At 38.0% G+C, this 72,089-nt stretch overlaps 3 protein-coding genes across 3 annotated transcripts; 2 read left to right on the plus strand and 1 right to left on the minus strand.

The window, feature by feature from the left end:
• The first annotated feature begins 479 nt into the window (after positions 1-479).
• On the plus strand, positions 480-13,265 carry LOC306861297 (differentially expressed in FDCP 6 homolog). The gene is made up of 13 exons (XM_079403497.1): positions 480-849; positions 2,180-2,320; positions 2,667-2,849; positions 3,866-4,093; positions 4,354-4,500; positions 4,592-4,700; positions 4,784-5,001; positions 6,363-6,470; positions 9,705-9,871; positions 9,957-10,107; positions 12,008-12,091; positions 12,223-12,313; positions 12,444-13,265. The coding sequence occupies exons 1-13, from the start codon at positions 754-756 to the stop codon at positions 12,602-12,604; spliced, it is 1,884 nt and encodes a 627-aa protein (XP_079259623.1). The 5' UTR covers positions 480-753; the 3' UTR covers positions 12,605-13,265.
• A 3,277-nt stretch (positions 13,266-16,542) lies between these two features.
• On the plus strand, positions 16,543-25,531 carry atxn10 (ataxin 10). The gene is made up of 11 exons (XM_079403453.1): positions 16,543-16,704; positions 16,999-17,193; positions 18,079-18,164; positions 18,239-18,335; positions 18,480-18,644; positions 18,740-18,820; positions 19,626-19,779; positions 20,171-20,279; positions 20,777-20,955; positions 23,457-23,520; positions 24,637-25,531. Exons 1-11 carry the CDS (start codon positions 16,574-16,576, stop codon positions 24,819-24,821), a joined length of 1,446 nt encoding a protein of 481 aa, XP_079259579.1. The 5' UTR covers positions 16,543-16,573; the 3' UTR covers positions 24,822-25,531.
• Positions 25,532-28,502: 2,971 nt separating this feature from the next.
• LOC306861270 (protein Wnt-7b-like) lies at positions 28,503-36,115 on the minus strand (the record flags this gene model as incomplete). Its single annotated transcript, XM_079403454.1, has 4 exons — positions 35,824-36,115; positions 33,729-33,955; positions 31,629-31,900; positions 28,503-28,982 (listed from the first exon to the last, which is right to left on the minus strand). The coding sequence occupies exons 1-4, from the start codon at positions 35,904-35,906 to the stop codon at positions 28,503-28,505; spliced, it is 1,062 nt and encodes a 353-aa protein (XP_079259580.1). The 5' UTR covers positions 35,907-36,115.
• Between the last annotated feature and the right edge of the window lie 35,974 nt (positions 36,116-72,089).

The raw sequence follows: 72,089 nt of genomic DNA on the forward strand, positions 1-72,089 counted from the left end.
CAGTGTATTTAAGAGTCATAAACGTTTTTGCTACACACGACAACTGCAGATATCCTATTTTATCACTCTGTTTTGACTTTAATGAAGCAATAGAAAAAAATAAAATAATAGCCTAAATAATTTCATAAGTTTTAATTCCGTCATTTTACTGTGATGGCAATTCGTTCATCTCGTTTTAATAAAATGTTCCAGTTCTATCTTCCACTGAACTGTTCATTCAGGTAAAATAATTTATATTTTTTGTATCTTTATCACACAGTGTGTAGCTATTATCAATTAATAGAATCGTATTACGCTTATTGAAGTTGTAATTTCCTTGCCTTCTAAAAAAAGCCTACTTCATAAGAATTGAGAAGTTTTGTTGATTGTGGTTTAGTTTAAATGACACGTTGTCGCGTAATAACATGACGTTATTTATTCTTCCACATTACTCATGTTCTAAAACGAGGTTCACCAGCACTAACTGTCCCCTCCCAGCTGGTGCATTTTATTTGGAACTCAGGTTGTGTCTCAAAATCTAACGAACTGCCAACCTAGACAGCATTTGGGGCATCACAGACGCGTTTCTAGTTGCGATAAAGCTCTGCTTGGAACGCGTTTACGACGCGCAATATGTTGCATGCGCTAGTGTCACCTACAATGCTGCCTAAGTAGGCAGCATGCAAGGTTTTTAGGCACAGTCGGCGTCTCAGTTCCGCAATGTGAAGCGGTATCTGCCTCAGAATGTAAGCAGGATGTGTCATTACTGGCGGTATGGATCTACAAAGCGAGCTGCTGAAGTCCATCTGGTACGCGTTCACGTCTCTTGATGTAGAGCAGAGCGGAAAAGTGTCCAAGTCTCAACTGAAGGTCAGACCACCTGTGTATCTTTGACTTGACGTGTTTCAATCTGTTAAAGTGTAGTTTTCTTTAACTATACTCTACATTGGTTACTTTTGTATTTTATATGTACAGTGTAATAATGTTTTCTACATTCTTGATGGGTAAATGTGATGTTTTATTATCAAGAGATTGATACTGTTGCAAAGAAAGGAGCAAAAGTCCAAATAATCATGCTGTATCAAACGCACACACATACACACACGATTACACGAGATCAAACTGGGGACATTCCATAGATCTATATTGTTTTCATACTGAACTAGTTATAAAATTCTATAACATAACCATGACTCACACCCCAAACCCAAGAGAAATAAAATACAACATTTCTACAATTTAAATAAATAAATAAGCATTGTTTGTGCTCACTTTTGGTAGTTATGTGTCACCAAAATATGGTACACACACACACACACACACTGATGCAGTAATAAATGATCTCAAGATAGTCTTAAAGCTTATTTTTCTGCGCCATTTATTTAGTGGATATTGGGGGAATGTAAAAGCATCACTTGAAAATACATACCAAAAGACACAGTCAGCATGCGGACAGCTTTGACAGTCTTTATCATGTTTAAACATGTCCCGGGTTGGCCCTTTGCTTAAAATTTCAGCATAAACAGACATGCGTCCCGACTTGTTAGATCTTACACAAAGCATTTTTGCAATTGCTTGCAAATTTTTGTGTAAAAACTATTATTGCACATAATAAAGTCATTCTACTGATTGTATGTCATATGATATCAGCACAACGTCCGTTTTAAATGGTTTTTAAATCCTACTTTTCACAGCTGTAGACTAAATGACAGCAGGTCAGGCCTTTTCAAAGAGCTAACGTCACTTTTATCGGCCATTTTTGCTATTACTTCTACCCAGCAGGTTTTTAGATGATTTTTAGTGGATGCACTGTATAAAGTCAGTACCCTTCCAATTCACACAGATATCCTAGCATAGTAACCACAAATTAACATTGAATATGCATTATGTTCTACGAATGTTTGATCAGAAACGGTACATCTGCTGATCGTATCATTTACAAACATTTTTCCTGAAATATTTTGCTTTAAATATGTACTTATGCTGTCTTCAAAATAAATACCATTTGGTCTGATGTTTTGTTATTTAATTTTTTAAGAGTGTACATCCTTTTGGGATCACTTTAAGATAACTGGTAGCTCAGTTATAGCTAACACACTAGGCTGCTAGTGCTATCTGACCTCTTGTGTGTGGTCTTGATTATCTGTCATTGCAGCTACCAAGATATAAAACATAACAAGTATGTGTGATTCTCCACTAGGTTCTCTCACACAATCTCTATACGGCGCTGAATATTCCTCATGATCCTGTGACGTTAGAGGAGCACTTTAAGGACAATAACAATGGGCCAGTGTCCAACCAGGGCTACATGCCCTACATCAACAAATACATTCTGGCAAAGGTCTGGTAACTGTCATCATTTAATATTATATTATCTTCAAGTGCAGTTATAATTTTAAGATTTAAAGTACACTACAAGTGCACATTCAATTTCACAAGGGCTTACTCACCCTCAAGTCGTTCCAAATTCATGTAACTATCTTTCTGCCATGAAACACAAACTGAGAAAATTTGAAGAATGTTCTAGTCGCTCTTTTACAAGCAATTGAGCTTTTAAGCATCAAAAAGGATGCAAACGTTCCCTTAAAGTACAGTATATTGTTTATATCTCTGCTTTTGTTTTCCACACAAGGCCACAGACTGAAAACAGTGATGCTGTTGTGTGATAGTGTTGTGTTCATTTATAGGCCACAGAGGGGACGTTCAGTAAGGAAACCTTTGATGAACTGTGCTGGACTTTGACATCAAAGAAGAACTGTAAGCCCAGCATTCAGCAGGGCCTGTGTTCACAGAAGGACTGCTTCAAACTCTTCTGTCTGTTCAACCTGCTCTCTGAAGACCGTTACCCATTAGTCATTATTCAGCCGGAGGTGAGTGAGAGAGAGAAAGAGGGACAGATGCAGCGATAAGTCATAGTTGCATATAACCATAGCTGAAATGATACACATATAACCAGACTCTGGCTGAAATTAAAAAATGTTCATATATAAATCTCCTAAAACTATGTATATAAAGGTAAACAATATCAGACTAAAGCATTCAGAGACTGGACACCATCTAATGCTGGTTAGACTTCCACACTGTTGGTTAGAGTCCACACTAATAAGTTCAGTCTGTTCTTCATTTTGTGAACAAAACTGTTTTATGATGCTTAAGTGAGAGTTGACACTTAAAGCAAGAATGTAAATGTGATAATCTGAAAGTTGGTTATTCAGACAAAGTCGAAGTGGTCTGAAGCTACAGTATGGTGTTGCTTTTTTGTTTTAAGGAAGGAAGTGACACGAGGAATGGAACTTCATATAAATGGGGTGATTTCCTGATGATAACACTTGTCAAAAGTGCATTTTTATCAAGTAACCAAATCTAAGATGTTGTAACTTGCATTTCTTTTTTGTCATCTGTATTCTCTCATCTTTTCCTCATTTGGTTTTCTTTAACATAACAAATGAAACCACTTGAAAATAAGTTTTATGATCACTTTGTATGGGTGAATATAAATGTACAAATAAAATGTGTTTTTCCTTAAAGAAAATTGAATCTATCTCTAGTAATAAGATCAAATTGAAATACATTTCATTTTAATTAATTTTATTTTAAATTTAAATTGTATTTTATTTTACTAAAGTAACAAAATAAAATAGTTTACTAAATTAAATTGCATTTTATTCATTACGCCCACACTATATCCCTATTTTATTTTATTAGTGGGAGTAATGGTAATTTAATAATAATAATAATAGTTTTTTGTGAGATTCATCAATAAGTATAAGTAATAGACTGTAGATTTAAATATTTTACCAATGCACTTGCTCTAACAGCTCATATGTTGCAGATGCCAATGTGCCAACCCAAAGTAATGAATGCTCTTTTGCTTTTATTAATTTAGTTAGAGTACCTGCTGAAGAAAATCTCCAGTGCAATGAGCCTGGAGTGGGACGGGACGTTACTGGAGGAACTTTTGTCCCAGAATGCTGCTCTTCAGGACGGCATGTCAGTGTGGGAGTTCCTGGAGCATTTGAGTGCTGGCCAGCTTTTGCATGTTGAGAGTAAGGAGGCCTTCAGTCTCGCTGTGGACGATGTTTTCATGGAGATGTACCACAACATTATTAAGAAGGTGACTGATGCTTTGCGTGAAGCACACTAGGTTGATGCTGCATTATGTGTAAACTCATGGGAATCCTAGTAAATTAATACAAATAATCTGCAACTCAACCGACAGCACTACATATTACTTTCACTTAACATCAGCCTAATATTTGATTCTTAGCAGAATAGTCCTTCCTGCATTGTGTAACAAATGGCATGTCATTGGCTAATCATTTACAATGTTTTTTAGTCCTGTTCTATCTGTGTCCTATTTGCTTTATCCATCAGGGCTACCTGTTAAAGAAGGGGCACGTTCGCAGGAACTGGCAGGAACGCTGGTTTGTTTTGAAGCTCAGTAGTGTGACATACTATGTCAACGAGGACCTGAAGGAAAAGAAAGGAGAGATCCTGCTGGAGGAGAGCAGTGTGGTGGAGGTTGATCAGCAATAACTGTATTCCACTGCAAAATAAATACCATCAATTCATTAGGCCTCATAATATTCTCATTTCTCATCATTACACTTAGAATCTCCCCGATAAAGAAGGGCGACGCTGCCTGTTCTGTGTGAAGACTCCCGTCAGGACCTATGAGATGAGTGCCTCAAACGTGAAGCAGAGAATAGACTGGGTACAAGGTAAGGGCCACACATACTAATAACACTGCTACTTTCTTGTCAAAGTGTCCTAGGTTCTTGAATGATGATGTCTCGTTTTGTAGCCATGCAGACAGCATTGAGATTGAGGGCTGAGGGGAAGAGCTCTCTCCATCAGGGGCTGAAATTGACCAGACGCATGCAGAGAGAAACCCTTCAGAGAAGCCACAGCAACCAGAGCAGCCACAGTGAACCCATTGCAGTTGAGGCGCCACAGCACTCTGCTCCAGAGCAGCAGGGGGAGATGGAGAGCTTGGAGCGACACATCGAAAGCATCATTCAAGTAACTGATCTTACTGTATCTACAGTGTATAGTTTGCACATTTTGATCTGCCTAAATTTTCCAAAATGTGCAGTATATAATATAGCAGGGGTTTTCAACCAAGGGTCCTCAGCAAACTTCTAAGAGGGCTGAAGGTTGACTATTTAAAGCTGCAGTCCTTAACTTTTTTTTGTGTTCAAAATTTTTATAATAAGCGAGTACACCATGAATCCATTTTCCAAACCGTGTTTTTGGCTTGTCCTGAGTCACTACGGTACACCTATAATTAATATAAGTGTTTATATTGGGACTATTTAGACTGGTTCGGGTAGGTAGAGTAGCCCCGGTACCTGCTTGATTCGTCATAGACATGAACAGAGAGAATTAGCTCCGGCTACAGTGTTCTTCCGCTACACGCACACAGTTCTGTAATTTTAAATTAATGCAAGTATTTCAATTAAAACATTACATTAAAAAGTAATCAGGAAAATATCTGAAAACAAGTAGCCTTGTCAAAATTACAGCAGATTTTTCTAACCATTCTGTTTCATTAAAATGTGTTGTCACACTACATCCGTTTCTTAAAACACATTTTTTAACACATTCATGCACTTGGATTAACCTGACAAATTGACTGAAAACAGCACATTGAATAAAGCAGTTGCATGAAATTGTGATGTATTAAAGGGGATATCGGATGAAATTTTAACTTTTTTGCATTTAGGTAGGTTTCTGGAGTGTCTGCCAGCTCAGAAAAGCTGAAAAGAAAACACACAGCCAATTAGCTAAGAGCTGTCTGAGTCTGAAACTGTCATCCAGTGAGCTGTTTCAGTTTGCAGCTGGTTTCTATGTAGATAGCTAGCAATTTTAATAAGACCATCTCTGAGCCATATACGGAGATATTCATGTCTTCACGCCTCATGGAAGAGGTTGCTGTGAGCAGAGCTGTTTTTGACAGGGTAGAAAGAGTGTTGTTTTACATGACCACTGAAGAATTTTAACCAAAGTATGTTACAGACAATTAGTGAAGACCCTGAAAAATCATACCAACTTGTGGAAAATGGGCATCCGATGTCCCCTTTAATTCTGAATTTAGTGTATCATATCATAATATAGTTAATTAACCATGTAAAATAAATCTACTATATTTTATTTAAATAACTGAACAGCAGTCTCATAATAAACATGCCACATGACAATCATAAACCATGGCCATGTTACTGTTTTTATGCTTGTGGTTACGTAATGTGTTCTGTTTCACATATTATTTTTTAAAAGTAGTTGGTAGTATAGGGTATGTACTGTGCAATATTCAGTAAAAAGTTTAATTTTGCTTGTGTTAGCTTGTGTTATTTTAGCATGTATTTTTGTTTGTCCCCCAGAAACAGAGAGAGGTGGAAGAAAAGCGTAAAGAGGAAGAGAAGCAGGAGCGAGAGAAACAGCAGGCAATACAGAGAGATCTGGAGAGACAGCTTGAAGAAGCTAAAGAGGTGAGACAGAGAGAAAAGATTTTTAATTAATTTTTTTATCTTTCTGTTTCCTTAAAATGTGTTTTCACACTACACCTGCTTAAACATATTTTAACATATTTATGCACTTGCATTACTATGACAAATCCATTTACTTAAAACAGCATTTAAGTACTTTGAATAAAGCAGTTATATGACACTAGCCGAGTTTCCATTACGATTTGAATTATGATTTGAAAATATGGCATATGGAAACACGTCAATTTCACGAAAACGTCTCGGGTTACTCGCGTAACCCTTGTTCTCTGAATAGGGAACGAGACGCTGCGTAAGCTAAGACGCTTTGGGAAATGCTCCTGGGCGTGCCGATTGTCTGAAGCCCTTATAGAATCACGCCAATTCATTGGCTGATGGCGTGGATGCCGTCTTCGATGTTCTTACGTCGCCTCCTTATACTGCCGAACGCGCCAGCTGCTCCTCAGATTTCTCTGCCGAAAAGGCCCCTGTCGGCAGTGTGAGGAGCTTGGCAGCAAACGCAGCGTCTTGTTCCCTATTCAGAGAACAAGGATTACGCGAGTAACCCGAGACGTTCTCTTTCATACGTTCACTCAACGTTGCGTAAGCTAAGACGCTTTGGGAACGATATACCAAACACGCCAAGCTAAAAACGCTGCCCTATCTGGCCCGTTTACGAACCAGACAGCATACACAGCTACACAGCATGCACAGATAAAATCTGGGAACCCGGAGCCGTGTCAAGATCCAAGTTATAGAACCTGATAAAAGTGTGCGGAGAGGACCATCCTGCTGCTACACAAATATCCTCTACTGGAACCCCTCTAAAAAGAGCTTGAGAGGAAGCCACAGCGGCCAGCACCAAAACATACCAAAAACTTGGGAGATTTCCTCCAATGGAGGCCACATAGATCGTCAAAGCTCGGACAGGACAGAGCATGTGAAGCCTTTCATCCTCGTCTGAAGCAAAGGGAGGAGGATGGAAAGAGTGAAGTGTGACCACCTGAGAGCGAAACGATGCGGATAAAACCTTGGGAACATAGCCAGGCCTAGGCCGTAAGGTCACCTTGACCAGACCCGGGGCGAAGTCCATACACATCTCGCTGACAGAGAGAGCTTGCAAGTCCCCAACTCTTTTTAAAGATGTTAGCGCCAACAAAAGAGTAACCTTGAAAGTCAGAATCCGTTCTGGAGCTGACTCTAAGGGCTCAAATGGGGCTACCATTAGACCCTCAAGGACGACAGATAAGTCCCAAGAAGGAACTCCAATGGGATGTACTGGTCTCAGATGCCGGCCACCACGCATAAACGCAGAGACCATCCGATGTCTCCCCAGGGGAGCCTCATCCAGCTCTCTCCGAGCGGCGATGGCCGCAACATAAACCCTTAAGGTGGTAGCAGCTGCCCCTGCCGCAAGTTTCTCTTACAGGAACTCCAGCACTAAACCAATAGGGCAGTTAACTGGGTCCACTGCGTGGACTAAACACCAAGACACCAAGAACCTGCTGGGCGGATGTAACAGATTTGAGTGAGGAGAGTATGTTAGAGGCGGGCAGAAACGTTTGAACGGTCTGGCCCTGCCTCATGAGGTTTCTGGGAAAAACTCTCCTCAACCTGACTCGATGGAGCTGAAGCGGCAGGCCTGTCGGGCCGCTTCAGATCAATCCGCCTGCGAGGTCGCCGGTGGGGCAATAGTCGGCCGCGGGCTCCCCAGACTGTGGTTGGAGGGGGATGAGCCGGGGCGCTGCTCCTACTGGCGGTCTCTGTCCTGGGCAAGGAGCGCTCTCTAGACAAGGAAGAGGACGGGGTGTTAGAACGGTCCCTCGTCCTTCTGGGCATAAGCTGCCTGAGGGCAGCTTGACTGAGACTTGGCGGACCGAAACCTCTCCACTACAGAGCTGACTGCCTCTCCAAGCAGTGTGTTTAGTGGCTCTCAGGGCCAAGTCCGTGGCTTTACGGAGCTCTTTGACTGCCTCTGGAGTCAGGCCGCCACCCTCATCCATCTCTTTGAGGACATCCGCCTGGTAGGCTTGGAGGATGGCCATAGTGTGGAGGGCCATGCCTGCCTGACCAGCTGCAATGTAGGACTTCCCGATAAGAGCGGAAGTGGTCCTACATGGTTTGAATGGAAGTCAGCGGCTGCCGCGTTAGTAAGGCGTGAGGAGAAAGGCTGTTTCCAGGATCTGGAGATCTCGTGATGCAAATCGCTGAAAAACGGTAGCTTCCTCCGTTCAGGCCTTGAATTTGGGCCGCTAAGGAACCGCTCGTCGAGTTTAGACGACTGAGATTCGCGGGGCTCGTCGGGCCAATCAATAGAAAGCTTTTCAGTGGCACGCGAAAGCACGTCGAAGAACGAAGAAATCCCAAGAGAAAACGATCGAAATCGCACCAGAAAAATCGCAACAGAAGGGCTAATATGGCCACTTCATGAAGGCAGAGAAATCTGAGGAGCAGATGGCGCGTTCGCCAGTATAAGGAGGCGACGTAAGAACGTCGAAGACGGCATCCACGCCATCAGCCAATGAATTGGCGTGATTCTATAAGGGCTTCAGACAATCGGCACGCCCAGGGGCGTTTCCCAAAGCGTCTTAGCTTACGCAGCGTTGAGTGAATCTATGAAAGAGAACTCCTATATATCAGAAAATAAGTTTTTAAGCTTGCATGAGAAACGATTTTTTTTCCATATTTATAGGTTACCTGATGTGCATAAATGTCGCAGGATTATTTGTGCTGTGGCACGTTTCAGAAATGTCCCACAAGCGACTGTCCACGCTGCTTCACTAAAAATATATGAGTACGTCTCCTTCGATTAAAATAATGGCTAGCACGGTGGCTGCAATATACGTAAACCTACCAATATCCATCGCCATGACATCGCGTGATGAATAAATTACATTTTAGTCAACATAACATCAGTTCCTTTATTAAATATCGCAAAAGTTTTGCACAAATCTGTAATGGAAACCCGACTAAATTCATTCTGATTTCAGTATATCATACACTACCATTCAAAAGTTTGGAGTCAGTATGATTTTTTTATAGATTTTAAGTCTCTTTTGAAAGAAGTCTCTCTAGGGCTGCATTCATTTGATTAAAACTACAACAATATTGTTAAATATTATTACATTATTATTATTACTGACCCCAAACATTTGAACAATATAAATATTAGTCCATAAGACAGGATATTGTAGTGTTAGAGCATTAGAAACAATATTGATTAAGTTGCTAATTATGTAGGCCAAAGAGAAGATGACAGCTACGTTGACTGAGATGGAGAAGGAGGTACAGCAGCAGAAGAAAAGGATCCATGAATTAGAGCTCACACAAGTTAAACTGGAGGAGGTGCTCAATGCTCAGATTCACGCCCGTTTAGAAGAAGACAGAATCCGACAGGAACTGGAGACGTACAGCAAATTCCATATTATTTCATTTTATTCATACCTTTGCCAACACACAAGGACACTATTATTTATTTCACTATACTTACAGGCAACTTGCAGAGGAGCAGAAGAAACTCGCAGAGCTTCTCCTCCATCAAAGTCAGCTGGAAGCCTTTGCTGTGAGGAGTCAGGAGGACTCTTCCACCACAACACCTCCCATCAGTCAGCAAAAAGAAGAGAGCAGTCAACACAACACAGAGGTGAGAGACAAATGTGTGGAGAAATAAAGATAGTAAAAGGAGAGGATGTTTTACAGGGTTGGTTAAATACATTTTGTTTTTTTGTTGCATTTAATATTATATTAGCGAAACATAATTTACAGTATTTTTACACAATCCTTGTCATTGTATCATCATTAGTCTTGTGAAGCCTCTTCATATTGCTGTTCACTCAGCGGCTGATGCTCAGGAAATGCTCCAGCACGGCCACCGCATGTAACTTTTAACAAGATTCACTTGTTTGAAACACGCAAAATTATATTAACATTTACTATATAACCATTATTTCGCCAATAAACATCTAAATAAATACATATATCTCTATCGAAATTAATTATTTATTATCTCTGCAAGCGATCGCAGATTGCGTATAGTTCTGTGTAAAGGCATAGATAAACCGCGCTGTCAGCAGGCATTTCATAATCTAGAATGACAAAAACATTTGAATAATTCTGATGTAACATACCAGTTGAGAAATGCAATACAATACAATATTTTGTTTGTTATAGCCTATTTCAATATTCCAGATAATATTATTCAGTGAATTAACATTATCCAGTGAATTCTTCTTCACTCTTTAGCCTATTAAACAGCTTATAAACCTACTAAAACTGTAGTTTAAAATGAAGTTGATATGTTCTTTATTTTCTCCATTTGAAAACATTAGACATTATTTTGCTTATTGTTAATATCAGTGTTGCTCATGATGCTTTTTATAAATAAACTGTTTTTATTGTTGTAATATGAAGATTAAATTTAACATGAAAGACTGTTCATTTTCAACCACTTTTTGTTGTTGTTAAGATGACTGAAAGGAGGAAAAATCAAAGTGAAGTAAGGACTTACTTCACTCAGTTATTTATTTACTTTATAACAGTAATAATATCGGTTCTGCATATCGGTTATCGGGTACATAAACATGCAAATAATTGGTATCATTTATAAAAAAACAATATCGGTCGATCACTAGTCATAACTCATAAACATCCTTTATTGCTATAAAAAAAATTAGCTGCATACAAAACACATACAGAAAATATATTGTCATAGTCATGTCTATTTGCTTTCATTTTTCATGTGTAGAAAAATATTTAACTCTATTCGCTCTCACTCATAACACTCGCGCACTTATTGGACGGCCCGTGTTTTCGCTTTGCGAAACTGAAAAGATTTGTCGGACTGGAGTCTGGACGAAAAAAACATTCGCATTTTCGGTGCGCAAATGTTCGCGGTCTATGTGGAAGCATCCATAGGAAGCTGTTGTTTTATTCCAGCGTGTCATCGCGTCCCAAATTCATTTCGCTTTTTCGCGCTCAGTGTGGAAAGGCCTTTACTTTGAAATTTTTTCGAAGTTTTTGAAAGTCTTTTCCTCACCAAGACTGCATTTATATGATCAAAAATAGAGTACAGTAATATTTTTATATTTTTAATTAATATTGATTATAATACAGTACAATTCTGTTTTAATATATTTTAAAATATAGTTTATTTCTGTGATGACAAAGCTGAATTTTCAGCTGAAGTAGCAGTTCGCATCATCCGTCAGAAATCATTCTAATATTATTATAACTGTTGAAAACACTTGTGCTGCTAATATTTTTGTAGACATTTATTTTTTATTTTCTTTGCCATCACTAATGATCAATTTAATGCATCCTTGCTTTTTTCATAACACACTGCATCACATCACAACAAGTTTGAAAATGGAGAAGTGTGAATGAGATTTGGACCAAAGGTTTACTTTTGAGTGAATTATTCCTTTAAACAGTTTTGCTACTGTATCTTTAGGATTTCTTTTTTATAATTGACTGAAGTCCATGTGCCTACGTTCTAATTCCATCTTGTTTAGTAGTTCATTAACAAACACCTTTTATTGTAAAAGGAGGTACCTGTCCATGAATCGACTTCCACTGCAACACCACCCGACATCCAGCAACCAGAGGAGAGCGGTCAGCATAATACAGAGGTGAGAGACTAGAAAAGCGTGGGACTAACGAAAAAGGGCCATTTGTGCTACAGACGGTAATTGATGCCTCAAAGCATGCCCTATTACTTTAAGTGATCACCCTATGCCATATTCTATATATTTCTATACAGAGAGAATTGGTGAATCAGGTTACTACAACTCACATGCTGAAACACTGGAAAATTCAGCTTAACCGCCTCATGAAGCCTATCACACCAGGAGGTAAGATGCTATGTCAGTCACAGATTTCTTTATGATGCAAGTAGTTTTCGACTGTCATGTGAATATGGAATCTACACATTCATAAATGGCTTTTATAATCAATGTATTTTCCTTGTCTGCTCATATACAGACAAAGTTGAGCATCTGCCAGTAAAGCCCACCTGTCCCAGACAGGGCCAGGCCCTCATCAGCACAGAGTTCATTGCTAAGGTTCAAACAGGCATCAGCCCAGAAAAAGGAAATGGTTACAACCCATCATCAACACAAGAAGAGGAAGAACAGGGTTCCTAAATCTGTGTCCTAAATCTGTATATCTATATTTGATTAGATTATACTTGTTTTGTACAGCTTATTTGCTGCACGTGTTTAAGTTTGGCTGCAGGTCAAAGTCTTATTTTATTATTTATGTACATAGTAATCAGCTTTTTATTATGTAATATGCACAAAATGAATAGTAAAAGTAGATTCAGGAGGCGTTGACCTGTTTGATGGCAGTAGACAAACAGATGCTTTAACTCTTTAAATATATGGTTCTCCATTTCAAGACTTTTGTGTATACAGAAATTTGGAGTGGCAATATATTAATATTAATAATATTAATCATTAAAATTCCAGTCTTAGCATTCATTATCTGAATGTTTTCCAGCATTTACATTGCAAATGAATTAACATGATTTTTTGTTGTTGTTGTTACCTACTAATAGCAATTTCTCACCCAATAAAATATTTTAGAACATGGCATAACCAGGAAATTTGATCAAAGTCAACTTCAAAACTGAGAAATGTGATGGCATCTTACATTTTGATCATTAGTTGTTTTAACTTATTTTAATGTGTTTTGTCTTATTTCAAATAATTTTAGTTCATCTTAGAAGTTTGCTCCAGCCTCCACGTCAAGAACCCACTGCTTCAGATAATGCACTTGTTTCACAGTAAATTTGGGGTTTTTGTTACGATGTGTAATTCTTTGTTTGTTCAGTAGAGGGAGTGCTTGGTCTGGGCTGCAGTTTCACGTTAACCGAGACCAAAACCAACCGCACATGCACATATATCTACTTTTTCATCACTTTCCCGTCCCCAGCCCTATGGATCAGGAGGCAGGATCCAAAAAGTCATTCTGATAATCCAATCAACATACTTTTTTTTATTTTGCTAATCATGTTTTTATCTTGACTGACCAAGTCAAAAAAATTAGGACACCCCCATTTTGTGCTAAAAAGTGAAAGGAATCATGAAATCTATTTATAGATCCATGGAGGCCAGCAAGAAAGTACAGTTGAGTTTGTGGCTTTGAGGCTTCTGTTGAGAATGAATAATGGTTCTCTCTGTTAGTTTTGGGTGGTCATCAACAGACAGACTGTAAATGATCTTTGAAAAAAAAAAAAAAAACCTTGTGGCTGTGATTTTTCCAGATACAGATCTTTTCGCCTTTTGGTTTGGAGGGTTTCTACCTGTGGGTCTAGAGATTTGAGGTTGTGATGAGAGGAATTGTCAGGTCCAGAGATGAGGAAAGATAAAATGCGATATTTAAACCCTTGTTTCACTACTTCTGTACTAGTAAATTGTATCCGTATGCCTTTTAATAATTTAATCTAGATATTATGTGTATTTCAATATTCTAGGCTCTTGTAAGTTAACTGAAAAGTAAATAGCCTTCAGCTGCAATTTCACTGAAGTTGTTACAGAAAATTTTCCCTGTTGCTGATGTATATCAGAGTGAAATGGATTGGTTTTAACCATCAGTTGTTGATTGGATTGAGGCAGATCTAAATACAAGTCAGAGTCTGTTGTAAGAAAGGGGTGGGGTTTAAATGGAATAAGTGATTGGAGAAATCCAGCATACTTCACAGTACAGAAGTCTGTCGTTTCGCACAAAGATGCCTTATTAGTGGCTGTTTCGGCCACAGGCAAGCCATCCGCTATACTGGAATGGTCAAAGGCCGGTCTGTGAACACTCGAGAGCAAGTTGACTGTATGAATATCTACATCTGCAATAGACTTCAGCAGATGATTTTGCTAAACTAACACAATACAACAAGACGAAGACATTAGCTAACACAACATCAAAAAGTTGTGTCATATTAGGTTCACCTGTGAAATGTTATCCTACTCTTTGAGAATTTAAATCTTGGCGGTTTTTACTACCCGAGACTGCAGTGTTGTAGCATTGTGGAAAACACATTGATTTTTACCATGCGTGATGACACTTTGACTGTTCCAATATGGCGGATGCCTCTACGTGTCTGGAGCAGCCAAATGTGGCATCTACTATACATTGTATGGCTCCAGACATGTTAATGTGTCCATCACCTTGTAACTGTCAACATGTCATCACTGACAGTATTTCAGGAGTCTAAATATATATATATAAAAAGAAACAAACTCAGAAGAATAACTCACAATAAGATTAATAAAGTGCATCTAGAATATACAAAGGGTGAAATTTCATTCACAAGCATCACTCACTATACTGTACATTAAATCCCAGAAACTGGGGTGGATGTTTTCATGATTATGTTGAGACAGCAGATATTGGTGGTTATTATTTGGCAATAGGCCAAAATGTCAAAAATGCTTTTCAAAGTAAATGGATTTGTTATAAATGCTACAAGGAACTGCTGGCTGTCAGTCAAATATGTCAATCAAAAATTAGAGAAAAAAATGGTTTCAAATGAAGTTCTCTGAAGGTTTATTGTACAATTAGAAGCGGATTTCCTGTGATTATTGATGTTAAACCCAGAGCTTCAATCGTGTTAAAGTACTGGTGCCGTCATGTTGCGCCTTCCTAACGTTTAATGACACTTTATGTCCTGTTCCAGACAATAATGCCCACGATATTTTCTATCCAACACTTTCGATATTGAAACTATTGTAAAATGAGCCACCTTCTGGAGTGAAACCATAGCAGGATATATTATTAAAGTGTCTCCTGCAAGTTTGTCATTGTGAAAGCAATACTTCTCTGCACTCAGCTGCTTCCCATGAGGAAGTGTTTTATGAGAACCATATTTGAGCAACACACATCCCAACTTCTATAGTATTTCTGCAAACGTTTAGCTGCCGTGCGGAGTGATCATTGATTTAGCACATATTTATCTGCTCAAGGACACCAGATACATTTGGAGTGGTGGAGCGGAACATTTTCGGCTGGCCCTGTAAGCCATTAAGCACAGTAGATGCTTTCAGTTGGCTTCTGTCTCTCATGATCGACGACTCCGTTTTAGGGTCTGGTAGCAGTACTACCCCATTTATGTATTAGCAGCGGGTCCACCCTTAACCCGAGGATATATGTCTGATACAAAACCACCTGTAATTATATTCTTCATGCAAGACCAACTTCCTTCAGTGCATTTCCCAGGCCAGAAAAAACACAAGATGAACCGCAGAATGGAAAGCCAATGACCCAAAATACTCTGGCACTTCTGAGGATTCAAAGGGGAACTCGGGCCTTTTGTTGTTTCAGCTGGAGTACTTGTCCCCACATCTTGTTTATGAAAAAACTGGAACGATTGATGTCGAAGGCCTTTGAACGTTTGATTCAGATGAATTGGTGTCAGATGGCCTGGCTTATAATGGTCTGGATGATTTCATCCTTGAATGGGGACAGCAAGAAAGTTACATCATGTAATATAGTTTAGGCATTATCACAAACATTCGGTCTGTCCTCTCAAAAATCAGATTCAATCAATGTAACCTTCGCAGAGTGTTTCCCAGTGTCACACAAGCGATGGCATACAATCAAAACTCAAAAATAAATGGTTGTGACTTTGGATTGGTTGTATAATGCCATGGTTACTATTTGTTCTGTTCCTTAGCAGAGTGATTATAATGTATTCAATGGAGGGGGATTTTCGCCTGTTCCATTTTATAGGTCTTGACCTCCTTGACTATATGTAACAATTGAAATCTATTCAATTAATATTCAGCGAATTGTGGCAAACATTTTGTTTTATTAATAAATTGTAATTACCACGGTTATTACGTTTATATTAAGAAAATATCTCAGATTTAAGAGGGTCACAAAATTAATAAGCTCATTGTGTCTTTCAAAGATAGTTTATAGACTTTAAATAATAAACAAAAAATATTACCATTACCAGTATCAAATAAAATGAATATTTAAAGAAATTATTTTAAAGAATTAGGTTATATTTATTAAAACGCTCACGTAAATTCAAGTTCACGGGCTTTTATTTTGAAATCCAGTCTAGCAGGCAGGCGGAAGTAAAGGTCTGTTTCTGTGCGCGCGTGTGTGTGTTGATGGCAGCCTCCAGTGAAAGCATGCAGAACGTTAACAGCGCGCTCTGTCAAATAGCCACAGAAAAACTTACAAACACGCATCTCACAACTTTGCAAACTGTGACGAAAGCTTTACGGGATGAGCAGTTCAGGTACTACACATTTTCCACATTACAAAATGAACAGAAATATGTGTGTTTAAATGTGCAGTATATGTGTCAGCAAGAGTATGTTACATTTTTCGATACAGGTTAAAGAGCTGTTTAATGCAAATCTTTAGCGTTTTAATAATCACATATATTAGTTTCTGAATGCTGTGTACTTTCACATAAACCAATTTTCTGACACATGCATTAATTGTTGAAGAAAATGTCCGGATGCATGAACTTCCATACAAATTCATCTAATTGAAAATAGACTGACAGTTTGTTTCTGTTTTGTTTCAGAGCCAGTGTTGACAGGGAGGCTCTTGGAAACCTCTTTGCAGTGTTGTCAAGACTTTCTGTGGATGTTGAGCATTTGATTGAGACGATGGCTTTACAAGAAGCAGCAGCATCTCTATGCCTTAAACTCACCGCAGAGTGTTTCAGAGCACACAGAAATGCCTGTGTGCAGTGCTTTCAAAACCAGTGCTGTCTGAGGTAGTGTTCAGTGTCCAGAAAGTCTGAGATTACTAATACAAATGCCTCAAGTTTGCATTTTTAATTCTGGCGTGTATAATTTCAAAGTATATCCTGGGCATAAATATGTGAGTAAAATGTTGGAATTGTAGCAAATGTAATGCCTTAATGTGTTATATAATATTGTTGTATCTATGATGATATTATATAAACCAGGGTGTCAAACTCAATTCCTGGAAGGCCGCAGCCCTGCAGAGTTTTGTTCCAACCCTGCTCCAACACACAAACCATGTAGTTTTCAATTGAGCCTGAAGGACTTGACTTAGTTGGATCAGGTGTGTTTAATAAGGGTTGGAGCTAAACTCTGCAGGGCTGTGGCCATCCAGGAATTGAGTTGGACGCCCCTGATATAAACATTTAATGTATTAGTATATTATTTTCCCCATTTAATGACAGCAGCACACAAGCTGCATGAACTGAAGTTCGTGTAAAACTTGTGTGATTAGTAGCCTATCAATAATGCAGAATCATAAAAGAAAATTAGGCATAGCTTTATTATACAGTCCTATTCTGCATGTATATTATGTACATACTATACTTATATCATAGCAATTGCAATAATTTAGTAATTTCAAGGTGCTAACCCTAAACTTACCCTTAAACTGAACCTTAACTCATGTAATTACCATAAATGTCCCAGTACTTTTGCTAGCAAGTGTAATGCAAATACAGTGCATTTACTGTAAAATAAAGTCGTTCTCATATTTGTTTAAGTGGTCTCAGACTTATTGACATTGTTTATAACATCATAATCATTAGTATTATTAGTAATCATTATTATATGAATATGACTGTGGCCTGTGAGCTTTATAAAGCAGAAAAACAAAAGCATTTATATCTTCACAGAGATCTAGGCTCTATCAAGCTATCTTTTGAGATTTTGGCCAGACTCCTTAAGATTTCATCAGGAGGTTCAAATGACATTTATGAGGGTGAGTTTCAAGTGTTTCAGCTGTATGGAGGGTAACGGGTAGATAAATCAATGTATGACTCTCTACTTTGGCAGCACTTCGATGTGGGATTCAGTTTCTTGGTAACATTGCTGTTGGAAACCAGCTTTGCAAAGATGACATCTGGGAGCTTGGTTTCACGCACATCTTCTGGTGAGTGAATTTATGGTTAGGCATCAATAGTGCATTTCTTACGATGCCAGTCAAAAATGTGTTCGGTCTTCATGTTGTAAAATGCCACTGATTTGTAAAGCCTTCTACTGGTGTGGTTTTGTAACCACTTCTTTCTCTTTCAAGGGACCTTTTGGAGCTTGCAGATGAGAAAGCTGTTTCATACACATGTATGGTGATCCACACTTGTCTGGATGAACACAAGACAGAGCAGCTAGTTAAAGACACACAGCTTAAATTGTCCCTGAAGATCATGAACTTGTGCAGGACGTTGCCTGAAGTGGATTGGACGTAAGCTTTGTGTTTTAATTGAAACAAACAAAACAAGCACATGTTATTTAGGCTTATTTTATACCCCACTTGGTCATACATTACTTGTCTTACAGGGTCTTTATTGTCACACAACACTTTCTCAAGTCATCAGAGCTCGTTAGGAAGATGTTCACCGAAATGACCAATGAGGAAAGGTAAGAACTCTCAATTATTTAAAATCAATTGCACAAAGATGAGATGTACTTACATCTAGGTTAATACATTACGATACTGAGTTTGGACTTTTTGGATGATTTGATTCAGTGTTTATTTAAGGCGCTGTTATTTATAACAATGCACAATATTTTATGGCATTTGTTCATTTTAGGTAATATTAATCTCAATCTCAATCTGAAAATGTATATCAACCAACATTAAAAAAGGTTAATAAATGCTTAAAGAATATATTGGTCATTCATGTTAACAAATGAGACCTTATTGTAAAATGTTACCCAAATTATAATGAGCTGCCTAACTAGACAGCATTTTTAGGCATCATTGGCTGTTCCAAATAGTAGATTTAATAAATAAATTTTAAAATACCTAAAAATCTAAGTTAACATTCATAGATAAGCCATTGAGGAACTGAGTAAAAAAATATGTCCAAGATGGTGGACGGATTCTATAAAATATTACAATAGTCACTTAGCATAATATAATAAAATTAACAAATTTTTCACTACACTTTTGTTCTTATGCCTTTCAGTGCATTATTGCCTATCAAAAATATTCAAATTAAATAATTCTGTCTGGGCCAATGAGGTTCCATTTTGGTTAGGATGTTCCCGTAAAAGGTAATTCTCTGTGTAGACATTAAGACAGCTCACTAGGGTTTGGAACAGAGCCTGAGCATCACTATTAAAGCACAGTAACATGGGCCATAGGACTAAATGTATCTTTCTAAATTATATTGCATGTTTTGATATAGATTGTTTTGTGAATGTAATTGTATACTAACAGGCTCACACTGTTGGAGCTGATATTAGCACAGCTTGGTGTCGTTGAGGAGGAGAACTGTTTAATGCCTCTGAGCGCAGCTCAGTTCCTGGCTTCCTGCTTCACTGATCACTGCAGAGCTGTTCTCACTCTGAGCTCTGAATCATCAGATGACCAGGTCAGCTTTATCTGCAGTGCTCACATTGCACCTCTTCATGTTAGTATGCAATAGCCATATACAGAATATTGGGATCATACTGTATAGTGGGCAATATTAGTGTCTGTTGATATTGGACATTACGAAACTACTGGTAATACTTTCTTGAGCATCAAATCAGCATATTAGAATGATTTCTGGAGTATCATGTGACACTAAAGATTGGCGTAATGGATGCTGAAAAAGCTTCAGCTTTGCAAATACAGGAATAAATTACATTTTACAATGCAGCCTTGATGAGCATTGAAAGAAGATACTACTTTCAAAATCATTTAAAAATTCTCACTGACATTAAAGTTACTGTACATTTTATAGAAGATGTTCTAAGCCTGGTATTGTTGTACATTTGTAGGAGGCTATTGTTGTCATCAGGCTTTTGGACATCCTTTGTGAATTGACCTCTGACTGGAAGGAGTTTATGGCCCTGCAAGATCACTCTGACCTTTTGAGCGCAACAGTCGGTAAATGTGGAGAAATGTGGCGTAATGCTTTTGTTGGAGATAAAAATCCTAATGCATTCTTAATGAGAATACACAAAAACCACAGGAAATTATCAAGTCTTTGCCATGATTGAAAATGCAAAATATTTGTTTTGGTTCAACTGCATAATCACTCTGTAAAAAGCCTCTTGTCTTAAAAACATGGGGCTGAGCTTGCTATCCCTCATACTGTCTGAATTGCAGATGATTAACTAAACTGAAAAATCAAATCACACACCCCTATATGCTTTTTCTCACCTTTTCTATTTAAAACACAAAGCAGCTGTTTCAGTAGGGTGCTCTGAAACCGAAACGTCTGACAGGTCACAGCTCACTGCAGACAGACACAATCTTCATTCTTCCCAGACTCTCCTGTCATCTCCGGCTGTGATGTCAAACATTAAACATGTTTAATGGCATGTATTTCTCACTCTCATCTTGTATGTAATGTGTAAATTCTCCATCTTTGTCATCTCCAGATCTCTTGAAAGAGGTCCACTTACTGGGCAAAACCAGTAAAAATGTGTTCACCGTAGCTCAGGATTTCTCCTTGACAAGGCCAGGGGGCGCCGACACCCATCCTGCTCTCAGTTTCAAAGCTCATCTCATTCGACTCATTGGGAACCTATGTCATGGCCACGTTGTCAACCAGGACAAGGTACTGCACACAGTAGCTCCTAGAAGTTATTGTATGTGTGTGTGTGTGTGTGTCTGTGTGTGTGTAAATATGAGATTTTGCAGATATGAAAGGTGCATTCACATTTTTAGGGATGTACAAAACGACATATTTTCAAAACTGAGACCCCATATACTATATATGGATCAAAAACGATATGTCCCATTTAGTTGCCCGCATCAAATTAAATTTCCAAATTGATTTTGTATACATAGTTGAAAGGAGATTAAATGCAAGTGTCTGCTTTAATGTTTCAAATAATATTTGTGAAAATAAAATGTTCCATTGTCATTCAGCATAACAGATATACTTTTACAAAAATCAAACAACATGCTTATTCTGACCTACATATATACGTGTGTGTGTGTGTGTGTGTGTGTGGGTAAAACCTAGTGGTTTGGAAAGATAGTGGCAAAGATGGGTAAAGAGCCAAAATTACAGTTTTAGTTTTTAATTAGTTTCTGCAATGTGATCCTTAAATCAATGTGATCCTTAAGTGGGAAGTTGTGGCCTAATGGTTAGAGAGTCGGACTTGTAATCCAAAGGTTGCGGTTTCGAGTCTCCGGCCGGCAGGAATTGTAGGTGGGGGGAGTGAATGTCCAGCGCTCTCTCCACCCTCAATACCACGACTGAGGTGCCCTTGAGCAAGGCACCGAACCCCCAACTGCTCCCCGGGCACTGCAGCATAAAATAGCTGCCCACTGCTCCGGGTGTGTGTTCACGGTGTGTGTGTGTTCACTGCTGTGTGTGTGCACGTTGGATGGGTTAAATGCAGAGCACGAATTCCGAGTATGGGTCACCATACTTGGCTGAATGTCACTTCACTTCACTTTTTTAAATAGAGTTTTTAAAAGTCATCTAATCCTTCTTCTAAATATGCCTGACAAGATTTTTTGGTAAATCATGGTAAAAATGTATGATATTCGAGACTGGTTGAAAAATATGTAGCTTCGCATGACTGCACCTTGCTTGAAATTCATCAATAAGAGAACTGATTGATGGGTAAGAAAAACTGAAATAGTCAGTGGGATTGCCAAGGGAAGGAAGTATTTAGCAAAATTCTTGGAAATCATCTTTTAGACTTCCTCTCCTGCGATTTCTATGACTTGTTGGAATGTGTTGGCAGTGAATGACGAAACTAATACCATAGAGTTTGCAGCCAACGCCAGTAATGTACTGATCAACGGTCGGCACAACCCATTCGTGGTAAACACATTAACAATACTGTGGTTTAGAGGCTTTTCTCTCTGTCCGTCAACTCAGGCCTGGGCTTTTTGTTTGTGGAAGCTCCCTCCTTGAAAACTAATCAGGGGATTAATGCTGGTAGATAAAGGTAGATCGAGAACCATTCTGAATTTCATGCTTGTATCATCTCATTTCTTACCCAGATCTTTTCCCACTTGGTTCCCTTTCTACTTTTTTTTTTTTTTTTTTTTTTTTTTTTTTTTCTTTTTAATGAATTCTCTTGTAAGCAGCCTCCTGCGATGGAGGGATTTTCAGGCTTTCAGGTTTGTCCCCTTCAATCAGCACAGTGGAGAACTTAGTACCGGCCTTCTTAAATAGGGTCAAGGCACACAACTGAGAGGTCAAAGGTAAAAAAACAATAGCAAGTCTCCCCCAGCCTGCACCCTCACTTTTTGACCAAAAACCTTGTTCCAAAACCTTGTGAGAGCACTGCTCCCATTGCTGGTTTCTAATGGGCCATTCACTCAGAATGCATTTTTGCATTCCACTGCACTACTTTTCCATTACTTTTCTATATAAACCAGACTGGTGTTCGATAGTTGTGCTTGAGTCTCACACGTGAGTTAAAACGTGGTTAACTTTTAAAATTCCGCGTCGCTAGGGCACCTCTTAAATTACGAATTTGGACAGCTCTACATAAAAATTAGCACCACACAATAGCACTCCTCGCACAAAACATACTAGAGAGGCTACCAGCAATTGATTTCAACAGAGTTTAGTGTTATGTTGCCACATTATGGTTTGCTTTGCTGAAAGAAAGTATCTTAGGTGGCAGTACAGTTAAGTGTAGCTGTATGCTGATGCCTTAAAATGCTGCCTCTGCAGTAGTCCACTACATCTGAGGATAGCCAAACAAAACTAATTTTGTGGCCGAAGCGTACGGTTACATAAGTTTCCCTTCGTTTTATTGCTAGCACTACTTTCTCAATCAAACGCCATGCTAGTCATTTACAGCAGAAAATTGTCAGGGCTTGTGTCTCCTCTTTCTTATTCTTTTTTTTTTTTGGTTAAAGGGCAACCGCTGTAGCTCTTGGGTTACGATACATACTCAGGGTAATGTATGGCATAGTTAGAGACTGCATGTGACGAAAACCAGCGCAAACTTGTATGACTGCGCCAAACCAGAGCTCAACCGCATGGACTTTCCTCCATGGAAAGTAATCGTTTTCTGACCAGTCTGGCTCACGATGTCCCTGTTAAAGACCATTTTCCTTGTTTTTTTCATTTGTCTCCTATAGGTAAGAGAACTGGACGGTATAGCTCTCATTCTGGACAACTGCAGCATCGACAGCAACAACCCCTGTATCCTTGGTCGTGACTCCATTCACTCTGTGCTTTTGTGGTGTATTTAATGAGAGTTTTGTGAAAACTGCCACAGAAATATATTGCTATCTAAAGTGTGAATAGCATTGTAATAGCCCCTTAAATTCCATTACTAATGGAGGTTTTACCGCAGTGTTTGATGTTTGAATGATTAGTGGCTTGTTCAGAGTTGAAAACGCAGTTGAGATGTTATTAGAGCAAAGCCAGCGTCTTGCCCAATGGTTTCATGTCCCTCCACCTAGCAATGTCCCCTGTAGAGAGGTGGAACTGTTGGGCTGACTCATGAACATTTTGCAGTCTTCACTCACCAGTCTCCTTGTGTGAAATATCTAGTCATAATAGTTTATGAAGCTAAATGTAGGTATTGCATATATGAGTAATTTTGTGGTGTTGACAGAAGTCAGTTTTATAGATGTGCAACACTTTCTGGAAAACTTGATTGAAATTCTGGATGGAAAATCACCACTTGAATAAAATGAAGTGACATTTTGTATTTTTATAGTGTTGACCTGCATCCTGCCAACTCTGTTCCGTATGAAACGGTTCATTGATAACACGACAATCTGATGTATTGCAGCTGTGTTTCCAAAGGATCCTTGATTGATGCTGGCACTGTTGTTAAAAAAAAAAAAACGCTTTTATTCTCTAGCGACCACTGCCGGTCTGTATTAGAGAGAGCAGGGCACAGCGCCAGCTGCTCTTTCACTAGGGGATGAGCCGCTAAGCTGAGCTTGTGTTCTCCCGGATGCTGTTTCATGACCGTTTCAGGAAGTTGACGTTGTTGCTTACTGTTTAGCGTGGCTGCTGGACCTTGTGTTGCTAGCTTCACTTCTGGTATGGGCAAAAAACTATGTGATATACTGATCTACCAATATATTGTGCATCCATGCCCTAAGTATAAACTTTAACAGTGATTGAATTTGCTTCCTGATGGATGATAAAATTGGCAAAGTCATGTTGAAGGTAGTTCCTTAACCATATATAGAGACCAGAATATCATGGAGACTTTTTGGTGTGCTTTATTGGCATTAAACCAACAAGAACACCCTGACAACCACACAGCAAAACAATGACTTTCCTTAATATTTTTTCCAGTCATAAGCCAGTGGGCTGTGTTTGCCATCCGGAACATTCTGGAACACAACCTAGAGAATCAGAAGCTGATACAAGGTCTTCGGAGACAAGGTGTGACAGACGACACGATGCTCAGAGAAATGGGCTTCAGAGTGGAAGAAAGGGATGGCAGTCTACTGCTCAGGCCCCTAAAGAAGGACCCATAGTTGATTAAGTAGAGCTGGGAGACTGCTATCCCGGGATGCCCATACCCACACACCTTTACCATGCTATATTACACTCTGGAGATGGCTTAAAACGTCCCACAACACACTGGGGTCATTAAATATCCAATCAGTAGTTGGCAGCACAAGGGGGTGGTCTGGGCTTTGTGTTCTCCACACAAGAGGAAATCAATCAGAGGAGCTTATCTGAGAGGACTCATGCTGATGTCTGTGATGCATTTAGTGGTCTTTGATTCTGACCCCCTCAAAGTGGGATTCAAATCCTATAAAACAAGGAGAACCGTGTCTTCCTGGCTTTTCAACCACTAAAGAGACTCTGGTGACCAACAGGGAGTAGAGGTTAATCCCCAATTCAGTGCATTTTATAGAGACCAGGCCACCTCTTGCTCTGTACATGTAAAGTTTGTCTGTGAATAGCCGTGAGACTCGGATCCTTCTTTTTGAAAGCTGACTCAAGATTTTGTTTTAAAACGGGTTTGTTTACAAAGCCATGCAATTTCAACAATTCCCCTATTATTTCAACAACCTTCCCATGTAGCTTGATAGATGGAGATTTCTGTATGATAGGGCTGTCTATTTAACTTTAATTTAGTGCATTTATTATAATAAAATAACACAATGCAATTACTTGTGTGTACATTCTGTAATATCCAATTTTGTATTCATTTATATTAAACCAATAGAGCAATTCCACACGTTTTGTGTGAATCTGCAGCCAGCACAGCCCCAGATCCCGTTACAGGCAACAAGCTTTGGCAAACTACACATACCGAGATCACGCAATACTGAAAAGTGTTCAAAACAGCTAGAATGATTTGAAAATTAGAACATTTATTTTAAAATGATGTATAACTATTTAAAGGTTTGAGTTCAGTTTTAATGTTTTTGAAAGTGACCATTCACTAAGGCTATATTTATTTGATAAAAAACAGTAATATGTTTAAATAATATTGCAATTTAAAATAATGCTTTCTATTTTAATATATAATAAAATGTAATTAATCCCTGTGATGGCAAAGCTGAATTTACAGCATCATTACTCCATTCTTCAGTGTCACATGATCCTTCAAAAATCATTCTAATATGCTGATTTGGTGCTCAAGAAACATTTATTATTATTATTATTATTATTATTATTATGAACAGCTGAGCTGCTTAATATTTTTGTGGAAACTGTGATACATATTTTTTTCAAGATTATTTGATGAATAGAAAGTTCAAAAGAAATAACAGAATTTGTTCAGTATATTTTTACAGTACAGTATATCATCAGTAATTTTTTTTGCATCAATGTAAAAGCCTTTACTGTCATACATACTAAATTATCTTCTAATTTAAACCTAGAGTAGAAAACCTACACCATTAACTTGATACAAAGTACATATTTTCCTGATGATAAATCAAATAATTAAATTTTGTAAACATGTTTTCTTTGCAATATAATGCATAATCTGCATACTTAAAAAAAAAACAGTATAAATTGGATCTTTACACACATAACTAGCTGCTTTTCTATTTTAGGAAGAGTGTCCCTAGATTCTTGTTGATTGTGAATGTGTACTGTCTAGCCTAATTAGAAAAGCAACCTCTCATACAGACCAGAAATCAGTCATCAGGTCTTTCTATTCATCTGTCTATCCCACACCACTTTTTTTCTCTCGTGATCATCTAGTTCTGCCCTTAGTTTGTCCTACGTGAATCAGACCAGAAGTATTAGCTTGCAGAATCACATCTCACCCCGTCCCATTCTGGAATGAGCTGAGTGGTCCACACATACACCCCCCCCCCCCCCCCCCCCCCCCTATTTTTTCTGCCTCATATTTTTTAATGACAAAATGTTTGTGTGAAACAATCGGGGTTGACTTTTCTCTCAATCCGGGGTATAGTGTTGGGAGCTTACGCGGTTCCGGTGCCCAGCAGTTCAGACGGCTAACAAAACAGGTCCAGTTTACTTCTGCTTCGGTGGCTGCCTGCAATGCTTTTCACCCACAGGAAAAAGACCAGAGGGGCAGAGAGCATACGGTGGGTGAATGAATGAGCCAGGTCGGATGCCTATTCAAACCCAGGCGGGAACAGCTGTGTGTCACTCCGAGATCAGCTTTTCGCAGTATCTACACCCACAACTATGAGCTGCTCTGTACTTCTGGGAACTTTCCTATATGTCGATGTGCGTTTGGCATCATTTTGCTTAGTAATAAGATGAATTCAAATCACCACAGTTTGATGTATTTGATCCAAACTGTTTGATTCATTTATTTATCCAGCGATTTTAGTGTAAATCTTTTCCAAAAAAGTATAAATGCATCCAGACAACAAAAAGATGAGATGGTTTCATATCATTTCATAACTTGAATTCAGGAAAAGTCATTTAAAAAAAAAAGAAAAAAAAAAGCTTACATAATTAAACCAGGACAAAAATTGTAGACCTGTAATTAAACCATAAAAACATGACGAAGAAAACAGTATCAATAATTACTCTGAATATACCTGACATAAAGTGCCATATTCTCTACATAAAAAAATATATTTTAACAAATTTACCAGCCATATAACTCGTATAAACAATTTAGATATTAAAAAACTGCTACTCAAAATATTTCCAGTGACCTTTTAACCGTTTTCAGACCCATAGCTGTATGGTCCATTGGCTCAGGCGGAATATAACTAGACCTTGTGCACGCCGGAGCAGTGATGTGGAATCCCATGTCTCTGGCATTCGTGGGAATGGTTTGGTCACTCAAACGGTGGTGGGTCACATTTCTATTAAGTATGTAAAAGCTCTCTCTCTGTCTTGTTCCCACACGTTTACACACTCACGTTTAGAGCATTGCAGCATACATGGCCAAATCTTTAGATGACTAAGGAAGTTTCTCTCCTAATAACACCAACTGGGTTTGTTTACTTAAAGCCCACCAGTGCAGCAATTGGCAACGTATTCACCAAAATGATGGTTTCTTAAGTGTAGAAATGAGTTGACCACTTTTCTTAATTTGTAAACTGCAAAAGAAGCTATTTTTACGCAATGTCCTATACTGTTTAGGGTTGAGTTTTGGAAGCAACAGATCAGTAGCAATGATATTAGAAGTTCATACTTCTGTGTACCATTGTGAGAAATCTACAGTATGAACATATTCAGACTTTTTCTCCAAAGAAAAGTAAAAAAAGGTCATGTTTTTCAGTGTTCAAACAGATACAGTGTGACGGAAGCTTTCCAGAGTTGCAAAGTTGCAGCACGTTTCTCCTCTTGAACTCCCATAGGGGCTCAGCTGGTGGGACATTTTACAAGTTCTTCTCGCCTTAATTTGAAAAAGATCACTTTTGTGGGCAGTTTAGACTGTTCAATAGGAGTCTATATGTGGTCCTCAGGACAGGCCCCAGCTGACCTTTCTCAAGTCTGTGAGAATCTGAGATCTACAAAAGCCTTGCACTGCATAGGTAGCATCCATATGTTTGCATGAATTCACAAAAAGTCTGTCTGAAGTCAGTGCATTTTCCTCTGAAGTTCCAGCATCTTCATTATTCATCCCAGTCTCCTTCAGCGGGGCTTTGTTGCATAAAGACTGCCTGATGTGCAAAATGAAGCCATTTCTGTTTCAAACACTTTCTATTTCTTTCCACTGGCTTCTCGCCTTTCTTTCTTGTCCTTTTAACTCTACCACTCGCTCATTTACAAGTAAACACCTCTGTCTTTTCACTGCAGGTGTTACACTTAACGAAGCAGCACCACTGGAACTTGCAGTTGCATTGCCACACACGTGTGTACTGATGGGTGTTGTGGCCTCGGCCGCAGCACATCAGGTTGCAGCCGTCCGTGTGAGGGGACGTGTGGTTACACAGCCGCCCTCTCGTTCCTGCGCTCCCCGTTGCAGCATCCTCCTCGCAATAGTTGGGCGAGCGCTCCAAGTAAACCAAGTCTGTGTCGGTGGGCTTTATGTACCCACGGGACTGCTTGAGACGCAGGAAAGATGGTTGGCGAAAACGCGTGGCTCTCACGGCCTCCACCTCGACTGCAGTCACATAACGCTCCTTAAGGACGTAGCCGATCTCTCTGAATTTCGGCAGAGTCGTCCAACAGGTTTTTGTGGTACATGAGCCAGAGACGCCATGACATTTACATTCCAGCTTCATCCGTTCCTCTAGAACCTGCAACAGTAAAGAAAAACCAAAATGATTGTGCTTTGTTTTGGAAATGAAAGATATAATATATATTGTAGTGCTGGGCAATGATTAAACATGATTAATCAAATACAAAATAAAAGATTTTGTGTATATAATGTGTGTGTACTGTGTATATTTATTATGTATATAAAAATATACACATGCATGTATATATTTAAGATAAATATGTAATGTTTATATATTAAAAATATTTATATATAAATATATCCATATATATATGAATATAAATATATACATGTAAATACATATAAATATTTTCAAAATATTTACTATTTGTGTGTGTCTTTTATAATAAATATACACAATACACACACATATTATGTAAACAAAAACTTTTTTTTTTTGGATGCGATTAATCGTTGCCCGACACTAATTTGACTAATAAAATGAAATAAATATATACATTGTTTTATTACTTTTATTTGTAATTTTGTGTAGTAATGTGTGTAATGTAAAATATAATTGTACAATTTAATTATAATTGTAAATGTAATGAAAAATATAATTTTTAAAACTTAAAATATAAAGATAAATTGTTAGCTATTTATCTTGCTTTATTACTGAAATTTATGTTTACAATATTCAGAAATCAATTAAAAATTTATTATATTGGTAACATTTTTTAAACTACATTTTATTTATTTGCAATGCTCTAAATTTTACTATTATTAAATTTTACTAAATATTACTAAAACATCATTCTATGTATTTATGTATGTTGTAACAATCCTGAAACATTATATTTCACATTTTTAAAAAATGTGGTTTATCTGGTTTTTATTTCCTAGTAATACTCGCATAGTATTTTACATTGGGCATGACTTCATCAGAGGCCTCTGAAGCTGTGGTGCGAGTGAATTCATGCAGCTGACGGGTAAGGGAAATTCTTTACATTTTATTTTGACTGTTTTCAGCAATTTGAACCAAAACCCATTGTTCAATACGTCCTGAGCAATGTTTCAATGTGCGATGCCAGATATCTGTCAAAACTGAGAGGAAAAAATATGTTTTAGCCAAATCATGCCCTGTAATTTTCTCTACCTTCCGAAGGGCCACATCAAAGAACGGGAGAAATGCCCATAATTCTCAAGTCCCCATTTATGTATATGGTTACATTTGAGTTAAAAGCAGAACTATTTGGCTGTTTGATGTGTTACTGATATGTTCAACAGACAGTGGTACGTGATGGCTGACATTTACCCGTTTAGTTAAATGTTAATATTCCCCTTCAATGAGAAGGATTTGGGATTCAGTAGTAATGTACCTATGTGTTTGCCCCTCAAGTCTTTAATCCCTAAAAGCAGTGTATCACAATTCATGGTTTCTAAGAACTAAATCACATGAAAACATGGTAATTCTTTAATTAAATTTAGTATATATACAGGTGCATCTCAAAATGTAATATCATGAAAAAGTTCATTATTTGTTTCAAAAAGTGAAACTTTTGTGTATTCTAGATTCATTGCATGTAAAGTAAAACATTTCAAAAGTTTTTTTGTTTTAATTTTGATGATTAGAGTCAAAAATCCAGTATCTCAAAATATTAGAATATTTCCTAAGATCAATCAAAAAAAGGATTTACAAAACAGAAAAGTTCAAGTTCTTTAAAGTATGTTCATTTATCCACTCAATACTTGGTCGGGGCTCCTTTAGCACAAACTCCAGTATCAGTGAGGTGTGGCATGGAAGCGATCATCCTGTGGCTCTGCTGAGGCACTATTGAGCCTTCAGCTCGTCTGGATTATTGGATCAACTGTTTCTCATCTTTCTCTTGAAAATATCCCATAGGTTCCATATGGGGTTCAGGTCAGGCATGTTGGCTGGCCAATCAAGCACAGTAATATCATGGTCAGCAAAGCACTTGAAAGTGGTTTTGGCAGTGTGGGCAGGTGCTAAAGTCCTGCTTGAAAAGCAAATCAGCATCTCCATAAAGCTTGTCAGCAGTTGGAAGCATAAAATGCTCCAAAATCTCTTGGTAGATGGCTGCATTGACTTTGAACTTGATAAAACACAATCGCTCAGACGTCTTTTCCTGAAGACGTCTGAGCGTGGTGACTCTTGATGCACTGACTCCAGCTTCAGTTCACTCCTTGTGAAGCTCTCCCATGTGTCTGAATCGGCTTTGCTTGACAGTATTCTCAAGCTTGTGGTCATCCCTGTTGTTGCTTGTGCACATTTTCCTACCCAATTTCTTCCTTCCAGTCAACTTTGCATTTAATATGCTTTGATACAGCACTCTGTAAACAGCCACACTTTTCAGTAATGACCCTCTGTGACTTACCCTCTTTGTGGATCAATGTACCCTCAATGTACGTCTTCTGGGTCATTGCCAAGTCAGCAGTGTTCCCCATTATTGTGGTTTCAAAGAACAAAAGATACCCGGAATTTACACTGTAGGGATGATCATTTAATGAAATTTAAACAATTAATGAAATGTAAATACATTTTTTGACTTTCATGAGCTGTAAGCTCTAATCATCAAAATTAAAACCAAAAACTTTTAAAGTTTCACTTTTTGAAATAAGTAACAAAACAAAACTTTTTCACAATATTCAAATTTTTTGAGATGCACCTTTATGTAGATTACTTTATGCAACTTTTCTTCCATACCTTTCTTCCTGCTTCGTTATTGTGCAGGTTCATTAGTCTCCTTGCATTTTTTTTAATCTCTCGGGCATCCACAAAGCGTCTGGAGAACTCCACTCCGTATTTGACGTCTGCCGAGCAGCCGCCCCATTTCCAGCCATCCTCCTGGTCGTGATAGCCCTGCTTTTCTCTGTCACAACCGCAGTGGCTCAGGTTGCCCTGACTGCAGGCTGCTGTCACAGCGTGGGCAACACCAGCTGCCGTAACGGCGTAGGTAAATGCAGCCTCCTTGCTACCTAGGAAGAAGAGAGTAGAACCTCTGAGATGATTTGACACCATTGACATCCCAAAGACCATGCCAGTGAGCGCATCTTTGTTAGATTTCCCACTCAACCGTGTAGCAACTCCATTTACTAGCAGGGTCTAACTTCCGATGCAAAGCAGCAAAAACACACCTGACTGTAATTTTTAACCCTAAGAAATGGTTAACTAGTTCATGTTTGTTTGATTTGTGATGGAACTTAACTCTGCAGGGCAGAGCACTCTTGATCTCAAGATTGATGCAAGGAGACTAAACTGACCCCTGCTGGTCGGCCTTTATGAAAAGAGGTTATCAAGAATGGACTGACTGCTACAAAGATGTCTATACTGTTATCTCTGTACTAATGCATTAATTAACGACAGAGTGTAAGAGTTTCACTTTCAATTAAAAACAAACTGTTGCAGTGGTTTGTCCGATATGGACGAATGAATTGTTCTATGGTGAATGGATTTTTGAACGGTTTAGGTTTGTAGCTGATGGCTTTACGATGATCTTTTTGTGTTTTGTGTAATACCTTTCTTAAAACATAATTATTTTTTAAAATTTAAATATTTTTCAATTATTTTCATTATTTTTCCATTTTTCTTATTGCTCTTATTATTTATTTATTAATAATATTGATTATGGGCGCCGTGTTGTGAAAAGTTGGAACTCTGGTCATCACGTTTGCAATTATAGTCTTGTTCCCAGACTTTAGATGAAGATTATTCATCAAGGTCTGCCAATAATACCGCAATATTTTAGTATACACCAATTTGCGTTTACAATATAAGCAGGAAATAAATATGAAATTGCTGTTGTTTTCTTTTTTTAGGATAATATCCCTCATCAAGATATGCTGGCAGTGAATCTTGTAAAGGCAACAGTGATTATTCTCTCCATCCGGCAAAATGGAAAAGACCATTAGCGGTGTGGTTTTTCTCATATTTAAAGCCGAAGTCCTATAACTGATCATCAGGTTTGACTGAGCACAGGATATTTCCCTTCAGCCAAGAGATCTGAATGCTACAAGTCTTTGTATAATTTGACAAGTAATGCGTGCCTGGATCTACTGGTGAATTTTAACTACTGTTATTCTTACGGATTTTGTGGGAAAACCCATTGGCCTTTCAGTAAAGTTCACAATGGCTATTAAATAACCTACGGTTAATTCTAAAATGCCCATTCGAAAATTCAATTTTGAGAATTATTAAATTAGATAAAAAGCAAAGCATTTTATAAGATTTTCTCTGCTGTAGGTATAGTGTGTCATGCTTCTTATATGTTTGTTTGTTAAATATTTTAATTAATTTGATTATGCTTTTAGCTACCAATAAAAGCATAGCACACTCAGCTTTTTATGTTTAAATCAATTTTAGAGTCAAAATTGGTGGAGAAATTGAGTAAATATTCTGTAGATTCCATCCATTCCTAGATATTGCAAAATGAAACTCAACTTTTCTGCTGCAGTTTAACAATACAATGGCTTTCTTTCTCTCACACAAGCAATTTGCACAACAGAACATAAAAAGAACATAAAACATTTCTGACTGAAAGGCAATTTATATCGGAGTGCTATATTAAAAAAACACTATTACTGTGTGCTCTCCTGGTTGGGGTTCTCACAAAGTCACTGGTGCCATTTGTGTGTGTTTGTAACTGTGCAAATGTTTTGTTGAAAGATTTTTTAAAGTAATTGTGGACAGATTGCGTCCACTTTAACCTCTTGTCATCTCACTTGTTTCGCAGGGTCACACTCACAGAAACAAATCGGAGCCACAGCAACACACACAAGCACAGCTCACGGGGCTGCATCTACTGACCTACTCTCAGCTCTTGCCCAAAGACGGTCCTCTCGCCAAGGGCAGAGCAGTTCCATCGTCCGGAGCGAAACTGATACTGGCACTCGTTGATGCCCAACTGAGCGCCCTCTCCAATGATGATGATGGCATCTGGGCGGCTCTGGCAGATGGCGCGCTGTCGGGGGGCCAGGCCGGGGATTTTGTTGCAGATGATGTTTGCGCCCAAAGCCACGACTGAAGACAAAGCCCTTTGGAGGAGACCAGATACACTGATGTCAGCAGCTGATGTAGACCAGGTATTCAAGAAATGGGGACAGTTCACCCAAAAATGGAAATTCTGTCATAATTTACTCCCCTCATGTTATTGCAAACCTGTATAAGTAAAAAATCCTTTCACTGCATGAAAAGACTTGAACAAAAGCAGTTAGAACATTCTTTAATATATCATCTTTTGTGTTTTCCAGAAGAATGAACAACATGAGACTGATTAAATGATATAATTCTCATCTGAAATCTCTTGCTTAGTGTTTTAAAAGATATATTTATAGTGCTTCTAAAAGGTTTGAATAAACCCTTCAAATACCCTGATGATTTAACTGCACTCTGCCAGACAGTTTCCTCACAGACATTTCTTTTTCAATACAATACAGGAAACATTTAAAGGATTGCCTTTACTATAATGAAAGAATTTAAGAGTGTCTCATGACTCATTTAAAACAGAACAACAAATAACTCAAAGTTCATGAATCAAAGCTTTTACAGGCAAGTGTGTAACTGAACTTGATTTAAAATGCAAAGGGGTCCCAAATAATGTCTAAACAAATCAAAAGGCCAACCGTAGACTATTCTACAGACAAAAAACACATACAACAATGCGATAACAGACTATATAGCCCATAAAGTGAAACCACACACAAATGTGGATTACTCTTGTAAATCAAGCCATCTGTTCCGCTGTTCTTAAACAAAGTGAACCCCAGTGTTAGTCTATTGACTAACAATTTAGATAACACAATCCAGAAATATATTGAGCTATTTTAATGGATTAAACTATTCCTGACACAGTGGGGGATGTCAGTAGTAATGATTGCAAGATGAAGTCCTATTTTAGAGCAATACAACTAATGTCCTGATACAAATTTGGAATAAACTAATTTGAGCCAAGAAAGCCATACTTGAGAGGAGCTACCAAAACTATAGAGTCCATTCATCAGTCATAATAACAGCTTAGCATTCTTGTTCTTGTAACTAACTGATATAACCTTCTTGAACTACTAAAACCTGTTTGTAACTCAAATATAGCCTACTACTAAAGGCAAAAATAATGCAGGTGGTAAAGGCAGATAATGACTAAAAATTCATCAAAACTGGCCTTTTCACCAGCAATAGCTAAAAAACATGCATTGCACATGCAGTGTTGCCCACACAAAAACAAAAACACCATCAGTGCAACACAGGACACATAATGCAATAAACATTAACTAATCAACCATACTGTGCATAACTATTACCAAAACGAATAAGCATATTTAAGATAATAACATTAGTGGGAATTTACTATAAACACTGTTGTGTTGAATGTAATAGATGTTGTTAGGAGATAAGTATGGTAATTAATACTGTTTACTTCTGAAAACCACAATTTTTAAAGTATTTTACAGTAAATTAGTACATTTAGTGTGTTAATTACACTTACACTTAACATGTTTTTACTGCACAATTTTAATTATTTTTTAAATTGGTATTTTTACAGTGAATGGATTCTGATTGTCTTTTTTTTTAATAAAATATCTTAAGTAATATATATGCTGAATGGCTCAGCATTCAGCGTTTGCTTCTTTTTCAAGCACAAAATGGCTTAAAACATAATTCAAGTAAATGCACATGCTCAGTCTCCTCGTGTAACTCAGCAGGTGCACTAAATAATGCCATTTCCAACATGTGTGGAAATAATGATTTCTTTGCACTCTCAAAAACCGTTCATGTCGACTGTCTAATCTTGCAATGCAATAACCATAATCCCTTTAATTTAACAGTAATTTCGCTTGACTGTTGTGCCAATAACGCCGACAGGATATTAAAGTTCATAAAAATGAAAGCAGTAGTTCAAACCTACAGGTAGCTGCCGCTGGTGAGGATGAGGAAGATCTGGGGGTAGTAGACTGACAGCAGTGCACCGCAGGATGAGATGCTGCGCATGGTGACATTGAAGAGAGGTTTTGTCGTGAAGTTAAGCTGCTTCTCGGTGAGCTGCGGGCGCGGAGACACGATCCGCCATCTCCTGCGCGATACAGGCTAATTCAGAGTCTGCTCCCCGCCGCGGGCTGACGGATGATTTTAGGGATTTTGGGTCTCGTGGCAGAGGGGGGGACACTCCAGTCCGCCCACCTTTACGGGCACGGTTGAGTGACATCTCCGCCTATTTGTGATATATTGCGCTCAATGTCAGAGAGATTGATGAGACATGGACAGAAATCTGAATCGAAACCGCTCCTTTTAATAATAATAATAGTCGCACGGTCTGTTAGGAAGAACTTGTTTACTTTTTGTAAGACACAAAAAGTGAAAGCTCGGTCATAAAGTGTTCTGCTTTGGCAGACTACTATTCCTTTCAGTAAATGATGCATGCAGCTTCTCTCATCGCTGTAGATGGCAGGCATGGGTCACCAGAGCTATGCAACGAGGGGTTTGGGGAGGTCTGAGCCCCCTGATTAAGGTTTGAACCTTCTCAACTCAATTCTACATTCAAACGTCTATTCTTGTTACAACATGTATGCGTTAAAAGGGTTCAGTTGGATTACAAGTACAAAATCGCGCTAAGTAGGCGATCGAGAAAAGGAAAGGTCGCGTTGCGACGCGGTAACCATAGCAACAGTAGGTGGCTCTAGCGCTTTATTTTACCATCCGAATCGGGCGGTGTATATCGACAAAACGTGCTAATAAGTACAAGTATGTGATTATTTATCGCTTTATTTCACATATACCTGTCTCGTGTATATCAGTGCAGTGTTTTGTTCAAAAAGTCCGCTAAAAAGCGATGTTTCTGTTCTTGTGGCGCCAAATCAGATGTAACGTTAGTGCGTGAGGCGAAACGTAAGTTACTGACAGAAATTACCTTTAAACTTCGACTTCTCCTAAACGTAATTGAATATTTTGTAGGCTGTAGGCCTATTCAACTAAGCAATAATCTGGCAAGTTACAGACTGTTCTGGAAAATCCATTTTAAGATGCTAACGTGGTTTCTAGCTGGTTTTAGCTGCTCATTAACTAGTCTAACTTAACTGGATTGTTGTTGGTCCAAGGTTGTTTACCAGCAAAATAAGATATTTTAAAAGTCAGCTAAATTCAAGCAACTTTGAAGTTTATTTTGTGTTTCACAGAGCAAAGAACGTCATACCGGTATGGAACTAAAGGTAAGTGAAATATGAAAGAGATTCATTTTTAGGTGAACTAACTTACCCATTAAATAACTGCATTATGACAATCACTACTTTAACTTAGTGCCATTGTTTCTTTTATTATATGCATTGTACACAGTGCACCTTTCAACAATCAAACCTACAACCAGATATTCAGAGCATGCAAACAACAGAAACTCGTTATCCATTCAAAAAGATTTGCTTTCCTATCCATACACCATTTTGAATGAAAGCCTGCTCCCTCTAGTGGCAATTGGTAAAGGTGCGTTCTTCTCTCATGTCGCAGACAGCCCAATAAGTCGATGTACATGTAATCATCAGTCTTGTGCTAAAAATAAAAAATAAAATACATTTATAGAGAAGGCATGTAAAAAACAACAACAAATGTGTTTGCTCATAATGGAAAACATCAAGTCAAATGCTGTTGGGTGATGGGGGCTGATTGGTGAAGGAAAGCAAACAGATTTACTGTCACTTGTAAAGATGCTCTCTACAAACAAGAGCTCGTTTGCTCTAAGGCAGAGAACGTTGGACAGGATAGATATCATAAGCTTCAAAGGGTGGACAGGTTTATGAGCCTCTGTCTTTGGCTAGTGCAGAGATCAAAGTGCACAGCCTATTTAGAGTTTCTGCTTCTGTTTGTATTTGATGGTTGCAGCAGATCTCAGGTTTTGCTAATATGATGGAAATTCAAACTAGAATGTTATATAGTTTGGTATTGGATTTATGTTATTAATCTGGCATCCATTACCATTTTGAATGTCACTATGCATTTCAGTCCCGAAATGAACAGTGCTGCTGGGGAGCACGATGGTTGCAGTTGACCTTTTTGATGATTTGCAAGACCTTGTTATGTGTGTTTCTTTAGGTATGTCCTCCAGCTTAGCCAACCATTGCGCTTGACATGGTGTTCGATGAAGCAAATCCAGCTGTATTTGGGAAAATGGATGTTGGAGATGATATACCTCCCTTCGATTGTTTATGAGTAGCACAATTTGCTCTTGAAACATCCTCTTTCTTGATGATGTATTGAGTTTTTGTTTGATTTTTTTTCTGTTATATACATGCACAAGCCAAAAGAATGGCAGATATAATTGAAATCTTCTATTCGACCACATGTTCCAGGCCACTTGTAGATAAAGACTATGTTCCTATAAAAATTTTCAGCCAAGAAAATTATGGATGATATTCAAAGAGAATGGAAGGGAGGAACTCAAAGGGAAGAGAAAAAAAAAACACCCCATCAGATGCTTTTGTTAGTGTTTTTGACCACAGAGCTTTCTAGCCAAAACTGCACTTTAGCTGTGCTCTCATAGTTTGGAAGGTTACACAATGGAATCTGTTTCTTTTCATTTACTTCAAGATTGTAGAGGAAAAGAGGACAATTTTCCTCGTCTTGGGGGAATATGATTGTCTCTTTGCATTTTCTCAGTGAGCCGTTTGCTCGAGAGCCCCTTAAAAATGCCTGCTGAGTTGGAAAATTTTTGTTTAGCACTTGTTCTGTAGTGCAAGGAATGGAAAGTGGACATCAATATACCCCACCTCCCTCCGGGGCTGTTGGTTTCAGTTCTTCATCTGCAATTACTTTCTGGATTTTTTTTTCTCTGTTGCACCCTGTAACACTGTTGAAGTGCGTGCGATCAACAAGTTGGTAAATCAGAGTTGATGTTTGACCACATGATGCTCTATCGCAGTTGAATTTGATCACATCATTATGATGCTCGGCTAAATCTTCAGAACTGACAAAAGAAAATTGTAAACACGTGGATGGAAATATGTTTTAGAGACATGTCTTCCCAATTAGAGTCCATAAAAAAAAAAATAAAAAAAAACTGATGCACGCAAAAGAAGAAAAAATGGCATACTTTCATTAATGTGTTGCTTATAAATGTCTGTGTAAATCACACAATTTCCTATAAGTTATTCCAGAATGTATTCTTTTTTTATTGTTCTTTCTCACTCAAAACATAAACCAGATGCTGGGACGTCTACCCACAAACAGATGCAGAAACAGCTGGATTAGTGACAGTGTGGTTTGATTGTTACCAACTGGCAGCATATTGAGTTTCTTTCATTAATAAATAAAAAATAAACCGCTTTCTTTTTTAACTATGTATTTTATAAAAATCCCCAAATTGTGCCAATTGCTTATATTATATTACATTACAAGCATACATTTAATTTTTTTATTTGTTTGGAAAACATTCATTTAAATGAGGATTACATGAAAGCGCAATATTGAAGCATACCACTAGAGGGAGGCAGACCTCCACAGAATGATCCCCTCCTACCAGTCCAGACCAGACCAGACTTCCAGTCACTGGTGTGAGGATATCCACTCTGTCTGTCCCTCCATCAAAATAAAGTCCCCACCTCAGGTTTAGCATACATCCTCTGGTCAGAGCAGTTTTGATGAATGTCCACAAGGGGGCTCTACTTGACTGCCTAATCGCAAAAGATGAAAAAATGTATTGCCGCCCCAAATGAGAACTGCACCTCACTGCTCCCGCCATCTTGTATCCCGCCCTCAGAAGTATAAACTTATCCATTGTCGATTAAAGCTGAATCAAGACTGCCTGGCTCGGACCCAAAGCCCGCCATTTTTTAGAATACGAGGTCAGAAAGATCACATTGCATGGGGCATTCAAACAGCATTCATTGTCTACAATTCATTGTGCCAAGATCATTTGATGTGGTTACATTTTTAGATCTCACTTGAGAATAGTATTATTTGAAAAGATGTTAGTTATGCATACTGTATCAAGGCATTTTGTGGCAGTGATACATATAAATGAAATGTTTAAAATATTACAGGGACCTCTGGTTTGAGGGTCAAAGGGCACTAGCGGTTTGACCTTGGGATTTTTCTACTCTGCATATTATTGTTATTCACAACAACAAGGAAAAAGTGAAAAATGCTTGTCGTTTTGGTGCCCATGTGATGAATGCCTGTTGGGACAACAGATGTGTGGTGATGTCATTTAGTGTGTGTGTGTGTATGTGTGTGTGTGTGAGAGTGTATGCGGAGGAGCAATAGCAAAGTGCACTCCATTCTCTGTTCTGTAGTGTAAATTCTCAGTCGCTACTGTTGATAAGACCAAATTGGACATTAATTTCCAAGTTGGTTTATGCTGATTTGGAGCTGGTGGACAAAAAAAAAATCTTGATGGTGATGCCAGCATCCAAAGCATGATGGGATTTTAACCAATTTTTGATTCCTGACCTCCATGGTTTTCAGGAGTTCAAGGTCTCCACTTGAGACTAAACACTAAAGGGCCCTTATTGTTGAAAAAGTTAATCTCTGGGACTTTTACCTTTCAGTACACTGCCGCCACGACCAGCCATCTTACACAAAACCCTGTCTCACTGTAACGGGCCACGGAGCGAAAGGTTTCTGATTTAATTGTGGTTGCAATGTTAAACTTTTGCCACTGTCTTCTGACTCTGTGAGAGGCATAAGAAGACAATTGTTCTTGCGGTATGCCGTGACAATAGCTGTTTGTCATCATGTGGAGCCAGAGAGAGATGGGGCAGCACACACAGTAACTTCACTACACTACAAGCCAGTGCTAGGCTTTCCAAGCAGGGTAACACCAAGGTCAAAGTACTCTCGATCACATCATGTTGTGTGCCAATTACGTCAGTATCACCTTTTTCTCACTGACCTTTTTTAACCCATTCGGTTACTTCCATTTCATAATTGCACGTAATTTTGTTGGTAAAAAAAAGTCTGTAGTGTGTTTTTGTCATTCTGAGAATTGCATAGTATTAATATTGGAGCTGAAGAGCTGTCAGGCTGATTGTGGGAACCTGCTACCACCTTAATATTTTAACCAAATTGTTGTTTTTCCACATTTGGGTTTGAAATGAAGGTCTCTAGGGCAATCGAGCACATGTAAATAAATCCTTCAAAAGAAGAAATGCCTCGCTTTCAGAGCCTCAGAGCGCACAGTGTAGTGATATATGTCTTAAATGTGTGATTTCTCAGGCACAGATTAAGCCAAATGTCAGAATAAAAGGGATTTTCTATGGAGAACCACTGTTGATAAGACTAAGGTTAATCTGTTTCTGGGAATCGGACCAAGATGATGCATATATGAACTAATTATTAACTGTTTCATGTGATTATATTGCTTGCTGTCCAGAATAAGCAGTTGTAAAAGAAACATCTTTTGAAAGATGTCCATATGTTTTAAGAGCTGAACTGACAGCATATCAAAGCGCCAATACCAGAAGAAATCACTCTTAATGTAAAGTGATATACACAGCTGTCGGCCTTAACTGGCCTCACCGTTTTTCACTTCACCTCAGACAAAGAGGCCATGTGGAGCCAATAGTCAGATTTTTCACTTTGGGCACTTGATTTACTGTGAAGAAATAGGTGTCAGCATTGAGGATATGTTATCTGGTTTTGTGATAAAGTCATAGGTGTGCTCTGGGTTTTATCGTTCTCTCGTTGCCTCGAGCTTGTGACCCCATTCTGAGGACACGGCTCGCTTCTCGGTAATCATTTACTTGTAGCTTTGGGTTGCTGGGCTGTGACAGGCATTGTCTTGGCTCTTGAAATCACAGTAAAGATATCTCATATAATAGACCTGCATTACTGAAACCCCAGGCATGTGTTTTTGTTCCAAATTCCATGACTCAGCAACAATTTAGTACTCCCTTTTTACTCAGTATGTACATTAGTATTCAAAAGCTTGGGGTTGGTAAGATTTTGTAATGTTTTTGTGTCTCATGCTCCACAAGGCTGCAATTATTTAATAAGAGAGACATTAACACTTTAATATTATGAAATGTTGTTATTTTTTTAGTATTAAAATTATGTTTATTTCTGTGATGTCAGCTGAATTTTCAGAATAATTATTCTACTTTTCAGAGTCACATGATCCTTCAGAAATCAATCTAATATGATCTGGTGCTCAAGAAACATTCCTTGTTGTCAATGTTGAAAACAGTTGTGCTGCATAATATCTTGTAAAGTGAAATACTTTTTTTCAGAATTAGTTGATGAAAAAAACATTTATTTGAAATAGAAATATTTTGTAACATTATAAATATGTTTACTGTCACTTTTTATGAATTTAACGAATCCTTGCGAAATAGAAATAATTTCTTAAAAGAAAACTTCATAAATACAGTAGATAAATAAATAACAAAATGGAATTTTAACAATCATAGAAAGATAGATTTTGTATTCAAGGTGATGACATCATTGCACAATAACTATATATCCTTACTAGATAGACAGGTATCAAAACATCCTTTTAAAAGTGATTTTCAAAAAAATCTTACTGACCCTTTCGAAGGATAGATAGATAGGTAGATACATAGCTAAAAATTCTAAGTAGATTCATATGAACATTAGATAAATAGATATTACAAAAAAGAAAAAGTTGATCAACAAAGAAAGAGTTTGTATTCAAGGCAATCGCATCATGATTGCACTAATCATGATAAAAAGACAGTTGTAGATGGATAGCGAGATGTTTAATTCAGTGGTAATGACATACTTTTTCTCCTTATTTAGTCTTTGAATAATCGTGATTTATTTCTGGAACTATGAAATTAAATTGATGTTTGTTCTCGTAACGGCGAGACACTGGTAGAGTGCAAGTGTTGTGGGTGTGGTACTGCAGCGTGCCCATGGACGCCGGTCGTCGAGGGAGGTAGGGGGCCGTTGCAGCGTGCCTTTCTCTCTCGCACTCTCTCTCAGCGTCCCGCCCCCTTTGCCACTGCCATCTCTTGGCTTTCCCAGAATGCCCTCTGTCTGAGAGCACTGGCCTGAAATAAAACTATGAGGGCCTGCTTGGAGAGAATGGGAGCTTTGTCTCAGCTGCCATTTACACTGTCTGGGGGCATAGAGACAGAACTCAAAGAGAGTGTCTGATTGCAAATTAGCACAGCCCAGGGCTCAATGCTCTGTACACTCATACACACTCACACACTGGTGGTGCGAGGCGTGGAGAAAGTTCTGCATTAAACGCCGCTGAAGATCATTACGCCCTTTAGTTCTATTGAATAGTGCCACATTTCAGTCAGGGGCACAAAAAATAATTAGCAGCAGGCTTCTCTTGAGCTGACTTGTGTATGACCGAAGCATTTGGGGTTGTTTAGTATGCAAGTGATGCCGGGTCTGAATTTGTGATTAGCTGAAAGACAAAAGGTGTAGCCGGTGCACTGCAGGAGCGACGTCTCTACATCGAGTGGGCCTCTCGCTGCGTTTCACTGTGATTGACATGTGTCAGACGATCGCATGCAGTTTGTTACATGATAACTCTATTTGGCATGAGATTTCACCGTTTTTATCTTATAAATGCAAGTGTAATCGTTTTGAATTGTTTGACCGAAAAGCGTTCCGGCCAACTATTTTCAAGCTAATCGATTGCCTGCGAAAGCAATTTCTAACCAGCACAAAGCCTTGAAATTGTGTGTATTAAATGTCATATAACCAAATCTCTCCTTGACGTTCTGGTTTACAAATTTTAAGCACTTGCTGGCATTAATATCTACCCTTTTTTCTTACATATATTTATGTATTTAATATGAGAGGCATGCAATGCTGGAGACAAGAATAGGTTTCATGCAAACATGTGATGCCATGCGAACTCAACAACCCTTTCGTTATAATCTGCTTGCCACCATCTCATGTTAATTCCCATGAGGCCGCTTTGTGTGCGACATAAACACACGCGCGTTCACACATAGGACACAATTTGGCCCTTTAATCTGATTAGCTGCTTGTGTATGGATGAACCTGGGTTCATCGAGTGTGTTCCTCTACTTCTACTTTAACCACCGGCAGAGAGTGAAGCAATGATTTCAGTATTTATATCCGATTTTTGAGCCCAGAGGAGAAAAATGCAAGGTAATTAGTTCTGAAATCTATCTATAGCCATCATACCTGTCAACACCATCCGGTATCAGAACTAATATTTTAGTGTTAAAAAGATGCACTGATTATTTATGTCAGCCCTATCCTTTTTTGCCTACATTTCTATATATAAAAAGGAATAATAACTAAATGGGTGTGTGATCAAAGCTTTTTTAGATTAGGTTTAGTGAGGCTTTTAGATATTATTTTATATTTTATTTCATGCACATTTTATTGGAGAAATATTGCCTTGTTTGAAACTAAACTTAGATCTGTAGCCGATAAAACAGTACTCTGCCTGTTTTAAGTGGCTTTGTAAAATATTTTCATATGAGTAGGTTTTAGAGTGTGTTTATAAATACATTTGTGAAATTCTTATTCCTGACTATGAACCACAAATTCAGCAGACTTGACTTAAAGGAGCCCTGAAGCAGGAAAAATATCACACTAATGGTCTCTGAGAGTCAATAATAGGGGTAAATTAAAATTTTGATTGACTTTTGTTCTAAAGTTGTTTTGTTTACAGTATTGTAGGTTAGTTTTTTTCTGTTAAAACATTTAACACGCTCTGTAATTATACTGAACAGACACAAATTCTTAATCATGTTGCAATTTAGTATGTGAAGACATCCTTAAATAATGAATGAGTGAATGCATGACTCACATCACACATTGTTAGCCAAATCCTGATGAAAATGCCCTTCAAAATGCCTTTGATAGCACACACCCAAACACACACAGGTTTAACATCATATCACATGATAGCCTGAAGTCCTTCACACTTAACCCATTTAATGCTCTGTGACAAAGTTTTTTTTTTTACTATGAATGAAAGTGTATTTTAATATTGTTCGTGTAACTGCATGACTGAAGCTGTTTAATGCCAGTTTGCCCTTCTGAAAGATGATGTCAAGGCTCTATAAAACATGTCGTAATACAGATACAGCTACCATAATTGATACATATAATATTTAAAGGGTCTATTATTCTCATATAAATGTCTCATAAAAGTCATGATGATAAACATGTAAACATATCAGTGGTCACATTTTAATAAGTAACTGACTGATTCACATTCACATTATACTATTGTAGACTTTGTGTTTTTAAATATTGTCACATTAAATGAAACAAAGAAGCCCCCCCCCCAAACCTCACATTAATATTATCATAGTGCCTGACAGTAAACATAAATAAATAAATTAGCTTACTTTATTTTTGTAACTTTCTGTTGTGTCTCTTTGAGCAACTGTTTACACTTTTATAACCAGGGATATATACAAGCGGTTTATTTTATTTTTTTTCTTCTTTCTTTCTTTTAGAAAAGGCATTAAATTAATTTCATTGTATTATCCAAGAAATAAAATACTTGTGCTCACTCATCTGGGAAATGTTGGGATTAAATGGGTTAAACGACGGATTACAAGACCCGGGATAACTACAGACATTTATGAAAAACTTTATAGAATGGTTAAACGCCTTTAAATATTTCATTAAATATAAAATAATATTTTATTAATACTGCATAAATAGGGAAGGCAACAGGTAACGTTAGTATGTTTTATTTCAGGGATCAGCAAATGAGCAAATATAATTCTTAAAACCCTCTTCCTTATAAAAAATAAAATAAAAAATCAAACCACGTTTTTATTTACTTTTATTTAACTACAGCGTTTCTTTTCTGAGATCAACCATTACAAACTTCTCAAGTCGAAACTTTTTTCTTTTTTTTTTTTATCTTGTCGTCGGTTTGAAAACGGACTCGTCGAGCTGTTAATCTGCAGAACGGCCCCGTGATTAAAACAAACAAACCCACAGCCACCACCGTTATATATCCAATGTGAATAAGAGTAAACCGTGTGTTATTTTGTGCTGATATTAGATAGGTCAGCGGCTGCTGTCTGGCTCTTGTGTAACGGTGTGTGTGTGTGTGTGTGTGTTCACCTTAGTTGAACTTGTGTGATCTAGTTCACGGTAGTGTGAGGCTGTTGGTCCGGTCCGGTGGCTGTTGGGAGGATGAAGATCTCTTCTTGATCGTTACAAAAAACCAAACTAACGTTACCCTTAAAAGACGCAGTGTGTCGTCATGTTTGTGTGTGTGTGTGTGTGTGTGTACGTTAGCTGAAAAGGTTTTGATAGTTTGCTCGCAGACAGACTGTATTAACGGTGTGTGTTAACCTCGTTAAAGTGTACGCACGACAATTTCAGCCTGAACTTGAATAATCGTCGTGGTTTACCCAACGACTCCCGTCAAGTTTCTTTTGTTTGTTTGTTTTGCCGCTGGCCGTTTCTAACGACAGCTAAAGGAGCACCAATTATCCAGATGAAGCTAAGAAGCGGAGGAAACGCGGACGTAAATAATGTAAGTTTTCCGTTATCATGTTTTAGTTGGTCCCGTCGGTCGTTTTTTTTCTTTATTGTTTTTATTTCGCGGTTACGCTTGATTACATGCGCCAATCGTATGGGGCATTATTGAACTGTAGCCTAGTTTTCACAGCTTATTTTCCTGGCATCAAATGTAAAATATCTGTCGAGCACGCACTCGAATGAATTAAACGAGGGATAACTCATTTTATTGGTGCATGTCGAGGAGAATATTAGAGATAGAAAAGAGGTCAGTTTCTCGTGGCCAGACGTTTTTGTTCATGCTTTTCAAATAATCGATCGTGCTGCTCTCTTATTTGGGTTTGTGTAGATTCGTCTCTGTGATTGAAGGCACCATGAGACTGCTCTGGTCTTCTCAGTTAAAAGAAAAATAAATCTAGTGTGTGCACGTTATTTCATAAATGGGGTTGCTCACTAAAATATTCATGTCAGATGTATGTATTTTTTACAGACCTATTTCATCCAGTCTATATCAAACTGGGCTGAGCTTGTCGATAGTGTGCCATGCAACATAGTGAAATTCATAAATGAATCTCAACTGATATTATTATTACTAAAATAAAATATTCTGCGACTCCCCCTTTGTACTGAAAATTCATGCTCTAATATCTTATTTGGCTTCCTTGACTTGTATCAGGCATAAAAAAGTCCCCAGACAATATGCCCTTTTTAGAGTTGATGATAATGCAGTTATTTAAATACATGCAAGTTATTTTGCAAGGTTTTATTTCTCTAAATTCATATTGCTATTGTTGTCTATGTTTTTTTACAGCCAGTGAGAATAGAGCTTATTTTGACATGCTAGACTGTGTGTGTCTGTGTTGTAGTGGGGCTAGAAATGGCGAAAATCTCTTTCGGACTCAACCCAGAGATGGAATGTACGTTCACCTTTTATCTGGTACGATTTTATCTAGATATTCTTTTTTTTTTTTTTCAGAGTAAGCAAGAATAATTTAATGTGATAATCTGCTGTTAAATGCCAAAAGTGAGATTATTGATACAGTTTTGTGCAAGTACATCAGAGAGATGTTCAATAACGAAGCCTATTGAATAATGTAAACTACAGTTTCATGCACGCATAATGCTTTATTGTGCATGTGTTTTGTAATGTATTATTATTAGATTTGAAAGTGCATTGATTTGTGCATCTCATTATGTGTCTGTGAGGCTTTACTTCTGGTTGTTAACCGCTCTGTGTGTTACACACACATGCTATAACATGTTAATTAACATCCTTTGGGATTTGTTATGCTGACTATGCAATTACCAACCCAGGTTAATATGGCCTGCTTATGCTCTAATTTCCTTCTGTGAATCAGTTGCTAAACTGAAATAAGAACAAACTTTTTTTATTATTCAATAGGAACATAAACAACTTTAAATGTATTTTGAAAGCACAATTTTATCACCGCCAGATTTATTCCTCCATTTGTAATACGTGTTTTGAATTTGTTGTCAGTGGTAATTTTGGCAGACTAAGTGCATTAGAGAAAGACTGGCCCCTGGTGCTTTAGTTGTCCTTATCATTGCTTGTTTGCATTTTGAATAAATAGAAATAGCCTTTAAAACTAAGCAGAAAATCAGATTTTTTTAAAGCATGGAGATGTTTTAGGTATTTCTGAGGTTTTACATAAAACCTCAGTCAGATGTTTTACATATGCGCGCCTCTTAATGTGACCCAACGCTCACTGTATACAACAGCATTCATTATTTTGAAGGGCCTGTATATTTTTATTTTTTCCACAGTCACTTTTCTAGCCATATACCTTCTGAGAGAGAAGGAGACAATCAGAATGCAGATGATTTCAGCACTTCAAAACAACTAAAAAAAAGAAAGAAAGAAAAGAAAAAGGTCATCAGTAATTTCAGCAATCTGTTTCCAGTTGTCTTAATGTTGTCACTCAGCACTGGAGTTATCTTGCCAAAAATATCTTTTCATTTACATCTCCTGTCGGTGAAATAACCAAACCGCCGTCGAACACAGAGCTACGTAACCCAAGGCAGGAAGGCTCAGACCAGGCCGATGCTGAGAGCGCACGACCGAGGCCAGATCGCATTCCGTAGGTCTTGCTGAGTTCGTAAAGTGTGTGTGCACGCTAGAAGTGTCTTTCCATGACTGGCCCCTGGTGCTACAGCCACGCCAAACTGTCAATCCCACAGGAATGTCTCCCCAAACTATCTGCAACAGATGACAGAAATTTGGCGCATGGTATTGTCATATTCTTTTTCTCTCAGTCTTTTTTTTTTTTTTTTTTCATCCCTCCTCTGCTTTTGTGCTCGGCCTCAAGTTTTTCAGTGCACTCTCTCTTTTTTCTCTTGCTGCATTTCAGCAGAGACCGAAGGCCAAACATGTAATGTCAACATGACCTGGACTCAGTACTGTAATTGGAGTGTTTCGTTTGGCCTTTCGAAACGATTTGATAATGACAATGGCTCGTTACCGCCATCTTTTACTAAAACGCTTTGAAAATCGACAGATAATTGAGCAAAGCCAACCAAGCCCTTCAAGATTACAAAGAGGCGAACAATCCTACGCGCTATTTGCGCCGACAGAGTCATAAATTCATCTTGTCTCATCACTGGCCCGCATCCAAGCCGGTTTACCTCAGTTAACCCTTCGAAAAAAAGCATACATCATTTGAAATTTAAAATGCAATCACCAAAAGGAGGGGAGGTGCCTCGTCTAACCTGACACATTCACACAATCAATCCTCGCTTTTGTGTGGCTCTCAGATACAAGCGGCCGGATGATTTGTGTGGCCTGTAGTGTCAGCTGAGGTCAGGGGCGTGTCCTGAGCTTTTAGCCTGTAGCTGGTCTGAAGCTGGCACTAAAAGGTTGCACAGATGTGAGGAAGAGCCGTTAGAGCAATGCGTGTCTGACAGGAGTCGGGAACATTATAGAGCACAAGGGGATATGCCTAAGCTGCTCAGATTCCGAGTGCAGCAGAGAACAGTCAGACTTACACACATTCTGCAGTCACAGGGTTGTGTTTTACCTGTCATGCAGGGAGATGTCAGGTGATGCATTTTGTGTGCGCATGTGCAAGGGGGAACTGAGGTCATGCGTGTGATTTATGTATGTCGGCGTGTGTGCGCGTTCGTTTCAGAGAGGGAACTTGTGGGTATGAGCGAGGAGCTCTTAAGTGCTTGACCTAATTTCGCAGGCAGAGAAGAATTCGGCAGTGAAGGCCTTCCTCTGTTAGTGTGAGGTTGCTGTGCTGGGTGTTTCCTCCCAGGGTCTAACAGGAAGCTCATGTTTGAGTTCATTTGAGGACAGGGAGAAGGCTTTTCTTTCCACTGTGGATCGTTCTAGAGAGGGGGAGAAAGCCAGGGCCTCAGCTCTGAATTGCCCTTCTGCAATCTGGCATGTGTTTTAGCTCCTTATACTGCTGTATTGTCTGTTTTGGCTGAACTTCGTTTTTTTTGCTCCTGCCAAGAAAACATCTATTTTTTGGGCTTACAGTGAGCAGAAGCTGAGATCCTGAGTCAAAAATGACTTAATGAATCCTGCAAGCAAATGAAACAATCCCCTGCAGGGTTCTTTTCTGCTTCCTCTGGTTCGGTTTTACATTCCAGGCTCAACTGAGCCGGGTCGTGACCCATGAAAATGCTGCACTGTTCATGATAGTTTTGGATTCATATGCACAGCACAGATGAGCTTATGGACAGTTTTAAAAATGAATTAAAGTGTTTGTGCATTTCATTGAATTTTAGTGAATGCTCATAGGTTATGCTTTGTTGTTCACAGGTTTGGGGGCTTTGGACGACACTGACAGACATGTGTGTTGCAGGACTTTGCAGGTGAGAAACAATTTGACAAACTAAAGTGACCAACAACTAGGGCTGCACGATTAATCGAAAAAAAATCACGATCTCGATTCATACATAAATGCGATCTCATTACTAAATGACGACGATTCACTTCCGTGTATTTCCCTGCATTCAGATCATGCTGCATTCACGCGTTATTGGTCACACTCACACAACAACAAAACACTATTAATTCACCAATCAATCATAAATCTCGATCACTTTTCTCCTCTCCCTCATTGGCCACGTTCCGCTGTCACTCACGTGATATGTAACAAGGCGGCAGACCTAATCGGCGCGTTCGCAGAATGATCACCGTATGACATCAAAATACCACGAGAGCGATAAGAAAGCAGTCGGATCCTATGCATTCAAATCGCTCTTGCGGTACTTTGATGTCATACGGTGATCATTCTGTGCAGCGCTGCTTCAACGGGGCGTCAGCATCAACAACAGTGGGTATACTTGCAGCATTTTCCGGCAAATATTAACACAAAACGTCCATTGATTAATTCGTTTAATACACTGATAGTAGCATTTTGTCTGTGGAGTTTAATGGAAATAATATTAATGGGTTTTTCTTGTTCAACTATGGAGGAGTAAAAACATAGTACAATGCAACACACAGGATAAGGCGGTTACATTTCTTTGTATGCAAAGTATAAATAGTGTAAACTGCTTAATAAAGATTGGAGACTTGAGGCATGACTTTGTGTGTTTTTGTGTTACACTTATTCCTGTGGATGTGCAGACCAATGAGGAAATAAATTATGCTTATTTAAAGAGTATAAGAAATCTAATTAGTATGTAAAATGTGTTATTGTATTAATATATATTTCTTCATCTATGGTCATCTATTATTCACATTTTAATACAATATTATGTTAAAATATAAGATACAATATGCATACACAAGTGAATATCAATGAATGCTAGAAATGGTTTTAGCCATTTTCAAAATAAACATCTAAAGACATCTTTTTCGCCACAAACTGACCAATTAATACTAGCACTTACCTATTCTATTCTATTTATTTATTTAGATTTATTAAAAAAAATCATTGCTATGTGAACTGTGGTAGACTAACTGAGACTTGACACAGCACTTGTATTTTGTTGCTCTTTCGTTGGTCTGGTTGCTTCTACATTGTAAGTCGCTTTGGATAAAAGCGTCTGCTAAATGACTAAATGTAAATTAAAAAAATTTAAATTTAAGTTTTGCAAATACTTCAAAATAAAAAAGGCAACCAACTGTATTCATCAAAATATTTTATTACATAATATATCCACGTTATCTAACTGCAAATATAGCATATACTAGTGTTGTCACGATACTGGAATTTCTAACTTCGATACGATACCTTGAAAAATATCGATACTCGATACCATTTTCGATACCACGGAGAAAAAAACTGCCACAATATTAAGGGAGTAATTTTTTTAATTTAAAGATAAATGTAACAAGTCGAGAACATGCGGTATATTTTACATGAACAAAAAAATGTCTTGAGGTACTGGATTTGTTGATTTATTTATTAATCTTTTATTAATCTTAGTTAAATGTTAATTGAAACTATAGTTTACTAATACATGTACTAATTAAAATCCAAAGTTCTATTTGTTGATATTCTCATTTGCTTCATAACCAAAATATTTCCAGATATAGGGCCCTATGAAATCCCTTTTATTTTTCCCCAAATTCCATTTTATTTTTTTCTACATTCAATTTTTTCCATTTGAATTTTTCTGGACTCTTTTTTTTAATGGTCAAATTAAATGCTATTAATCTAAAAGCATGTCTAATTCATTAAAATCATGAAAATTATACAATTTAACATTTAATTTATTAAAAGTGTAACAAAAATGACACGTTTAGGGCCGTATGAAATGTTTTATTTTTTCCTCACCTTATGTTTTATTGTTACCAAATTCTGTGTTTTAGCATGTCTATTATTTGAATGCATACAAACTATTTTTATTTATTCTTACAGTAGCCTTATGAAATGTGTTTTCCCCCTCAGAAATTCTGTGTTGTGTATTTAAATTTGACTGGATATCAGATGAAGGCATAAAACAATTTTAATTCATTTATATTTGAATTAATGAAAATTAAACATTTACATTTTTGGCAAATGAAGGGGATTTACTATTAAAATAAAAATATTTAGTGATTATTTCTTTAAAAAAATGAACAGTAGTAGTAAGTAGTAGTATTATGTACATTCTACTAAATAATAGTAATATAGCCTATTTCTGGCACACCGTCTTTAATAGGCTGTTAAACCAAACTTTTATTTTGACGGGTTGCCGTGAATACTTTTAAAGTTGTGTGTGTGTATGATATGACGCTAGTTTTACTCAAATTAAATGGTAAAATGCTCGTAAAGTGCCTTTCAGATCAGTTCTGGAGATATTGTTGATGTATTTATGTCCTCATTGAGACGGCAGACGCTGAAATCACCGCGAGCGCCACGTTAGTGTAAACAACCGCACGTGCAGCACATTCACACATTCCATATCGCGATTTGATTTAAGTGTAATGACCTACTTTTGATTAATTCATCCAAACTTTGACAAATTCCGTGACATTCCGTGTTAAACTGTAAATTCCGTTTTTATGACTGGATTCCGTGCGCGTTCTCTGCATCGCGGAGATCATAGATCCCTACAGATAGCGCTCCTGCTGTGTTCTTTAACAACCAGAGCAGTCATCTTTCTATTCACTTCACTTTTGCTATTTAATCAGAGTGAAGGAGACGAGTGCGGTCACGTGTGGTGCTTGTCCACACGCTTTTGGAGAGAAGTGAAAGTGACAGCTCGGCTAGTATCGGTGTATCGATACTTCGAGAAATTAATATTGGTACCGTTCAGATATTTCAGTATCGATATTTATCGAAATATCGATATTTTTGACAACACTAGCATATACTACATATTATCTAAAAATAAGCATTAACTATAGCGCATTTCATAAAATACAACTACTGGTCAGATTTCCGAGAGGTGAACTAATGCGTTAAAATGGCAAAAAATACTGTAATTTCCTCAACTTTCTGGCGACTGTGCTTGAGAAGCACTGAAATGAATGGGCTTCAATGCTGAAACTATCGGTTGTTTGGAACTATTGGCTGCTCCATGACACGCTTTACTTCCGCATTCCTAATTTCCTATGGAAGCCTATGGGAGTGTCGCAACTCTGTTTCTCAACGGCTCTGGTGCTGACCATGGTGCTGACGCGCAATCAGCCAATCACATACTTTTCTGGTGCTGCATTAACGGGATTGGCTAGCGTCTACGCTAGGGTATTTGCATAAGGCGATCTGATTGGCTGACGCCTGCGTTGGCGCTTGAAAAGTTTTCAACTTCTGCTGCGTGCAACGCCAGTGAAGCGACGCGAGGGACCCACAATTCAGTTCGGCAACATTTGACGTCACTCCATTCAAAGTAAACGAGAGGCGTTGATGCCGACGCCCCGTGTGAATGTGAATATTTGTATTTATTATTGTTAATGTTCTCTTATGTTCAACAACTTAAAGCTTTAACATTATTCACTTTAAGGGGTCTAAAATAAAGAAAAGAGACCATTTTTTGTTACTCCAGCACTTTATTATACTGAATGTCCTGTGTTTTTTTTGTGCTTGAATGCAATACATTTTGGTTGATAAAATGAGAATCGTGTAAGAGAATTGTGATCTCAATTCCCATGGAGAAAAATCGTGATTCAGATTTTAGCAAGAATCGTGCAGCCCTACCAACAACACACATTTGCAGTGCCACTCCATGCCACAACAAGCCAGGTTTGTAAAGGAGCTCATATTTAGCATTAATTAAATACATTTTTATAAAATTCACAATTTTTTTATTTACATTTATTTAATTTATCACATGCTTTTATCCAAAGTGTCTTAAAAATAGGCATATTTTACCTAACTGTTTTGTTGCATTTGAAATATTCTGGATGTACACATTTAAATTTGACTTAAATGTTCAATAGTTTCTTTTACAATAATAATTATTTTACAGTATTTAAAGATTTCATATAATCATCGTCTTGAATGCACACTGCAGCCAGTCTGCAGGCTTGCAGTATTCGTGTGGTCTCTTTGAAATGTGAATTCTATGTGGGAGGCCTCTCTATTCATCTTCTGTGAACGTTTCATGTTGATCGTTTAGTGAAGTAAGAAGGTATCAGGTACTCTAGACATGTCCTTTCCAAATTAGAATGTACATGATACATATCGCATAATCCTAAATGTTCTGATACTTGATTACATGTTCAGAACATCATACGCAGATCAAATCTTTCATCAGACAGTGGGGTTGTTCAAATCTAGGGCACATCTTTGAGAGCTTATTTCTATGGTGGACAGACCAGACAAATGATGAGGATTGACCTGTTAGTCTCCCATTGCATCAGTTTGACTGAAATTAGAGGCAGATTCACGATGAAAGGTTCGCAGTATCCAGATTGTCTGAAAATGATCACTTCAGCGTGCCTGTGTTCATAACCACACTGATCAAACATGATTTATCTTAGCGGTGAAGTTGTTTTCTGATCTGCAGGATTGGTTTTTGGCTTCTTTGTGGCTGTCTTTCTATAAATCTGTTCATCACTGTGTAGACATGTTGCTTTTTATATGGATTTCCAAGTGCGTGAAATTAGCATGACATGAAGGAAAACATTCTGTCTTTCTGATCTTTTACTTTTGCAAAACATCCCAGTACCTCCCAAATAATTTTTACTCAAGACTCAATGCTCCCAAACATTGTAAGCAATCAGTTAAGTATTAGGATGTTTGCTTCACATGTTTCAATATCCCCGGTGCATGTATTGTGCAGTGGAGAAAAAGAGAGAGGAGGATGTCACTTGAAACAGCTGGTTTATGAAGATGTACTGCCTGTATTACTCAATCATCTAACGGTCTCTTTCACACATTAGACCTATTGCCTTGTCTCCTGCAGTGTGGATATACTCTCAGGTCATGTGCCGTTTACAGGTGTCATCCAGATGTTTTCTTGCGTGTTCTGATGCTCCCTCTGTTAGTACTTAATGTAATTTTTGCAGAAATGTTTCTCGTCTCTAGCAAAGAGTCTTATGCTCACACAAGCTTAAAGAAAAAGAATACTTTTTTTTTTCTTGTAGGGGTAATGTGTGGCATAAACATGACCAGCGTGACACTGTCATGGCTGGTTTCATCCCAGTCTTTGCAGTCATTTTCTGTCTGTACAGACTACAGAGTTTTCTTTGAGCAACACATAAATAGTGATAAACAGAATATCTACATGGTGGAATACTTGTAGGTTTATTTGATTCATGAATCTTTTTTTTTTGTTGTTGATAATGACCGCTAAACTGTATACAGTAATTGACCCATCCAACCAATTTCCTACACAAATGTGCTAGTTTCATGTGTCGTATTTCTTTGCAGTCTCACATAATGAAATTATTAAACTCAAATCAATATTTCATGTCCATTTATTTATATAAGTAGCTGCATAATAAATGCATTTATATAACACATCACAATTGTTACACATACAGTACATGTATATAATTTAATCAATAATTAATAACATAATTTATAGGTAGAATTAACTGAAATTGTCATTTATCAATATTTGCTGAAAAAAGCCACCAAGTAAAGACTAATTCAAATGCATTGCATTTTAATTTTTGAATAGATACTTGTACATTTTATGCATAAATATATATTTGTAATATAATACAATATAATTATATTTTTGTTTCCGTATATTTAAATGGAAATCACCTACAGTCCTCATTTTGCACCAAAGTTTGTCAAGGTAAACTTAGGGTCTGTTTATACAAGACGTGTTATTGTTTTTGTCCATGATATTTATAAAAAAATATATATATAAAATATATTAACACATGCAGACGGACAACTGTTTTGGCATATCACACTGTTTTTTCAGCATCTTGCACCGCGAATGCCATGTTTTAAGACACTGTGTCAAGTTAAAAATATTGCAACTTTGAAAAATGCATGTTCTGTTCTGCTCCGTCCAGCTGTAACGTAAGAACCCAATCTGTGTGACTGTGAGCTACTCCATCTGCTCTCCGTAGGTGCGGGTTAATGGAATCAGAATTTCATATCAATTTCTTATCATAGAAAAAGCTTCCAATTTAGCCTTTGTTACATCCAAACTTCTTCCCAACTACAGCAAATCACGAATTTGCACTGACATAGACCAAATTAGGATTGTTTAGTTTGCATAATGATAATGAGAGTCAGAATTTGTGACATTATCTTACTTAGTAATGAAATCATCCAGCTTCAGCGGAACAGTGTCCTTGAGTTATTTCATTGTTAGAGATCATAGCCATGCATAAAATGTTATTACATAAACTTTTTGTTTGGCATGTAATAAATCTCAGAAGTTGCACAGGCATAAATCTTTTTATCAGCAAGTGAGCTGCTTGTGCCTAATGGTGTTTTAAAATGATTTACCTCAGCTCACCGTCAGACTGACTAATGTGATTTTTATTTGACTGACATTATATGACCCATAGAACTTGTTCTTGTGTTGTCTTCCACCTTCCCGCTAGTTATAACAACAATTGAGGGATGTTGTTTGTCACGGCGGCATTTGTCTTACATATCACACTTCCTTTGCTTATAGGTTTCTCTTTGTCAAGAGCAAAGAGTTTTTGTTTGTTGCGAAGTAATGTAATTTTTATTCAGAATCAGAATCAGAATGAGCTTTATTGCCAGGTATGTTTGCACATACAAGGAATTTGTTTTAGTGACAGTAGCTCCACAGTGCAACAGAATGACAGCGACAGGACAGGACATAGATAATAAAAATAGAATGTACAAATATACAAAATGGACAATATTCAAAATAGACAATTCAGTATGTACAGGTATATTAGGTGCAAATTTGAAATGTAATAAGTATGTGTGTTAAAAAATAAAAAGTATGATAGTGTTGTGTGTTTCATGTTTATTGTTAGCAAGGTTCTGCAGTAGTAGTGAAACTTTCTATTTTTTGTCTTTAAAACTTCGTTGATTGTGACATCTCCTGACAAGAGCTGACAAGAATCTGCCCATCTGGTGGAATAAAGCTCCTTCCAGCTCTTTATTGGTAAAGATCCTCCCTTGCCACATTCAAGTGACCATTGTGTCCACCATAAGCAGTTCCGTTTGTTATTCTATAATGGATTGCCTTTTCTACATTCACGACAAAAAATTTAGAAATGGCTGTCAATTAATCTTTCAAAGAACTGAGAAGCAAAAACATGTTTGAAGCTGTGTTTACTTAGATGTGGCAATATTCTGACAACTATAAGAAAACTAATTGTAGATTTCCCCAAAGAGTACATTTTGGCTCTGTGACGCTATTTAAACATTGTTCTTTGATTGAACACCCCGACACAGCAACTTTGGCTTGACCATTGGCTTGAGTTTGTTTAATTCTTAAATGAGAGTCATGACATGAACAATAAATCCAGAAAAAGGAAAAATGCTGAAAGTTTTTAAAAAAAAACATCCTCTGAAACTCTCATAGACCTGTTTTGTTTTTCATTAGTGTTGTTAGTGTTGAGTTTGAAGGCCCAGCTCCAGACGAGGGCTGCTCCATGGGTAGGCCAATGTTGTATTGTTGGCAGTGGCTCATTTGAATAGCCCTTTAGTATTTTGTGTGAGCAAGTCAGCGCCATTTGCATTTGTTCCAGTCACAAAGGTTTACAGGTCAATAGAGACCAAGCTAACATGCCGAGGAACCCTCTCTCCTCTTATTCTCCTTTCTCTCCTGTCTCTCAACCTTCTTTTGCCCTTCCTTGGTTGTCATGATAAACTCTGCCCGTCTCCCTGGGAATGTGTTTGTGCATGTGTGTGTGTGTGCGTAGCAACACCTCAGATGTCTGGTGAGTGATTAATTCTAAGCTGGGAATAAGATTGAAGAGAGGCCCCTGGTAACCCTCAAGCAAACACCAACAATAATTTGATTATCACACTTGAACATGCTTATTTAGCCCGTGCATGGTTGTGCATGCGTGTGTCTGTAGATCTGCACACTGAGACAGAAGAACACAGAGCATACCTGATTAAATGGAGCCCATTCAGGTCTGTTGTTTGTAAGCAGTTTGAATGGCTGCAGTGCTGACACATGGCTTCTTAGACGCGCACACATAACCAGAAGTCCCAGGTCTTCAAAATTAATCCTAGCGTGAGCTCATGGCCCAATCCTCAGAGCTTTAACTCTGTACTTTCCATTTGTCACACTTGTGCATACATGTGCACATACAGAGAAAGATGTTTACACATGACAAAAGTTTCTCACGTGTCACAAGCTCCTTGATTTTTTTTTGTGTGTGGGGGGGGGGGGGGGGGGGGCATTAAGAATTACAGTTTTTATGTAAATGCATGTGTTTATTTATAACAAGTACCAGTTTAGTTGCATTCCTTTAGTTGAATTAAAGAAATAGTTTACCTAAAAATTACAATTCTGTCATTATTTGCTCAGTGTAATGTCATTAGTTTCTTTTTTCTGGGTAATTTAAATCGAGTTATTGACAGCAAAATGGCAAAACTGCTTTTTTCCATAATGTGAAGCTAAGTTATAACTACAGTTATGAGGCAGGTTTTAATACATATTTCAGTGAAAGATGACTTTAATTTCAGTCAGTTCCTCTCATAAAGTCATTCCAAGAAGATTCTGTGGTGCATTTTTATTTTTTTGGAGCTTGACATGAGAGAATGAGAGAAGCATCAACATTCTTCAAAAGTTCCCTTTTTGTGTTCTACAGTGTACAAAAATTAATATTTAGGACAGTGATTAAATGATGACATTTTTGGGTGAACTGTTTCTTTATAATAACTTAATAATGTTAATAATATTACTGTTTGAACCTAGTTTACAGCATATTACTTTGGAAAGAATTTCGTGTTGGTCCTATATTTTTTTATTTATTTTTTTTAGATACATGTCTTGCATAGTAAAAATTGCAGTAATGCTGTCATCATGAGCATGTGTAGCTCAAATGTGCTTTAAATATGAAGTCCTCTGGTAGCGCAACAGTGCCATAGCCTACTTTTTATCCTTGTCAGAGAAATGACGCTGCAATTTTTAAAAATCCATTTCAGTCTTGTATATCACTCATGACCATCTGATAGATCATGCACTGTAAAAAGTGAAACTAGACAGTTGTTCCCTGATTGATATTTGATTTGATCTAACCTTTAAAATTATTTTATTAGTTTTGTCTAATATAATCAGTCATATTAAGCAATAGTAAGTAATAATTTATTTAGATTAACCACATAAGAGAATCTCTATTAGCACTGTTAGCTTTTCTGACATTTTTACAGTTACAGTTTACAGCTTTTGACAATGTTTTTGATGTGGCCGCAGGAAGGCAGTAGTCAATCTCTGCATCTCTCTTGTGGCCCATTATTGTCCGCTCTGAGCTGGACGTGTGAATTGCAGCACAAAACGTGGGCTGCTAGATCAGCATGCATGCTGCATAAAGACTGCTTTTGTTATAGCTTGCACACTCATGACCGCTGGCATCTATAGCCCCTCACCCCCAACCACACCAAACTCTACTGGGCTGAGTGGAGAAACCCCCATGGAGGGAATGGACAGTGACTTTCAGTCTTAGAAGCTCACACCCATAAAACTTCATAGCAAAATGAATAAATAAACTTTAAAAGATGTGTATTTTCCTTCTGGGGACAATAAAATCTGATCTTATTCCATTCCAGATCAAATTTAAGCGAATTTGTCTCATTAGAGTTTCGTTATATAAGGATAACATAATTCTTAGCTATAGATCAGATAGTGTTACAATGCAGCGTAACTCACTCTGTTCGCCATTTGTGATGTAATTATGATTTGAAAATTCCACATAGCCCTTTAATGCTGTCGGTAGATGACAAGCAGAGCGTGGGGCACTTGAGCGTACATGTCTGTCGGGCCTCAGTCGACAACGGGCCTTGGAACTAGAGCGATGACGGCAGATGTTACCTTGCTGCCACCGGGCCGATATTGCACCATGTTCACCTCAGCCTATTAAAGGTTGGGATTCCCATCGGGAGAACACTCGCACGTGCAGACAATTAATGGAACAAAAAATAAGAAGAAAAAACATGACAAGATAATACGTTTGCGATAATGAGCCTCCACTGACCTATAATCATCCTTTTAAAATGAATTTTAACCAGGATAACGTCCTTGAAAACCAGCAATGACAAGTGCCACATTCCGTCTGGTTCTTCTAAAAATTGGATGTTATTATAGACTTGCGATGATGACCTAGGCAGAGATTGTCATTCCCGAGAGAGCAAGCTGACCTCTAGGCCATCGTTTCATGGTCCTTCAGGAATGATTGAGAAATTATAGGTGACCCAGTACTAAGGGATTTTTTATGCTGTATTAATTAAAACTAAAATGTATGTAACTAAGATCATCCACAAATGCTAGTCTGGCGCAGATTATGTGTTTATGCTCTAAAATGTTACAACTGCATAGTGACTAAATTTAGTCTAAAGCTGAGCTTAATTAAAAAAAGGAAATTACACTGGAAAGTTTGTTTCATGGCCTTGCCATTATTAAAACCATGTTTCACTTATCTCTTTATTTAATATAGAGAGTAAATCAGCAGTAAAAAAAAAAACATTTATGTAAAGAATTTCATTATCCAGAGGGTGTGATGATATCAGAGTGTCATCCGGCACATCCCATGCTCCGGTCATTGACGGTTGCAGGGTAAGAGGGTTGACTGGGTGTAGAAGGCTCAGCTGGGGCAAATCCTGGAGGTCTCGTCCACTCTGAGGCAAAGTGACGTGGCACATGCAAAAGCAGTCTGTGCTTGCTTTTAAGAGCCCCCCCACACACACACACACACAGCTCTCCATCACTCAGTAAAATAAAGGACTGGTGTGTTAAAATGTATTATTAGAAGCAAACCAGAATGGACAGGCCGTTTGGAGTGGAGATGAGAGTTAACATGCATCAGAGGTTATTTAGGGGGGGGAGTAAACGGCCATATGGGGGAATATTTGGATATGGACAGAGCAATTAATTTGAGCGTGCAGTTTAAAGATTGAAGGTTTGTTGTATGTAGCTTCAAACAGCTTTCCCTCTCTTAAAATGTTTGAATGCATCACAAGTCATTTATAATTTAACACTGTTTAAAATTTATTTAGAATCTCACATTTCGGTATACCCGAGGGCTGGAGTTCATTTGTGGTTAAATATTTGCTAGTCATTTGTTAGAATAATGACTTTTTTGGTTTATGCCCTCGAATACAGCTTGAAATGATATATTTGGTTCTGTGAGCTGCGTATGTCTTCTCAAAAACTGTGCACCTGTTAACTTTCAATTGTGCTTTTTAGCTTGTGTTTTTATTTTGAAATGGTCTGATAGTTTTTGGTAGTTTCAGAGTTAATCAAAGTGCCTCCGAATCCTGCTCCTCTCTCCAAACACAAAGTGCTCAGCAGAAAGTTCTGGAGATTGGAGCATGCGGCAGTTAGCGGCCATGCGAGTGAGTTCTTGTCAAGTGGACACGGAGAAAGTCTGTCCTGCTGATCCTTTTTTGTTTTTTTTTTTTTTTTTTTCGTCCCTTTTTCCCCACACGATTTAATTTTTTAAGGTGAGTTACTTTTAAAGTAAAGTAGCTTTTAAAATGTTTAATTGTATTTCCAGCTATCAGATACAGATAAACTCACAAGTGAAGTAAAAAAAAAAAAACTCTTGTTAAATTTCTTTTTAACCATTAAATCCTCCATGATCAACTCGATCCTAATTAATGTTATTGTAGTACTGTTAGTGTAATTTTTTGCAATACAAAAGTAACACATAATAGCACTTAAGTGTGAAGATCTAAAAACTTCCTTATTTCTTAGTAACTGTATCATGTAAGTGTAAATTTCAAAAATCCCAACAGATGTTATTGCACTGATTTAAAAATAAAGAATAAATGACGAAATAAATAAAATGATGTAATGTGACTTTCAGATGTGTTAACAGATTTTATAACCATGCTTTTATATTCGTTACTATTCATTAGAATAAAGTTTTTTTTAATATTACAATGCCATTTAATGAAGAAATCAACACCTAATAAAATTTATATATAAAAATAGCATGTAAGGAAAGTTTAAGAAAGAAAGAGCATTCCACAACCCGATTACACAGTGATTTAGTATAAAATGTGCATTGCTGAAATGTCTCTTGTTTTTAGCAAATAAGAGACAGAAGAGCCATTCAGTCATGTTTTCACTGTATTAAACCCATTTTTCATACCGAGTATCCATTGTTCTAATTCAGAAGTGTGCTAAGAATATTTTAATTTTAAAGACTTAGTACTTCTGCCTTTAAAAAAAATAAAAAATGGTGAATTAATATAATTGCTAATAAGAACAAACGTCTGGCTTTGTTGGATCTCCACTGCCGGTAAAAGAAAAAGGAGGACAAATCAAGTTCAGGTGGTTTGTTAAACTTTTTAAATGAGAACATAAATTGTACAATATTTATATAATTCTGTCTGAAGGTGAAAAGTAGAAGAAGTGGGTGAAATCTATATTGTCATTCCTTTTTTCTTTCAACAGAAAGTTAAATTACATTGCATCAAACACTTTTTGGTCTCAATAGATTTCTGTTGTCCTGTTTCTTTGTTTGGAAACTGAAGATGTTTTCTCTTTTTATGTTAATAATAATAAATATAAAATGCCACTTATGCAATTTTTTTAAGATATGTAAAAAAAAAAGTGACTTTTTCATTATGCATATTGAAAGTCATAAAGGCCTTGTCATATTGTTGTCTGTTTTTTCTTCTCTGTTTGCAATGCCTAATGTGCCTTTTACTTATTTTATTCATTTGTATTGTCTTATAAATAACAGCGTTTACACTACTAAATTACAGTAAATGTATATGCAATAAATAACCAAAAATAATTAAATAAATCCCATATATTAAAATGATGGGAAACAACCATTTTATTTGATTGCTTCTACAAAGCAGTTGTTCGCTGAATTTAGTATCCTAAAATAATTTTCACATCATAGCACTTTTAAAAAATGTATTTCTATAAATGCATTAAAAAAAAATTCTCAAATTTGTCTGAAGTCTCACAAATCATCTAATATTAATTTCTCATTCTTTTTAACATCTCTCAAAATAAATATATGGTTCATACCTTTTTCCCCCAAAATCGTGATTTTTTTAATGATTTGTGATTGTCATTTTAATAGTGGTCAGATAGAAGATCACACCGTGTTGAAAGTAATTTGCATGCAAACCCAGATCAGACCAATGCTTTTTTTATCATCTGCCTTTTTTTCCCCTGACGTTTACTTAGATTTTTTTGTTTTTACTATATATTTATTTATTTGTTTTAAAAAATATTCTTCCTTGCAGACTTTTTTTAAGCTGCGCTGACTGTCGATGTAATGGCTTGGCTCTCTGAACACACACATTCAAGATTATGCCTACTGTTCTGCAGAGCCGTAACAATCACACTGCACAGTTTCTTTCGTTACAAAATATCAAGACTTGTTTCACCAAAATATGATTGTTTTATTTATAATACAGATATCTGCAAAATTACACCCAGGGAGCTTCATCCTGCCTGCGTGGACATAGGCGCATGCTCTTATCAGAGGTGACCGCCATGTTGTCTAACTGTCCTCCATTTTGTGATTTCAGACCTTTACTGTACTGTAGCACAGCTGCCCCACCCTTGCGAAATTATGCAGCCGTATCCCGATGGATCCGAAACATTGACGCTAATCCTTACTGATATCATCTGGAATTATTGAGCTCTTGAACTTTTTTCCTTATGGACAAAATCATTTTTACCTTGTGTGATATTGTTGCTTCAGTGTTGCTTCAAATGATGGTACTATTACTGCTCTATAAAAAGCTGTTTTGAAACATCGTTTTCTTTTTTCTGTAGAGTTGCAGATTCTTTAAAATGCTTTAGTTTGCAGTGGTAGGGCAGGGATGGGAAATTCTTAAACAATACCATACCAGTAGCTTGGGCTTATGATTAATAAATGTCATCTACTCTTTTACTACTAAGAGAAAAAACATTTGCCCTCATTAACTGACAGGACAAGGACAACAGGAAGCATAAATGTATTTCATGTGGCAAATTTTCTCAGAGCAAGAACAAGGTGTGTGTGTGTGATTATGGCATCTTCCAAGTTTGTGGTAAATTTGAATCACACCCACAGAATCAGTTAAAACATGTTGTAGTAAATTTTCTGTTTTTGTTTCTTTAATGCAATCCATCATAACTCTCATTTAAAAGTAGCAGGATTTTATTATTATTATTATTAGTGTGTTATAGTTTGAAAGACACTTTCATTTCGGACAGTAACAGTGAAGAGTCATCTTTTTTATTTCATTGTCATTTATTTTATTTTTGTTTAATAATATTCAAATATTAAATAGTTTAAAATATAATAATTTTTAAGTTGTCTATTTGCTGCTTTTAATTCTTTAAATATAAAAAAACAACTAGTACAATTCTTTATAGACTATTCGAATCTTATGCGGAATTTTGTCTTTAAATTAATGAATCTTTTCAATTAATACATTATTATTATTATCATTATTGTCAGGTGGTGTCAATCAGTTACCAGTGCTCCGCTCGTGTTTCTGTCAGTGGCGTGGCGAGCCGTAAGGGTCATTATGCGTCTTTTCCACCAGGCAGGCAGAGGTCAAGGGAGTTAATCGGAGTTGATGGAGGGGCGCTCTGAGTGACAGTCCTAAGGGGCTCACCTCTTAATCTCTGTTTGTCTGTGTTTTAGTACTCATTACCTACACAAAGCAAACAGCACCCTCCCTCTCAATTGGGACCAGCCTGCTCCCAGTCTAGCACTTCTGACCTGTGGGTCGTGCCCTTTGTTCCTCTCTCTACAGAGGTTGACCTCAGATTTCACCTCTGTAATTGAGGAGTCCTGTAGACACGTGCCCACGGGGGCCCAGGAGGGACCACCACCGCTGCGAGCTCACTGCTACCTCGGCGCCGGAGGAAAAGGTTGTCTGAAAATATGATGTTTCCTATGCGTCCCCAGGCAAAAAAAAATGTTTGGCCGATCAGAGCTGTTGTGTTTTCTGTCATGTTGTGTAAAATACTGCTTAATTGGCTTAAATATCTTCTACACATACACTGTGCCTTCACAAATCCATTTGGTCTTTTGTATGTGGGCATGTTTTTATTGAATATTACATTTTCTCTCTATATATGTAAACGAAAGATTTAGACACTGATGGACATTTCAGATCTTAAACATGTTGCTTTTTCTGTGGAACTTCAACTCTTATTTGATGAACTAGGCCACCAACTAGGACTGAAATGCCTCTCACTTCTTTAATCTGTGCCAGGCTTGTCTTGTTGTGTTTTAATTAATTTGTTGCTTCATGGGAGTGTTATGTTGTCTATATCGAGACACTGTTGTTTTTGTCTGTTTTTTTGTTTTTTTTTCTCTTCACTGATGAAAAATTGCAGGTTAAAGAAGCTCATGTTATTAGTTTTTACTCATTGCCCTATCCACAAAAGCATAATTATGGGTGGAAAATTGCAGCTCAGTGATGTGCATGTGCAACACATGGCTGCAAATTCCTTAGGATGCTTTTTAAAGTTGTTCTAGTTGATTGTGCTGGAAACCCTGATGTTCATTTGGGAGGAAAAGAAAATATACTCTAAAGGTCCTACAGACAGTTATTAGGATCTGTGATCTTGTGAATGGCTTGTTAATGTTCGTTTAAGGCTATGTTCACACTTGGTGTCTTTTTTGAAGCTGCCGAAGTCTGTTTTACATTATAATCCTTTGGAATAAACCGTGTTTTCAAAAAAGTCCTGAGCGCTTTTTAAAACGCCACCGCCGATGTCTTTTTCTGCAGCTCAGAGCGTCTTTTCAAGTTGAAAAAAAGTTTTAACTTTTCTGAAAAAAATGCCCTAAGTCAAGTGCCTTTTTGACAGCTGACCAATGACAAGCGAGTGGAGAGTCATTTCCATAACAAGAAAAAGGACAAGATAGCCGGTAGACAGATCGTACTAGTTTCGGAGCACAAGGAGTTGTATGAAACGTGCGTCGTCCAACCGGAGCTCCTGGACTAAATTGTTGCTTTTTTAGTAAAATAGTGCTCTTGTCAACTTTTTCTAGTCAAAAAAGACACCAAGTGTGAACACGCCCTAATTCATTATTTTAGTTTGTGCTTTTGACATCCTCTTCAATGGTACATTTTAGATCTGATAGGGTTAAAATGTGCATTTTAGTATTTAGTAAGGTATCTTTTGACACATGAAATAATGTTTGGAGACCATTTTGTTCTCTTTGCTTCAGTTTTGATATTCGATCGATGTAATGTCATGAAAAGATAGGCTAACGTTTTTTGTTATATATCTATAAATCACGTTGGATGCACTTATTAAATGTGGAAAAAGTGACCTGCCTGCTGTGCTTTTTAACTTTGCGAAAACTCACTATAGCTGTTATCGCTCTTTGGTAACTTTAACCCCAGAAAACATACTCTCTTCAAATCACACGAGAGTCTTTTTAAAATGATCTCAGCGATGGTGCATTAAAGTGCTCTGAGGTTGAGCCCTGAAAAGTACCATAAAAGAGTTTGTTTTGATTGGCGTTTGATCATAGTCTCTGAGCCTTGTGAAGGATGGGGCCTTACAGAACAGCTCACTGTTTGGGAGTTGGCAGCCGACCCAAAACCAAAATTGTATCCTCAAATGAACTTTAATGCAATGTGCAACACAACACGTGCACCATGTCCTGACTCCCTGCTCGCAGGTCCTATAGTAAACAAGCAAGAAAATGAACGCCTGAGAATCAGCAACAGAGAATGAGAAATAAAGCAGATAATGTGTTATAAGAAAATGAGAAGCGCAATTTTTCTCGTGTGAGGTGCGCCGCCTTCGTGATTGGCTGACAGACGTGGCGCAATGTGACGTGGGCGCGTTGTACCTTGTGCCAGAGCGCAACCTGTTGCCATTAGGGAATCGGACTCGAAAAAAAAGGGGGTGAGTACTTGGAAATTGATTTAGCTGTAATGGTTTTATACGGGAGCAACTCGGCCCAGATTTGGTGTTGAATCGAGGGTGTGGTGTACTTAGTATGTAGGAACTAAGTATGTGTGTGTGTGAGAGTGTGTGTAATGAGAGGTCAGTGCCATGAGGGAGTCAGAAAGAGGAGGCCGAGAACGAAGCAAGGAAATCTGGGCGGACTGGGTGCTTTCGGTCCCTCCTCCACGTCAGTGTGTGTGTGTGTGTGTGTGTGTGGATCTGCGTGTGACAGCCTGATGAGCAGCAGCACCCTCTATGCAGCCATGTTCGCTGGTCGACGAGCATGCTTTTATCAACTCTTTAGTTCGCTAAACGCAGAAAAGGTTTGTGATACAGTCCGAGGAGCAGAAGCAGGCGCAGGCCCCACACGTTTTGGTATGTGTTTTTGCTTTCTCTTTGGGCTTGTTCGCAATAGAGAGATCATCTGTTTGAAATTGTATTTAATCGCCGCATTGATTAACCACAAAAAAAGTTTTGCACTCGACTGTACTAGCATGCTTACAAGAGTGCGCATTAGCCGCACAAAGGATTGTTGCTAAAATAAACCACAGAATAACGAAATCTTGAGTCTGTTTTCTTGCACCGGACTGCCTTACAAGTTATTGAATTCTGGTTCAAATGGGAGGCGAGACGGAGGTGCACCCCAAAAGATCGAAAAGCATGATTGGTGGTGTGCTTCGCTAATTATTCCTGCACCAGGCGGGTTCTCAGGTAGGCCGTGGCTGCAGTGTGCGTGTGTGTGTGTGTGTGTGTGCGGTCACTGCAGATGAAATCTCCCTGCAAATTGCGACAGATGTTTCACCTCCAGACCGTCTCACCCATACGCCTGACGCTTCTCGGGACAGTGGGGTATACAAAGACAACCCAACATTTGCACGCACCACTTTTCCCCGAACCCTCCATCACGGTATGGTCAACTTTGAACTGTTTGACTCTTTTAACGGTTTCTCGTTTGTGATTGCTTGTATAGTTATTCAGTGCTTTCGAGCCAGAGGACAGCTTCAAGGATCGAGTTTGGTCTTGGCTGCTGAGTGCCTGCGCGTTTGGTAAATTGTGTTTGAATGGTTCGTAACGGGTGTGAGCGTATGTTTGTGTGCACTCTCCGGGTGAACCGGAGTCTGTCACGCTTCCCTCCTCTCTTCAGCCCTCCCTCTCTCCCTCCCTCCCTACTCGAGCTCTCACTCACTGGCTGGAGCGGTGATTCAAAAAAAAAAATTGCTCAAGCACTCCACTGCCTCTCGGTTTCATCATCAACTTTTTTCCCTCCACTTCAGTTTTCCCTCTCCTCTCCTCTCCTCTCCTCCTCTCCTCTCCTCTCCTATAATTCCCTCCTTTTCTCTCTCTCTCTCTCTCTCTGTCTCTCTCTCTGTGCAGATAGAAATAAAAAAAAAAGCCTCTACGGCTGTTTCCACAGTTCAGTCTCCTCCCCTTCACCCAGTCTGTGCCAAGAGAAGGAGGGATTTCTACTACTCACAGGATTTTAACCCTGTAGCACAACTGATTGGCTCAAGCTGCTTCTCTGCCACTTCAGTTTTTCCAGCGCGTCTTTTCCACCACTTCTCTAAACCTCGTCGGTGTGTTCTTCTGTGTTTTCATCACCTCGAGACGCTTTCGATCGGAGCATTTACGGCAGCCGGAGGTGTGTGGCATTTCTCATCCTCGCCAGGGGTTAACGGATCCTTTCCGTTGCTGAGCTTTGAAAATGGCTGTATTCTCCCTGCTTGTTGCGTGTCTTGGAGAAGGGAGGCGCCTGGATTTCTATCACTTTAGCACCACCCTCTCTCTCTCTCTCTCTCTTTTGCCCTCCCTCTCTCATACACACACATACAGTTCTTCTTTCTGTCTCTCTCTCTCTTTCCTTCTCTCTGAAAGGAGAGCGGGAGGGCGGTGTGGTGTCGGAGCTTTTTCTGGGACAGGTGCCAATTCCAAACAAAAGACATAAAAAGGCAATGAGTGAAAGATGCCTCGATCGTAAGAAAGAAATATGTTGTACGATGAAAAGCAAGAAGTTTGTGGCGACCGTGTGCACTATGCGCGTTAGACTGAATAGAAATGTTTGAAGCTTAGATTTGAAATACTTTTCTTCTCTATCTCTCTCACAACACTCACTCCTCTGGCGCTCCTCTGCCACTGAAGGCATTTCAGTCATGGGGGGGGGTGAAAAGGGGAGGGGGCTCGGTTTTCAAGCACTTGAATTATTCATACGCCTGGGCCAACGCTGCGATCGGACTAGCTGGGACATTAACATGCAGCGGACATTCTGTTTGTCTGTTTGCTAACATTCCTCATTCAAAGACTTGTTAACTGCAAGACGGGCCGACACACGCGTCTCTCGGGTTGCTATTGTGGCCAGGACCCGGTCGTCCTGGACCAGGGGACCGCAGGCAGATGGGTAGCCCAGTGCTGGGGACACGCAGCTGGGGTGGGAGGATTGGCTTGGCCCCCCGGCCTACCTCCTTCGGTCCTTGTGCCTGCTGTGGAAAGCTCACTGCCTCTTCTTCTCCTTCTCCCTCTGTCTCTCTCTCTCTTACTCTCCTTCAACACAGGGCTGGTGAAGTGAGTAGAAAAGGCCTTCAGCACTTGTCCCGGAATGTTTCTATCTACAGGCACATGTCAATGTTATCGGGTAAGTTGCGAATATTTGAGTTTTATGTGGTATTTGGACATATTTAGTTTGTTTTTCGTTTCTCTGATGTATTTCTTAATTTTTGTGTCTTTAGAATGTGTGTGAAATATTCCTGTTATGGTTTTATGGTGTATACGAAAAAATTGCGTTTTATAAACAGTACGATTCCTGAAGAAAATGGCGTAGGGGTATGTAAAGGCAGTTCATATCAACGCCCAACAAATATGATGTGCCTGTGTAGTGAGGAAGTCGACCTTCCACAGTGCATAGTTTTGGGGTTAATTTTTTTGTGAGTGAGAAGAGGTATTCTTTTTGGGAGTGAGAGTTTTAAATCGTGTAATTGGAAAAAGGTTTTTACGAATTAACCTTTCATTTTCTGATGCTTTCGTGTGTGTTTACTGGAACACTTCAACGTAGTGAATGGACATCAGCTATTTGGGCCTTGTGTTTGATTATCATGTTGTATTGTCATTTATCTTATGAACTGTTCGTTGCGATTAATATTTTTTATCGTTTTCATAATATTATTGAATTGTAACATGGACGCTTATGGATAGAAGCATAATATATGCCACGTCAGAGGTTAGTTTGCGCAGTTATGCCTTAAAACTCGAATATACGTGACAGTACTTTGTGTTAATTATGTAAATGTTTCAATTCGAGTAAATGCTTCTTCTTTTTTTCTCTATAGCTTTTTTTTGGTTGCTTAATTTCAATAGTTTCGATGTAAATGTAGAATTCAACTCAAATTCATGTAATTTTGACTCAAATATCTGAGTGATTATATCACTGTTTAAATGTACACAAATGTAAATTTATCGAACATGACCGTATTTAATTTGAAATCAGCAGAGAACAATTTCTGCAATTTATACAAATTTTAACCTATGGAAATACATATTAGTTGTATTTATGAAGAAGGCGTTTGCTCAATCTGAATGATTTATGTATTATTTTAAGGCTTTTATTTAAGAAATACATATTACGTAAAGATGTCTTTTGAAATTTTCGTTTTTAGAAAATAAATGACCACCCCAGTGTTCTTTTTTCTGTCTCACACACACATACACACACACACACACTGCCTCTCTCTCACACACACGTAAAAACCCTCTTATGACCTTCTTAAAAGTAAATAATTTATAGGTAAAATCGCATTTACTGAATCAGAATTTACCTGCTGACCCCTGTGTGATATTTAAGAATTTACATAAAATAGCATTGTGTTCGATCAGTTCATATCATGTAGAATTTGCAGACATATAAGTAAACAGTTGTGTTTCTTGGTTTCTTGTTGATTTTGGCTCATAGCAGGCTGTTTAGTAGTATGAGTGAGAACACCAGGGGCAGTGCTGATGCAGTGTGTTGGCACAGAAAATGCACGTTGGTTGGCAGTGCCCTCCCCCACCCCTTTTTTGGTTGTGAATGGAGTGTTCCAGAGATGATGTATAGTGTAAAAAACAGAGCAGGTGGCATCATCTAAAGAACGAAGAGGGGGGTTGGCATAGGAACGGAGATTTTCAGGATAAACATACCTCTTTTGCTCATTTGTACCAAAGATTTTTTCTTTTCTTTTTTTTTGTATGATAATATTCATGGTTTTGACACAAATGCTGACTACCTTACATCGTAAATTTAGATGCAATATTTATTCTTAAAAATGACCTAAAAATTACAGTTTTAAGGATTAGGATTTTCTGGGATCTTTTTTCAAAAATGTTGTCATGAAAATAGAATTGCATGTGGGTCAAACTGTGGCGAGGCATTCCCAGACATGCCGAAAAGCAGTGAGCATGTGTGCACTAACTGAGACACCCACCCTCGCTGTCACGTACAGACGTACACACACTCTCTCACACACACCCAGACACACTTGCAGCCATGTGCTCCATAATAGACCTCTGATTCAGCCGTGAATAGAGTTCCCACGCCTCAGTGTGTGTGTCTGTAATAGTTAAGGGTGTAGACCCCCCCCATCCCCACCCTTTTCAAAAGATACTTGTGTACTCTCATACACACACAGTCTAGACTAAAGATGTCTCCTTCATTCTGTTTCGAGGTGTATTTTAACAGCTACACGCTCTGAATTGATAATTAGTTAATTTCGGATGAAGTTCCAAGGGTGGAATTTAACGAAGGATGTGACAAAGCAATCAAAAACAATTAAAAGCCTCATTGATTATAATAAATGTCACTTAAATATTTGCGTATGC

Source organism: Barbus barbus (genome assembly GCF_936440315.1).
Source record: "Barbus barbus genome assembly, chromosome: 42".
NCBI lineage: Eukaryota > Metazoa > Chordata > Actinopteri > Cypriniformes > Cyprinidae > Barbus > Barbus barbus.

What these genes read in the sequence shown, in the direction of transcription:
- LOC306861297 (XM_079403497.1), top strand. Translation starts at nt 754, where the DNA reads ATGGATCTACAAAGCGAGCTGCTGAAGTCCATCTGGTACGCGTTCACG. An exon ending in ACAAATACATTCTGGCAAAG is followed by an intron (nt 2,321 to 2,666) that starts GTCTGGTAACTG and finishes GTTCATTTATAG; the next exon opens with GCCACAGAGGGGACGTTCAG. An exon ending in GAAGCCTATCACACCAGGAG is followed by an intron (nt 12,314 to 12,443) that starts GTAAGATGCTAT and finishes GCTCATATACAG; the next exon opens with ACAAAGTTGAGCATCTGCCA.
- atxn10 (XM_079403453.1), top strand. Translation starts at nt 16,574, where the DNA reads ATGGCAGCCTCCAGTGAAAGCATGCAGAACGTTAACAGCGCGCTCTGT. An exon ending in CAAAACCAGTGCTGTCTGAG is followed by an intron (nt 17,194 to 18,078) that starts GTAGTGTTCAGT and finishes ATATCTTCACAG; the next exon opens with AGATCTAGGCTCTATCAAGC. An exon ending in CTGAATCATCAGATGACCAG is followed by an intron (nt 19,780 to 20,170) that starts GTCAGCTTTATC and finishes GTACATTTGTAG; the next exon opens with GAGGCTATTGTTGTCATCAG.